Source organism: Labrus bergylta, chromosome 16, assembly GCF_963930695.1.
Source record: "Labrus bergylta chromosome 16, fLabBer1.1, whole genome shotgun sequence".
NCBI lineage: Eukaryota > Metazoa > Chordata > Actinopteri > Labriformes > Labridae > Labrus > Labrus bergylta.
The window spans coordinates 9,158,619-9,224,606 of NC_089210.1; the positions used below are offsets into that span (position 1 = coordinate 9,158,619).

A 65,988-nucleotide genomic window follows, 5' to 3' on the forward strand; every position below is an offset into this window, starting at 1 on the left:
AATCAGCGCTCTGCGTTATATGGTGAAACAAAGTACCATGAACTATTTATCTCCCATTGTTTTTAGTGTAGTCTGTATACAGCAGTGTTTTTATCTCCAAGGAGTGAAAACGATGTTCACGCACCAATTTGTTCATTTAAATTGATTTTAAAATGCTTGTAATTCATTATTTGTATATTTTTCTTTTAAGTTAAATTTGGTTAAGTTGGCAGTTATTCTTCTACTAAAGAAAATACTAAAACTATTGGCATACATTATATATTTCAACAGCTATGAGCCCATATGCAGTAGAGGTCCCCAACTTCAAGTATTTGTTGCAAGTGCTGGAGCCGTTGTATAATTTGCCCCTTCCTTGCACACATAAACCAGTCCGTGGTCCCTTCCACTTTGCATTTGAGACTTTTTGTTGCTTTATTCCTGTTGCACCAAACTCGAATTGAACTGTGAACCCAAAACAGAGGTACGTACCAAACCATGATTTCTGTGTACCGTGCCTACTGAAAGTCTACTGTTTAAGCTACTTATAGTAAACAGCTCAGACTCTCTGCTTAAAAGACAATTGCCTTCATTCGATCTGTTAACATGCTAGTCTATAATTGTGCAGAACTGATTTTTTTTGTTAATTCTGGTTTTCTCTCCGGATTTAGCGGTACTTCTTATCCCCTTTAGGATCCGGTTTAAATGTGTGTATATTAATCTTTGCTTTTTTTGTCTGCTTGCGGTTTAATCCCTTTTTCTGAATCCAACCATGATGGCAGTCAACAGACGAGCTCATGGTCTGGTTTACTTTTGTCAAACAAAGGTATCAATATTAAGTTTAGTCGTTTTATATCTTTATATCTTCTTTAAAATTACTTGAGCTTTCTACATCTTTCTCGGTATCTCCTGGCAACTGAGCATGATGGAGAGTCACTTGCTTGAAACATCTATCTTACACGTCTTGCTCTAAACTTATACAAACTGCGGTTCAATCATCAAAGATACAGCTACAGTAAGATAAGTGATTGGGTCACAGATTATTAACAAAGTCTCACCATGTGCTTGCCTTGTTGAGCTGTGTGTTTGGATGCAGTTGTGTCTAATGGATTGTTTCGACATCGCGAGTGAGCAGTGTTTGCACCTGAGGCTTCATCTGCAAATTGAAATGACCTCATAGTCCTTGTATGTTACATGACCATGCAGATCAATCATCAGACATCATGCCAGAGCATCCCTGACTGTAGATACTGAACACTTACAGATCCACCATCATGGTATACTGATACTGGGCTGAACACATTCTTTAGCTGTATTGCAATTTAAAATAAAAAGTAATAAAAACCACCAAATTCTCTTCTCTATACTTGACATCACCTAAACCATTCTTATTTTACATTCTAAAGATTACAGCTCAATATGTTGTGTTACTGAGTTTTTAAATCTGTCATAAAGGGGTAGATTATGTGGTGATTATTTTGTTAAATGTGTAGGTTTGTATGAAACAGCCAACCTGCAAACGTCTGTCTTGACCGTACTTTGTCTTTATTATCAGCGTTTGTCACATTTTCCATATGTTTCCTTGAATTTCCTCTCACACTATGCAGATGGACCTACATACACAATATGTAGCTCATTTGTGTGTGCCAACACGTTAAACACCTACACACATTTTGTATGTGTGTTTGCACCCACACATGGCACAAACAGGAACCTTCTGTTTGCTGTTTATTCCCTAAACCCTTATTCTTAGCATCGCACCCTAAAAAGGGTTAAACCTACACTGAATCCTAAATCCAGTTATAACGATAACAGCCCACTTCGCATATTTCTAGGATATTAATACATTCTGTAGAATTATCTTATTCAGTACATGTTCATTACAGTGAGATAAATCAATACAGTGGTTAAGACAAGGCTTAGCAGGCCATTAAAGCTGTGCAATTAAGAAGCTCGCTTTCAAATAAACAGGAGTGAGTAGACACTTAAGTTACCATTATGTGTTATATTTTGCCTCAATCTCTCCCACAGTTCATGCAATCACCAGATTGGTCCCCTCAGGATTGCACCTCTCCCTTTTTGCTGATGATGTTGTGCTGTTCATTGTAGGATGACCCGCAACATATGAGTTCTTGCTCTGAATAAAAATGTTTTCTATACTATAACTAAAGAGAAAATATACAACTACAGCAGTCTGATTGAGACAAAAAAAATTGGGAATCTTCCAAACTTAATGTCTTTTTAGTATAAAATTCCTTATTTATGTTGCTATGGCTACTGTTTTCCCGTTATAGAGGGGTTTGACACAAAGGCAGAATTCGTACCAAAGGATTAACATTTTGACAAATCCCAATGTGATGTCACTTACTCTGACTCCTAAGGCTGCACAGTATCTTTGACCCAACTGAGAAAACAGAGAAAACAAATATTGTACACACACACACACACACACACACACACACACACACACACACACACATATATATATATGTGTGTGTGTGTGTGTGTGTGTGTGTGTGTGTGTGTGTGTACAATATTTGTTTTCTGTAATGTATGTATGTATGTATGTATTTGCCCTTCATTTAGGCTTCTGCAGAATAACCTTTTCTACTGAACATGTGCATGAGATGTTATCTGACTATTGCATGGCGTATCATCAGTTGTTAACTTCTAATGAACTTAAAATGCTTCAGATGGAGCCAAATACAAGTCTAGAAGGTGCGTACTGTATGGATCTATTGTTGATGAGCAACAGGCATATACTTTCCAACCTTTCTGCATAATAGCAATAATTAACATGTGTTAAATGCTATGGAGTGGTCACAGTTTTGTGAGGTGTAGGCACAGACTATGTGTTCCTTTACCTCGTCAAAAAAAAATAAAAATAAGGCTCTTATAATACAGGAGGAGAGGTCAAATGATGTATGTGAAGTAATGTAAGATGGTTAAAACAATTCAAGTTTGACCTTTGTGTTTTCTCTCTGGTCATCTGGTGATATTTCTGTATTTTTCTATCAATCATCCATCCACCTCACCCTTGCTGAAAAACAGATCTTTTTGCTTTTTATATAGTGTCACCAACACCTGCCATATTCTTTGCTTACACTGTAATTTATAAAGCCAACAAGCCTCACCTCCTTTTTTTTTTAAGGAAGGGACTTTCTATCTCAACTTTAATTGACATATTGTCATGTGATTCATTTGGATCACTAAATGACAGACATCATGTGATGACCGACATCTTAAGAACATGGTGTTTTTTGAGTCTGCAGAAAGAACTGGGCAGCTTCATTCTGGCTGTTGGAAGCATCTTTCTGGAAGTGACCGTGTTCTAGTTTTTCTCAGATTTTTTTTGTGAGAGAGGGTTTGAAGATAGCAAATTAGAACGTGGGATCATTAGCGATGTCGTTGCACTGGACTGTCATAATGAAGAAACCGAAACTGATACCAAGGGGGTGGGGGGTTGGGGGCTGTGGATTTGCACGTCGATCTGTGTTTTAACTCTAATTCTGAGCTCTCAGCAGTGATGAAAAGTCAAAGATGAACCTCCGTTGCTTTAAAGGACCCATACTCATTCTGGGTGCCTTACTTTGAAGGTTTTCTGTACATGTCCAAAGTTGTGTTGCTCAAGAGAACACACAGGACACTCAAAAGGGATTATGTCTCATCGAGCCAACGCCTCGGGATACTCTGGAAACACCAGGAGTTGGAGGACATAGTTGGGAGAGGGGCATAATTAGTCAGCCTGTTTCCCCTGTGACCTGGACCATGTTAATGAGCAGAAAATGGATGATATACTAAACGTGTAATGGATAAGTGTCCAAGTTTGAAAAGGCTAGAATTATCACACTAACATTTGAAGTTGCAAAACATAGATTTTTCTTCTCTTTAAACATTTTTTCAGCTACATCTTGTTTTTTTGTTAAACAAAAGTCCACATCAAGAAATGCACAAAAAACTCACTCATTTGATCCCTGAATTAATAATGATGGAAATTACACAGAATTGGAAAGGAAGTTAGAAACATTCACTTATCTGTAAACCCCATTTCTTATAACACTAACAGCTATTGGGAAAACAAGTAATACAAAGTGAAAAGGTGAGGATATTTAGGGGAATTTCTCTTCGTATAGAAAGAAACTCAAATACAGCCACCTCTTCCACCTCCTCGTCTGTTTCTGTCAGCCACATGCAGTCATGAAGTTGTCATTATTGTGAAATGTGAGGCAGCTCTCTTTTTTTAACGCCTCCAAACCTCCCACCCCCCTCAGATACATTGTGCTCATTATATGGGTCGAGAGCTCGGGGAGGGTTTGGGCTCTTTAATCAATGAAAACGATGACACGGGGTATAAGTCACACAGGGTATTCAATAGAGCATACCATGGTAACGGGGGGAAAAAAACAACAACAACAAAAAAAAAACAAGATGAAGACAGAAAAGTGTGAAAGTTACAGTTGGGTGGTCAAAATGTGACCTAAAAGTAGGTGGATGTTTCTGTATGAAGTGTGAGCGTTCTCCATCTCTTTCATTTAAATCCTATCCTGTAATTACATGGATGAGACTCACTGCAAGACTCTTTCCCTCCAGTGCTCTTTCTCTCTCCCTCCAAGTCTGTGATTTCATGTATAATTACTCGCATAATTATACTTCCCTCCATCCTACTGTTTCAGGAGGTCTGTTTCTGTCTCTCTTGTCTTTCTCTTTCGCGCACACACACACACACACACACACACACAGACATATCAGAGTGAGTGCCCAACTGATTCTGCCTCCCTTTCGCCTGGTGCTGCGCCTCGTCCTGTCACTCTCTTTTGTCTCGTCTTCGTCTGAGGCAGGCCTGTTCTAATATTGGAAAGACAGCAGAGAAGATACAGTGTGCAGGGAGAAGTAGAAGAAGAAGAAGAAGAGGAAGAGGAAGCTGGTGGTTTACTCCTGCTCCGCCATGCGCCCTCATTAATTATTCATTTAAGCATCACAAACTTAAAGAGCCTTAAGGTGTGTCACATGGAATGAGGGAGACAAACGCTGTGCTTGCTTCTGCCTTACTACTTAGGGCTTTCTGAAACAGTGTGAGCATAGGAGAGGCACACAAACCATGACAGCGGCATTGTACACTTTCTCATGTTTTGAAAGTTTCATGAGGCTCGTGGATGATGCCAGTAGATACAATTAGTTTGATTGCTTAGCAACTGAACATCAGTGACAGTGGGGAAACGGAGGGTAAAGCTCAGGTGCAGCATAGAGGTGACACGCTGTATTTTCTGACAGATCTGTTCCCTCCACACACACACGTGCTCACACACACACACACACACACACACACACACACACACACACACAAACACACACGCCAACTTCCAGGCAAAGGAACATGCAGTGTAGCGTTAGCGCTGCTTTCATGTGTCATTCAGCAGATAAAAACAGCACGCTGTGTCTCAGGTTAGCTGACAATAAGATTATATCAACACCCTGCATAATCCACACACGCACACACTTGCAGTGTAATTTAGAGCTTGACAGGGTTCAAAAATCTAAGCTTCGCACTGCACTGCAGGTCTACCGTGCAGCCGATTGTGGCCTACTTTCAGGTATCTGGAGGATTTTCCCTGCTTTATCTTGGCTTTTATGCCCTCACCCTATTTCAGCTCATCTTCAGCAACATGCGGCAATGTAAAGGAGGAAATGCAATCTTTTGTGCTCAGAAGTGCTGGATGTTTCAATGGGAGCGCAATAAGTCAGGATTATCCTGGCATGTTTTGGAGAGATGCACTGGAAATGTAATGAGCTGCCACTCACGATTACACCACAGGTCCTCATGATGGTCATCCCCTGGTCCCTGTGCTCTAACCCCCTCTGCTGGACAGTCAAGAGACCAGGACCTAACATGGTCACCTGTGGGACCAGCCCGTTGATTGTTACTAACCCTCACGTCTCCAGAGGACAGGGGTGTTTTCACTCTGCAGCAGCAGACACACTAACTGATGCGTTCAGAGTGATCTCCTCTTAGTGTCTTTAAGTTTATCTTCTCTCAAATCTTCCACAAGTCACATGGTCGAGTTAAGTTAGGGCTGTGTGTTTGTGTGTGTGTGTGTGTGTGTGTGTGTGTGTGTGTGTATGTTGGGGGGGGTCACAAGGGATTCCGGTCTGGGTTTGCAGCACATCGGTGAGGCTTTAATTTGGTGTGCGAGGCGAGCGGCGGCGGACTCTCCCTGCAGAGACGGTGCTGTGTTTGTTTTGCGGGTGTGTAAATTAGCGGTAATTCGTTTGCTCAGTAATGACGTGGGAGAGCTAATTAGGGCAGTGTTGATGGGTGCATTAATTAGTCTCTAGTGTGTGATGCTAATGAGACCCTGATTCGAAGTGTGTTTGTGTTTGCATGTGCATGAGTGTAAGCCATGTATCTGTAAAGGCCTACCACTACAGGTCACGGCATTGGGAATGTAGTGTTAGGACATGTGGGGATGGGTAAAGACAGGGAGTAAGGGGTGGGGGAAACACTGATACTGTATGGTATTGCGATAAGTAATATAGTATTGCTACACAAATGCATTATGGATCTTTAATAACAGAAACAATGACAGTTATATTGAAAGTACAAAGAAAGCTTCTTTTTTTTTTTTTTTAAAAACCCTAATTGCTGAAGAGGCTGCATTACTTTGTGTGTACTTTTAAGTTTCATTGTTCTTCCTACTTGTCTTTAACTTGTGCCAGTTCAAATCTGGGCACACCTTTACCTGTAACATTAACATTACATGTGCAACAGGTTCAGTGTGGGTACAATGCAATATAACTTATTCAGCTCAAACATGACATTTTTCTTCCTCGCTAATTGGAACCCCAATCATGCAATATTAAAGCATATATTCTGTAAAACCTCAAACTTTTTTTGATATCTTCTTAAGCATCATCTCACTATGGCAGTGAGCAACAATTACGATTAAATTTCCCCTAGGATCAGTTTTTCTCTCCGACAGTATGATAAGTTGATTTGGACTCTGTTGACTTTTAAAGAAGTTCAGTTTGTAAGATGATGTTATTCTAGTGAGGAAAACAGAAGGAAAACTTTACTTGCATTTTTAAGATTATCTAGATAAAATTGATTCAATCATTTTCAAAAAACTATGGGTAAGAAATCGCACTTTATACATCTTTTAAATCACATATCATATCTGAGCTGAGACAATAAAATTATATAGTGACAAAAGTATTGTGATTATGTGTTACTGTGACATAGATATCATGATAATATTGTTCTGTGGAAAATATATTGTAATCACATCACACTGGGACAAAGTTGTAACAATAATATTGTACTGGTACAAAGGTATTGCAGAAATGTCATTTTGTTGAAAAGGTGTTGGGATAATATTTCACTCAGTCTAAAGTCTCACAGTATTATAGTGACAATAGTATTGCCATAATAATGTATCATTGAGTCTCAGGTGAGTCCCACCTCAGCACAACACATATTGCGACAGAGAGATACGTGGCGGCTGTGGCTCAGTGGTAGAGTCGGTCGTCTCTCAAATGGAAGGTTGGGGGTTCCATTCCACACACATAACAAGACACTTAACTTAAAGTTGCTCCCGCTGCTTCGTCAGAGGTGATAAAGGTTTATGAACGGATTAGTTAATAACTGATGGACACTTTACAGCAGCCTCTACCATCAGTGTGTGAATGTGGTGTTACATGTACACAACCTCTAGCCCATTTACCATTCACCATATTACAATTATATGATATAGTTCAAAGGTAAAACTATGATATTTAATTGTGACATTATTGTATAGTGACAAATAAAACAGTATCATGATTATATTTTATTTTTACAAATGTATTGGGATACATATTGTATTTGGAAAATGGTATGATAAAATCATATTGTTCAGACATTGACTGCGTGTGTGGAGATGTGTGTATAAGAACCCCTTAAATCCTGGGGACTCGTGATGTCAGCCATGCCTGGCTGAGTAGTGATCTCACGCCATTGAGCCAGCGGGGGTCCCCGCTCAAACATCACAAGAAGCAGAGGTGTGCAGCCGCTCGGTCACACTGCGGAGGTTTCACTGCCTCTAGCTGCATCACAATCATAAATTCATCCCAACCTATAAAAACGTCCCGGACACAAAACAGACAACACAGGGAGCCGTAATGGATGAAAGGCTGTTTTATAAGTGTGTTCAGTGACAGGTCCACTTCACAGATAAGAGGGATCCATCTGTATGTGGTCACAGCAGGGCAGTGCTACTACACTACTCTACAGCTTCTCTCACTCAGGATGTGACAAGGTGGCAGCTTGCTGGAAGAATTTATGGCATATTACTGATGTGGCATTTGTCATAGCAGCGCTGAAAGGCAAAGCATGTAGAAGGGAAAGGGGGTTGAGCAGGGGGATTGGCTTTAGAGCTTCACCAGTGATCTATTCTAATCATATTTATTCATGACTATCCCGTTATACATAATCCATTACTATTCCTGTTCAACTGTATCCTCTGCTGTTTCGTGCTGTCGCTCATTTCTTCACCCCCTCTCCTTTCTCTTGAACAACTAGGGAGAGAAAGAGAAATGTAAATCAGCATGTGAGGCCAGTGGACCATCCTGTTGGAAGAAAGAGACTCAGAGACATCTTTAACTGACAATTGCAATAAGGTGATTTATTTTTAGCCAAAGCAGGCTGATTTGAATTTCAAGAGATCAGTCAAAGGGTTGAGAAGAAAGATGGAGATTTGTCATGCTGAGCTTTATTAAAGACTGTCATGGGCCAGGTTCTCACTTCCTACTCTTTAATTTTGTGTATAAATGGTAGTGAATGAAGCAGCCTACCTCGAACCTCCAGCTTGCACTCCACCTCGTCTTGCCCGAGGTCGTTGATGGCCCTGCAGGAGTATTTACCCCCGTCGAACAGGCTCGGCTTGCGGATATTCAGAGTCAGCACGCCCTGTTTGTTCTGCATCAAATACTTTGGGTCTTCACCGAGGATCATGTTGTTCTTCATCCAAACGATCTTTGGCTGTGTTTGGAGGGGAAGGCAAATTTGGAAGGAGAAAAGAAAGCGGGGGGGGGATATAAACACAGCATGGTGTATTGGGAGGAGAGGGGAGTGGAGGGAAGAGGTGAAATTAGGTCAACATTTCGGCTTGACAAATCTTTGCCAATTCGGTGGGATAAAAAAAATATGTGTGCGTTCAAAGATCTTTCTGCTCCACCTCTTGTTCTAGCCTCAGACATAAAAATACACTCCTGCTGCAAAGGCATCAAAATCCTCTCTGACTGCTCTACACTCTCTGTTTGACTCTCCAAACTTGTACGCTCGCTCTGAAACACAAAGCGTGAAATCTGCTCAGCATACCCCTCGCAGCAATGCTAACAGGGGCCAATGCAGGTAAAGTGGATGCTGGATGGGTGCTGCTACAGTTTTGTAGTGCATTGTCTGCTCTTTACAAGATAAAGTAGGGACACTTTCCCAAGGCTAAAATATCAGGAATTTGCAGAAGAAAATTGTTATGATGTTTGAACATAAATACACTTTTCTTCCTATTTTATGCAATGGTTACGCTGTAACATTATGAAGACAAAACTAAAACATTCATGTCATAACGTTTCACATTAGTTTATTTAATACAATACATTTTTCATCATATTTTTTGTTATCCTGTTCTGCATCTAAATCAGCATTTTTTTCATTCAAAGGACTGTGTATAAAATCTTATCCTGCCTTCTTTTAACAGCCAACCAGATCACACACTGTTTATCTGTGCTGTGAAATAATGGAAAGAAAGATGTTTCTGCAGTTCAGAGTTAATTGGTCTGACACCTACCCAATGGCAGCAGTTTCCAACAAAAAATATTAGAATTAAATTATCAAGCTTGTCATTTATTGCCTAGTTTGTTATTTTTGGTGAACTAACTGGCCATTTTTCTGGACTAAAAACATCTCCAATAAATGATTTTTTTGTAAATTAGACAGTGTGCAGGAGTTTGCTTACTTTAAATTGTGAATTTGAAACTACATCTTTTTTTGTGTCATAAATGTTTCCATTATCTTGTGTTATAAAGTAGATATGATTGGTGCAGTTAGAAAGGGTAAATCATTAATATTAATCTATGTGGGTGTTTGAGCGCACATCACACTTTAGGCCACCCCTGCATAAGTAAGTGCTCCAGTTTGACCACCCCAGTCAAAAAGTCTGGACACGCCCCTGCAGAGAGGGAATTCATTTGTAGAAGATTGACACAAACAGAAGTGTTATCCTGACCTCAAAACTAAAAGTATCTCCAATCAATCAAATAAACAAGAAAGATAAAAAAAAAAAACTACTTCACTTAAAGATGAAATACCTTGGGGAAGCCGCGAACAGCACAGCTGATAGCAGCTGCGTAACCAGCAACCACACTTCTGTCCACCAGGGGCGCTGTGAACTTCGGGGAACTCTTAATGTCCTTCTCTTTGAATGCTGGAGCTTTTAAATCCAGACCTGAAATTGTGGAAAAGTAAAGTGCAAACAGCAAAGTTTGGCCCAGTGTGAGCTTCAGATTTATAAACAGTTGCACACCAATATTGTTTTGAACACTCTGATGTATGAAGCATCTGTTAAAAAATTCTGGGTTACCCTAACCCAATTTTTGGGATTAAGAAAATAAATGTTTTTCTTGTGAATATTCTGAAAACAAGGTTACGATGTTGTAGGTGTTCGAATGCAGAGGAAGAAGACTCAGTATCTTCCTCTGCATTATCCAGTATCCAAATTGTTAAACCCAGTTTACCTTTAGATTAGCCTACTTGTGGGTATGGCTCCTGTATCTAGGTGTGATAATCATAATACGCTAATAATACATCCAGTAAGAGAGAACCGTTTTTTTATGTGGATACAATTTGAAAGTTATATCTGTCAAAAGATCTTGTTAAGCATTGACTGAAATAATTGTAATGTAATCCACATTTATCTCTTTAAGCTGGCCGCATCCTGTTCAACTAACAAACAGTTTCAAGATGCAGATTACTATTACAAGACAGAAAACCGACTTTCTCGTCACTATGACATGCGGTGGGACCTACTGACAACAATCCCCAAATTTTAATGGGCCAGACGGCTGCTTGGAACACAGAAGAGATTGGTTGGCAGCCAATTCCTCTGGTAGAGTAAGCAAATACAAGAACACAACAACAACAGTAGCAGCATTTGGCTGGTGGCAGGTGTTCATTTCCCAGCCTGGTTGTTGTCATAATCCAGGGCCGTCATTAAATATCATTTTACACTCTGTAAGATATTATTTCTGCATAACCAGCATAATCAGTGGAATTCATTTTCCTGTAAATTATGTTTGTTGTGATTAGTCCCATGTAGGTATTATCTAATTAATGTGTTACAGTTTGTATTTTTGGTGTTATTGATATGTGGTGTCTTAATCAAAATACAAAATACCTTCCTTTCTTCTGTTTTGTACCCATTACATACCATTTTGATTTCTTTACATTTGAACTGAACGGTCCTTAGTGGGCTTTGGCATCAAAAGAAATAAGATCATACTATTATTGCTCTGCCAGGATTTTTTCTTTAACCTGTTTTAGAAATGATGGCGGTGTTCTTGCTGACGCCAGGCTCTTCGCTGAGGCCACAGATGTTTTCGCTGTACACTCGAAAGGAAAACTCGTTCCCCATGACCAGGTCAGACACAGTACAGCTGGGCCTGCGATTGTGCTCATAGACTGTGAACCATTCCTGACATGAGAGAGACGGATAGGGAGAGAGAGAGCAAGAGAGAGAGAGAGAGAGAGAGGCGATAGAGGAGAGAGAGGGGGGTTCAAAGAGGCTTACAGTTGAGATCTATATAAGCTGACGAATCTTATATCCACAGGATCCATGTCCTTCTACTCCACCTTTCTGTCGATTCATACGGCATAATAACTGTGACGGTACAGTGAGGCTTTACAGTCCTGTGACAAATTCCCCAGCAGCCTTTGCTTATAACCATCATGAAGGTCGACTTTCAGGTTGTGGATGTTTGAAACTAGAAATGATGTCAACAGTATCTTAAACAGCTGTGGTTATGTCACAGTAACATAGTAAGATTCACATGTAAAACTGAACTTTCTCAACGTTAACTTGTATGTAACAATGCTAATTCAGACAGCTATTAAATCAAGCTACATGGCTAATGTTATCATCTTCTGGATGGGCCTAAAGCAAAGGCAGTTTTGTTGGGATAAGAGTTTAGTCCAACATTTCTATTTTATACACTTAACTTGAGCTTAACTGATCATTTGACACAATTGACTTTTCACAGTCGTTGTCATTCCAACATGGCTGCCTGTAACTTCTGTAGCATAGGTACCTTTGTCTTCATGTCAGCCTTCTGGATGGTGTAGCCGATAATCTCACAGTTGCCGTCGTCTTTCGGCTGCTTCCACTCCAGCGCAGCGTTGAAACCCCAGACGTCCGTGACGTGTACAGCGATGGGAGGACCGGGTTTTTCTGATTGGGTTTGTGAGAGGAGACGGAGTTAAGCAAGAAAATGCTTCCAAAGACGCAAAGCTCAAGCAAATACGCAGAGGTGGGCACATTAAATCAAAAATGGAACTCTGTTAACCGTCAATCAGTTAATTCTATATATCAGAAGTAAAAATTAAATTGCACCAATCTTATCAGTAAACAGCAAAAACATCAGCTTTTTACATCCATAAAGATCCAAGGATGGATTCAAACTTTCCCTCCGCTGTTCAACAGTTTATCCTGCACATGTTCATGACCTCTCGACTGACACCTCATTTGACCAATCAGGACCTTACATTCAATGTTTCTCGGCTACTGTAGCCAATGAAAGCCTGAGTAGAAACTGGACTTTCTTTCTCTCAAGGGGGTCGGCAGTCTCTTCTCTTCAAAGAGTCAGGAGCAAATTAGTTGGCAAAAGTGAAAGTAACAATCTTAATGTTAAAGGAAACCACATTTAACGGTTAAATGTTCATTTAACCATTTCTTAAATTAAAGTCCAGGTTAAAAATGTATTAAAAAATCATTGTTGATAATAAACGGCTCACGGATTAATGGACGTGTGTCCAGCTCTGCAAATACGCAATACGGTAACTGACTCTTCTCTCTTGCTGGGTAGACATTTTGGCAAGCTTTTAGTCAAAGAGAGAGAGAGTAAGAGAAAGGTGGATTGATAAACAGATCTGGAGCAGGAAAGTCAAACCAAGAGAATGGAATCAACGCTTACAGCGGTTGAGATTTGGCAAAGATTGATGGATTAGCAGAGTCAAAGACAAAGGTTCAAGGGAAGGCGGTAATGGCTGAATGCATTTCTTAGAAAAACTGTGTTGGCATACAACTGACTCACGAAGAAATAGTATTCTTTGTGTGCCTGGATTAGCGAGCAGAAGAATGCAGCGTGTTTATCATCTGTCTTTCTGTGTGGCCTGCACTATACAAAGCACAGGAGAGAAATACTGTAAACATGGTAATGCATTTGTCATTAATCTTCCCCTCTCCTCTATGGAGTGCAGTACAAACTGTGAGCAGCACTGCTTTTTTCTCTCCCGTTAATCCTTCCTGTACTGTCTCCTGCTCAAACGTAGCAGTGACACATCCGCCTCTCATTAGCTCAACCTTCTCAGCAGAGCAAAGTGACAGAGTAGCCCTAAAAATCCCAAACTAATCCCAGGCTACACACAAATAATCCCAGCAGAGCCCCGCTAAATAATCCACCAAGCACCCTGACCCCAGGAGAGGAGCTGTTAGCAGGGGAATGAGCTGGCGGCCACAGTGGCAGTGCAGGATCAAGGATTATTTATAAGAGAGAGAGAGAGAGGAATCAGTGCTTTGATGATTTGCTACTTTGAGTCACAGATCAGGAGGAGTTTGAAATTAGGATTCATCATCACATTGAAAAAACCCTTGACATGTCACCAATTTAGGCTGAGGTTATTACGCCATTCCCTGACTTCTAATCCTAAATGAGAGAACATGCAACAGGAGCAAAGAGGTGGTGCACTAAGATGATACTGACCTACAACCTGGATGTGTATGTCAGCACTGTCAGACATGTTTTCAATCTGAACGGAGAGTGTGTATTTCCCCGAATGGGTTCTCTCTGCAGAGCGGATGAAAAGGATGGTGTCCACCTCACTGGTGCGAGTTCCCACTGATTTGTCCTCCAGGAGAGCGCCGTCTTTGAACCAGTTCACAACAGGGCGAGGCTTACCCTGAAATGGAATCAAAATAAAGAAACTTAAAGAGCGGATGTTTTTCTTAATACTTGCTGCGAAAGGTTTTGGTGCAAGCTATTCCAGTATCAGCTTTAATAACACCTGGGGCTGGGCCACCAAAACTCTAGAGAGGAATGCAATCAAATTGGGACGTTCAACTATGACTTTTTCCTTCCCAATGCTGATTCCGATTGTTAGACTTTGAGTATTTGTCAATATTGAGTAACCTCCCAATACAAGGGTTATATACATGGTACCATTGATGACACGTTGCTGCATTTGACTAACATAACACTCTATCCTAGCACCGCACTGTCTTTGTTTTTTGTTGTCTCCCATTATTTATTTATTTATTATTTAAAAGTGCGAAAGTGGATATCTCCTGTAAAAACAGCAGAAAAATCTGGGGCTAAATAAACTACAGTGAGAGAAAAATCTATTTATCCTCTAAGGATGCTGCATTTTTAAAAAGAAATATAAATTTAACATTACATGGACCTCTAGTGAAGTTTTGCTGGAAGCCTACAGTCTTGAAACCCTTTGGCCGCTGAAGAATTTTGTACGGACGCAAATTGTTTTCGTGTTAAAACTGCTTTATATGTTGAAAGTGGAGAAGACTTCTGCTGATATTTAGGCTCCACTTTTAAACATTTTTAATGATGCCCAATGGAAGAAAAAAAAACATAGCCTAAAAAACTGAGCTAATTCCTCTTGATTCATTCCTAGCGGCACCACATATTCTGTCAGTGTGATAACAGCAGATGGAGCAGACTCTGTCCAGCTCTTGGATAAGATGACAGAGATGTGGGTGCTCTGTTCTCACAGGAGAACATCATGTAGCCGCGTCCTCTCTCTCAGAACAGGCTTTTCATCTGCTTCTTCAAAAGCAAGCAGAGCCACGGCTCACTTTCCCTTGTCTATTTTTATTCATAACAGTTGCTTCCCCTTTGTTACTTATGGTTAGCTTCTTTTTTACTTTTGCCATATTTTGAAAGTTGCTGTCAAATGCTGTAATGCTCCCTGTGCCCTTTCAGATCTTGCCCTCTCTGTAACCAGCAAAGTATCCAGATCTGATTAGCATTTCAGAAGATAAAAGGCCCTTTAAGAGAGCAGCTTAAAAAATCGGTGGCATTTATCGGGTTGCTTACTCTAACCAAAGAACCCAAGAGAAGTGTTTTTGGATACAATATACTGACATTAGGAACCATAACAATATAGAGGCTATCTGATGTTTTGATACTGGAACCACTTCACTTCTCTTTTTCATCCATTTTGGTCTCTACTTCAATTTAACTACTCCAGGGATCCCTACCCCTCCTCCACTGCAATTACCCAGGATATAAATGTTTACTGGATTAAAAAAAAAAAGCCAAATTCAAGCGTTCTTCTAGTATAAGTTCAATGTGGAGTAAGTCATCTCTTAGCATCGTGTGGCTACAGGTGGTGGAACTGTGTGAACTGTTAATTGGATTGAGTTTAATACTTTAATACAGTAGAAGGTAAAATGGCAAGTTGGTTGGACTTGGACTAACCTGGAAGGGGATGACCAAGTTCACCTTATCGCCCACACGTGCGATGAGTTTGGACCTAAGGTTACGAGGAACGCGGATCTTTGGGTTCTCTGTGGGGAGAAAATACAAAACACAAAGAAAGATAAATCAGTAAAATCAAAGTGGGTAGATATAAAATATTTGACTTTGAACAGAATTAAATTATTTTTTAGAAGATGGTGTAGATGGTGGTTTGAGTTTTGACCTTAGTGATTTTTCCAAAAGCTCTCTCTAACAGTTCAGACACACTGATAAGTTTAACGATTAGATCAAAGTAAATGTATGATATATTTAAATATGAGGCACAATTGGATTTCCTTTAAGAAAATAACAGTTGACAAACATGCCCCTGACCCATGATCTCCCTGATAGTGACAGCCTGGGAGAGAACGGCGGGGGGGCTGCGTCCAGCCTTGTTGACAGCCACCACTCTGAACAGCATCTTCTCTCCCACTGGGAGACCTTTCACCCTGTACTGGCTCATCCCCACTAGCCCCTCATTTGCTTGAACCCAGTCATTACCTAAGGAATGAGTCAAAACAGAAGAGGAGAAAAAGCAACAAGAGAACAAGAAAAAGAGAAATGATCAGATGTGACAATAAATGACCGTTCAGTAATTCTTTGAACTCACACTTTGTACTTTTCCCTTGCCTAAAAACCTTTCCATTCTTTCATAATGCTGTTTAAAGTCATAATGGCTGGTTTGAAATAACTTTTGGCAACAGTAGACTAATTTTTAACAAGCATCTGTCAGGTTTTCTATCTTAAATAATGGCTAGCTAGCTGACTTATAGGATAGTTGAGGCTTAAAAGGGCTGAGCAGTTTTGGTTCAACGTAATTTTTAAGAATGACTTTTTGGTTTAAAAGTGAATATTTATGTATTTTGCTGGTTAGTTCTCCTTACACATATTAATAGCATTGTTAGCTAGTTGAAAAAGTAGACTTTTAGCTAAACAGACAGAGAAAGTGATGCTAAAAGAGAAACACCCAACTGGAAACAAAAAGTTACAATACTATTATACATAACGATCCATATTCAATGTATTTACCTTTGGTAAATGCATTAATTTAACATACAAACTCTCTGCAATTCACTTTACATACACACAAATGTGCTATAACAACAAATATGACAACCGGTTAGTTGCTAGACAATAGCTAACGTTTCTTGTGACCAGTACTATTCAATAGTTCTACATGATAACATTCTACTATGATGCTAGCTAGCTAAGGGAAAGATAGCTGGCAATTGGTTAAATGTTGATGCTAACTATCATGATTTTGTTCTATATAGTTAATGGGAAATCACACATGATTTTACTTGAAATACGGTCTATTTTACCTGTCTTTTACAGTGGCTGTTGAATAAGGTAGTGTTAAAATGATTACATTGGTCAGGTTTCCTCCCTTTAAAGTTTGAAAACCTGGACGCAGCGATACCAAGTCATGAAAGCATTAGAGCTTACTACCCTGAAGGTCATTTTAGTAGAAAATGGCTGCTGTGTGAATATGGTGAATAGTGTTCGTATAAAGTTTATAATATTTATCATGTATTTACTTCCTTCTTTGCAGTATTCAATGATGTAGCCATCGATGCCGCCTGCTCCGATTTTCTCTGGAGGACGCCACTTGAGTGCACAGGTAGAGTCTGTCACATCTTCCACGGTGAGACGACAGGGCTCACTGGTGGGGGCTGAGAGAGACAGGAGCTAATTAATACGTTAATACCCAGTGTAAATGGGATGGGAGGTAGGTTAAGCTCCCTCAAAATGAGCACTGTGTGAAAAGCCTCTGTTAATTAAGCATTCTGCTAATGATAAATGGCAACGCACCAATGGGCATGAAGGGCTTGGAGTTTTCACTGGGCTGAGAGATGCCAATGCCGTTGACTGCAAACACTCTCATCTCGTAAAGTACACCTTCAATCATCCTCTTTGCGTCATACGTGTTGGATTCATAAACATCGAAGTTGAGCTTGGTCCATCTGGAGGAGCCAACCTTTTTCCTCTCCATCAGGTACCCTTTAGGAAGCAATACCATCATAGTCATCATCAGTGGAGTCATTAAACATGTTATTCAGACCAAAGGTTCCCATTGCAATTTTATACACAGAGGGGATTGGAAACGGCTGTTTTCTCTGGAGACTGAGACATCAGATGTGAACATGAGATCCATGGGTACCTTTAACAGGAACTCCGCCGTCAAATGAGGGAGGGTCCCATGTGATTATGGCAGAGTCCTCACCAACTGATGTGCATTTGACATTCTCAGGAGGGTTGGGCACATCTGGAGAGGCCGGTTAGAGTCGGAAATGGAAAGAGAGAAGAGATTAAAAAAAGATGAGAGAAGGCACGAGTGCCAGGAATTCAGTTAATACTAAATTCAGACTATTCCACCTTTTATTTGGTTTTAACTTAATAAACTATTTATATTCTTTCATTTACACTTTACTGCAAAGAATCTTTTAGAGGAGGTCTTTTCCACGAAATATGACATAATAAAAACATTTTCACAGTATCGTTTTTCAAAGCAAAGTCTCATAATACATAGAAAAACACTGTTCAACAACATTGCTGCCACTGGTTAATATTAATTTCTAGATCATCTGATCTTGGCTCATATCTATAGGAGTGACTGAGTGAGGTAAATCTTAGTTAGCCTACTTTTATTCTACTGCTGACAGTATCTTTTGAATTATTTTTTCTAATGATTAGCCTTTAGGTGTCTTAACAGATGCTAAAAAAGGATTTTGAGAAAGGTGAAGTAAAAAAACAAAGGAAAAATATCAAGGTTAATGAGTACTATTTGGGTGCCTGAGTAGTTGTTTGATCTTGCATGGAACCTACCATGAGTTTTGGTACAAGGTTCTTTTTTCTGCATGAACACTTTCAGTGGTGAAAACAAGGAAGACAAAGTTGTGCTGAGACACTAGCATGGACCTACAACTCAGTTTTCTTTAAATATACTGTAAACAAGCAGTCACTATTTGGGAAAATGTTCTCTATTTATCTTTAATTATTTTCCCTCCATTATGCCTCAGAAACCCACTCCTGATCTCATCCTGCATTCTTCTATCACCACCATTATCCTGCTGTCGGCCATGCTACCCTTCTGAGGGCACAAAGTCAACATGACGGAGTCTAATCGCCAAAGATATTGCATATTTATCTTTCCTAAACTGTCAAATGAACAATTTTAAACTCTTAACTTGAGTCTGTCCTGATTTAAATAGAATGGGACTTATAGAAGAAATTAAATTAAAAGCTGAAAAAGTGAAATAAAGAACTTACCCACGATCTTGACAAAGAGTTGAGCCTTGTCTTCACCAGCAGGGTTAGTCACAGTGATGGAGTAGTGGCCTTCATCCTCCTTCTCCGCTCCTTCAATTACAAAGCTGCACAGGGTCTTCCTGGTCTCCACACGGACCCTCCCCTCAGCCTCAGACACCACCTACAGTACAACACAGGGCAGGATGGAGACAAACAGAACAAAGCGATTGTTTGAAGTGGTGTCGCATTGTGATGGCACAGCTGTCACAATGACATGATTCAACCTTCCCACTCAAGTCTATGTTTCACTCCTTTTTTTGTGCCTGAATGACTAACGGTTTGATACCCTGATTGACGCACAAAGGTATAGAGAATGTGACGTTATATTTGACTGTGTCAACGTGAAAATTGTCTCTATTCCTCCTCACTTGGTCTCCTTTCATCCAGCACACAGTGGGGGCTGGCTCTCCTGTGATCTCAACGTCAAGGCGAAGTTTGTTTCCAGCCACCACGATAATGGTGTTCTTGTTGCCGCTGCCGCCGGCGTCAAGGTGTATTTTGGGAGGGTCTATTATGGAGTAGAGGACAGGAGTCAAGAGGTCATTCAGGTTAGAAGCAAAGCAGGACATCAATGTAGTTATTTTCTCATTGAAGGCATCAGTCAGTATTTTTCATTTAATCATTTTTATGATGGAAGTTGTATTCAGAATTGAATTCTAGATGGAAAACTGAATTTGCATAGACCTATTATCATTTTACATTGGCTGTCAATTCAACATTATTTCTTTATCTCTTTTTTTTTTAAAGAGGAGCAGCTTTGGTCAGAATAAAATGTAATACTTTGAAGCACAACGCCTAATATTGAGAGACTCTAAAGAGCAACTTATACACTGGGTACAATGTTGAGTTTGTCTTTTAAGCATATGATGTTAACAGTGGGTCTGTGAGTCTGAGGAAACTGCTGATATTTTCCCTCATCAGCAAAACAAATACAACCCTTCGGCTAAGTGCATCTTAAGGGAAATGACTCTAAGGGTGCACTCACACTAGGCAAAGTTGTCCGTGCCGTGCTTAAACATGATTACCCCCCCTCCCCTTTCCCCCGCTGGCCTGCACTCACACTTCTCCAGGACTAACCGGGCCTGAGCAGAGTTACCTCTTGTACATAATGTCGTAATACAACACATGCGGGCTTAGTTTACGGGACAGACGAGAATACGAAACAAATAAAAGGGACGCGTGGGGAAGTCTGCATCTGCACATCGGAGAACAAGACATCTACTTTACTGACTTGGAAAAAATAGAAGAACACATTTAATTTATAAAAAAAAAAAACGGACTTACCTTGTCTTGGAACATAGTCAATCTTGATTTCTAAGGGGGAAAACATATGAAATTTTGAGAACAAATTGAAAATTAAAAATCAAATCTTTTTCGTATTTTGGCTTTCTCACCGAGGAAGTTGAGTTTTGCTGAGAGAGAAAATGCGTAGCCATCAGGGACAAAGCTATAATCCCCAGCATCCGAAGACTTCACGTCATCAATCGTCAGCTTGTGGGTCCTGGGGACATGTTTCCAGATGTTACCAAGGAGACAACACTTTTTGTGACCCGTAATTATGCAAAAGACAGTTGCCCTGGCAACACACTCTGTGAGGCAATATTGCAGAGTGAGAAACATACTAAATGGCTTTCACCTTGTGTGACCGCTGTTGCCTTGGCATATCTCCTGCCATGGGCGGCTCTGATGGAGGGATTACTGAGAGAAACCCCGGACCCTAGGGGTGTGTGTGTGATGTGTCTGTGTGTGTTTGTCTGTGTGTGTTTAGAGGTTAGAGCTTTACAGATTGCAGCATTTCCAAAAAATTGGGTCACACAACTAAGAAAACCCTTTGGTAATAGTTTGGCAAGCCATGTGTCAAACAGTGCCTATTGTTATAGCTATATGGTTTTGTTGTGTGTTTGTGTGAAACATAGACACACAAACCTACAGCTGTCTAATACAATACCTTCCAATGTGTGTCATTTTGATGCGATCACTGGCCTGGACCTCCACTCCGTCCTTGAACCATTTCCCTGTCACTTTTTCATCAGACACTTCACACTTGAATACAGCCTGATCAGTAGCCTTCACTGTCAGGTCAGCTATGCTCTGCAGGACCTCAAGCTCCTTATCTGAAGCAAAGACACCACTCACATCAATCAATACATATTTTTTCACATGTCTATTTATGAACACAGATCACTCCTGCCAATGACAGGAAGCGATGTATAACTGTAGGTCTGAAATTATCTGCAGTGAGCTTGAGGAACTAGTAGTCTGAGAATGCTAAGAACTGAAAGACATTCAAATCAATATTCTTATGTTTCTCTTTTTTATTTTACAAAAAGGGATTTGCTTGACCATTTGATAATGACCTTTGCTGTTTTTATGATGAGACAAAGATAAAATAATATACAATTCCTCATATGTAGCTGGAGCCAGCAAAGAGCTAAATTAGCTTTGCTAAAATCAGTGCAAAGATTGGAAATGGCTAGCCAGGCTTTTAGATTTGCCTGTTCGCTTTCTTGCAGAGACTTGCATAACATAATCATCCTCTTTTAATGTGTAGCCGGCAACCGATTAACTTAAATTATATAAGTTTAGCTGAGCTTGGCGTAAAAATGGGAAACAGCTAGCTTAGCTCTGTCAAAACATAATATTGTTAAATCAATTTAATCCAAACAAACACTGGAGTGAAAATTCTACAATGGCTTAATGTTGAATCCTTGAATTCCAAATTATTCCGTTAACACTTAACATTAGTATTTTATTTGTATGTACAAAATGAAAGGAGCTAGCCGTAACCCTGCGACAAGCTAGGAGCTGTATAGCAGGTTGCTTTTACAGTATATATTTTGGAAACTTATCTTCAGTGATATTTGCCACTGTAATGTGATTTTGTGACACTTAAGGATGTAAGAAATAAAATCACACAACAATAGAGTTGTCCTCCATTATTTTGGGGTGCAGACAGTCTGGATTCATGGTAGCAACATCACATATCTTTATCACCTGCTGCACCATAACTATGATTGGTCACACAGCAAGCTCACAAAATCTCTCACTCTAATTGATTTTGGGCCCCATCTGTCTTGGAGGCATGTAGACTGATTTTTGCAGCGTAGAATGACCCAACCGTCAATTTTTGGGAGGTGTAAATTAAAATAAGCATGACCAACAGTGAGATGAACCACTGATACAAGGGATTAGCTGAGTAATATTAATTAAGACATGAGTAATGACTAATTTATGGCTTTTCATGCTTGTCAGAATGGAAAACATCATCATGTGGTGGTGTGTAATTTTTCTTTAAGTTCCTAATTGAGCAGCCATGTCTGAAATGCTTGTTAGCAAACTTTGGGCACAATCTCGTCATCCATAAATTGCTACTTCTGATGTTTTAATATTTAACCAGACTTTTGAAAGTGTGTAGCTTATGAAATACATTTTCATGTTCTGCTGATGTTCAAAAGAAGTCACACAGGATTTTCAGTTTGAGCAACATTTGGTAGTTCCATTTTACATGTTGGATTTTATGTTTTCAGCTTGTTGGATACACACCAGTTACGATTGTATAACTTTGAAAAAGCAATTTAGGCAAAAAATCTTGAAGAAAATAACCCTTAAACACTAAGATTGAAACAGAGGAAATCAGACCTTCAACTTCCAGTTCTGCCTGTGACTCTCCACCGTTAGTCAGGGCGTGATACATTCCAATATCCTCCAAAGTCGCTTCATTTATGATCAAAATGTGCCTCTTCCCATCCTTTTTGAACCTGTACTTTGAACCTGCTGAGTCTTTGGTCAGCTCAACTCCATCTTTCATCCTGAGGAGAGACACACACACACACACACGCACGCACAAACACACAAGCTCCAGTGACATTTCGACACACAGAGAGGAAAGGAAGAGCTGATTGACATGTCTGCAATGTTCTACATGACTGGGGCCTTCAGGGATTTCAAGGCGTTGCCACACTTCAGATGGAGTGGAAGGAGAACATTTTCTCAGATACATCCAGTGGTTAAAAGGCCTGCATTAAGCAATTAGAGAACTAGAATAGAATCATTACATGGTTGTTCATGGAAATGATTTTTCATTAAACTATCTCAGTCAGAGCTTACGTCCATCTAACAAGGAAGTTGTAAAATCCAACGACAAGGAACATTGCATTATAATCTTTTGGTATTTGTCAAAAAGAAGTGCTAAATAATGACAATTGGCTGGAAATAGAAACGTTTAAAACTTGCAAACGATTGCAGGCGATTTTTTTTAAAGGACAATGTTTAATATCTTCTATGGATATACAGTAGTATGGATAATTGGATTGATGCACTACGAAAAATGTGACCTCATAGATTTTTAAATTGCTAATGGCATTTACGAACTAATTTACATCATATGACCCAAAGGCATGTTGGCTCACCATTTGACGTTGGCTCCCTCCTCAGACACCTCCACCTCAAACTCCACCTTCTCGCCCACCACGGTGTGAACGTCATCCAGCAGCTTGGTGATGGTGATTGGAGGCTCTAAACACAAAGATAAAGCTTCAAGTCAAACTTAAAAAACAACAGATTTGTTACTGAATCACCGAAAAACTGTACTGTTGTGTTGTATGAATCATGTATCTAAACCACTAGAGTAATTCTGACCAGGAACATGAGTGGAGGATGAAAGAAGCATGGTGAGCAAACAGCTGTAGGCTACTTGAGTGGAGTGAGTAAGTTTTTTTTTTACAAGGCATATCACATAAACATACATGGTCTTTGTCAAAGACAAATTTTGGCACGTGCAAAGTCTTGATTTGAACTGAAATGCAGGTTGCCTGTACAGTCCAAATCAAGCAACATTTAGTTTAAAGTGTCTTTTTAAAAATCAGCAGCAAAGTTGGGCTGGATTTAATTCAGATTAATTTTTTACATTAAAATATCTTAAACAATAAAAAATGGACTAAACCTATTTAATATTTGTTTGTTTGTTGAGTACTTACCTTTCCTCAAATATTTCCAACAGTTAGGAAATAGTTAAATGAATAAAATATTTCCAACAGTTAAGAAATCCTTAATTTTAAAGTTGTAATGGGACATGTCTTCTCGTGGCGACCACCTTGACACAGCCGCCATGACAGACACGACATGTTAATTGTTGCCGAGGCAACACCGCATCTGCGAATATCTCCTTACTTGGCCATTCTCTAAAAAAAAAGCAGGCTAATGGAGCAACCCAGCTAATGTAAGTTAAAATACTTGCTGTGTTGTTGTCTGCTCTTGAGTTGTATTACGAGTGTTTGTATGTTCATGGAGGTGTTTAAAACCACAATCTTGCAAACCATATTAACAGTAGCTACAGAGCTAGGAGCTGCAGCTTCAGTTTTACAGGACATTATTTTTCTAGATCACACTTCACTGGTTATTAAATGTATTTCAGGTGCTTTTGTACTCCCTTCCTCCACAGATGGGTGGTGGGTGGCATTTTAAAGTGTTCTAAGGAAGAAGAAAAGACTTACACACCAAAATCCTTTTTTTTTTTAGATTTGGATTAACGGGACAATATGATTTTAGTGTCCTTATCAACGCCACAAAACACAACCGTCATGTAGAGGCGGAAGGTACTGCACGTCTCCTGAGGTGGTGGGAGTCCCATTGTGTAACCACATGGTGTGATGTTTTGATGCTCTGCTAGACTCAGCTATTTGTCATCGTCAGCATCCAGTCCCCCTCTGGACATCTCCATTTTTTTTTTTAAACCTCCGCTGGAAAGCCCAGAAACTCTCTAAACCACTGTCACAGCACCATCAAAACAAGCACAATATGACTGCGAGCCCTTACAAAAGTTAGGTGAAATACGCTTAATGTCTTCGGTGTACTGTGTTATTTTTTCTGAAGAATGACTTTTCCCTCGGGAGACCAAGGAGACAGCGAGCACAAAGCAGCAGTTTGACTCTGAAAATGTACACAGCACAGTGTGTGGTCAACACAGTCGGCTTACATAAACGTGGAGGCTATGTTTACCTGCGTCCCCGAAGTGAGCCGCATGCCTAAACTTGAAAAGTGAAAACACCCTTTACAGATGTGTGGTACTTTCAGCAGTTTATCTCCCACAGTGAAGTCTGGTTTGCAATAATTGATTAATTAGTTTTGAGAGGCGCGTATCGGTCTGTATCTGTTGAGGGTTTTTTTTTTTATGCTGCTAGCTAGCAAGTGCATACAAGCGCAGTTGCTAGCTAGCTTACAGGGCATACAGCACAGCTTTGTAGATTTGTTCAACACATTGTGAATCATGATGTACCATCACTTACAGCTGTCTTTATGTTAGCTCTAAATTACCCCACATAACCCCTGTATAATAAGCCGTAGCGTAATGCCAAATTCTAAAACATGCAGATCTTTTACTTTTGTAACACTTCAGGTGTCACATTCAGTAAAGACTAATATGGTAATTTATTCTCAGGAGAACGCAAAGAAAAGTAATTACTACTTCTAATACTACAGGACTACTACTACTACGTTATAAAGTAAATAGTTAGTATAAGCACATCGTTTTACATGAATATAAATCATCTTGATCATCATTTCACCGAGCTTTGTGAGTGTGAGTGAATTTGATTTTGTTGTGGGAAAATCCTTTCCCATAGTAATCACTTCAAAACATGAACACAGCAAAAGCCCGAGCTTTAGCCTAAGTACTTTATGTCTTATTTAAAGTACTGGGACTGCTAGTTTTGACTAGCTGTCATCTGGTGAACTCCCTCACTGATGTCGAGATGAATCAACAACAAAAGGCTCTGATGAAGATGTTTACAAAGAGCGATGTGGATGATGTTTCTATGGACACAAATACACACACGCACAGACACACAGGTTCGCTGCATGGGCGCTGTGTCTGTGGTGAAGAGCTTACCCTCTTGTACGGCCTCTGAAATTGTAAAAGCAGTGTTGAGCAGCAGTGAGCACACAGAGCAAAGCACTGGATTATTATAGAAGCCATAGAGCTAAAAATTCATCAAAATCCTCTCATACAAACAAAGAAAAAAAAATGCCACAGAGATAAAAGCACCAGAGTAAGACTGATAATGCCATATAGACCGTATAATATGATATAATCTTTTGAAATACAATTTAAAAAATTGATGTACGAGAAAAGAAAAAGTACATATTTGTAATTTTTTGGGAAGTTCAGTGATTTCATATTGTTTGTATTCATACTGAATATTGACCAAAAGTATAACATTTCATCTGAACAGGAATCAAAGCGGCCTTAAGAACACACTTATCAGTCAAACTCTAACAAATGTGACAGCACATTAATGCATACATCACAACAACTGTGATACATGACATTAAACAAAACATTGAAATTTCACTTGCCACAAGGCCATTAAAAATAAGTGAGCTGACAACAGAGAGCAGCGTGCTACCGTGCAACGTAACAGCATTGAAATAAACAGATGACAAACACAGACACAGGATGGTAACAGAGCTGTCAGCCCTCTCTGCGCTCCAATGACAGAATCTGCTAAACTGAGCAGAAAAAAAGCCTCTCCCTGCTGAAAGAAGGATCCCTCAAAGACAGTGACTCATCTACCTTTGACAAAAACCTCCGTGAAGCACTTCTCTTCCCCGACCACGCACTCGTATGCTGCGTCATCAGACAGGTTGCACTTGTTGATAGTGAGTGTCCGCTTGTTGCCCACGCTCTCGAACACATACCTGGACACATGGGGATGATGGGGGGGGGATTATACGGGTATAAGGAACGATGGTGGGGAGAGAGACACAGAATCAAAGGAGAGAGACAATAATGAAAAATTGCTTTCAGCCAATCCAGCCACAAACAGACGCTGATCGCCTGAAAACAACGGAGTGACTCACAGTTACGGATAAAAAACACACATTCTCGTAGAGACCTTCAGACCTGTTCCTGCACAATCACAAGGTTTTGCTCCCACACATAAACATTTCAGTTGTTGTGCAAACGTAATGATAAAAATCAAAGGACTTCGGTGACACATATTTATCACATGCGATAGCAGGAAGGGATGAGAAACTCTCATTTGAATTCTGAAATAAAAATGACCTGCTGCAGCGCTAAGCTACAGGTGAGGCAGATTTGATCATGGGGAGTAAAACATAGAGCCCTATTAAAAGAATCACCAACGTATGATCTGAAGTTCAAGCTGCAAGTGTTAAAAGACTGTCAACTACAATGCGTGCTAGTTGAAAGGTGCAAGGTGCAGCACAATCACAAAAAGGTTGTTTTTCTTCTCTTAGTTGATCAAAGGTTTATTTAGAAGGTAATTAATCCGGTTGCAGCGTCATTTCCCATGTCCTTTAAAGTCCTGGTGCATTGCTGTTTTAATGGCGAAGGCGATCAAATGATTTTGGAGAGAGGCCTTTCTCTCTCACAAAGTTTTAGCAGGATGTGACCAGCCTATGTTGGCTCATCACAATACTGCAACTTAAAAAAGGAAGAAAATACTGCATTACTAATTGTCTTCAGATCAAGATTTTGTTGGTCAATGGCCGAATTACTTTCTGCTGCTACAACACACGATTTCCAACAATTCCCCTGACCACACCTCATATGAAACCAACACACCCAGGTGCACTGACGGGTGCAAAATTTGCTAACTGAACCTTTGTAATGGGTTGTGCCAGTATTATCTTATCTTATGACATTTGGAAATAAAAATAAAAAGTAAGTTAAAGGTAATGCTACCTGTCTTAGTTTTTTTTGTTCTTTGTTTTTTTTAGTAATTGTTTTACTTTTTTTATTTGTAATAAAAAAAATAGATTTAGTTTCTTTACCAATGAGTAGGGCTATTCAATAAAACATTCTTCTTCTGGACAGATATATGCATTTTCATAATTGACTGTAAATACAAAAGCTCAACTTGATACAAAGATACATAAAAAAAAACACAATTCTTGTTATTGTTTTCATATTTCATCATCCTGAATGTAAGAAGTTCCTGTTATGTGGTGTTTTATTTCCTAATCGCCAAACTCGGTACCCTCTTAAACATTTGATTCGTTAGATCTAGCCGGTCGCAGTGCACACTCTGGGTGAACCTCCTGGGAGCTGCTGTTCTGGGCGAATAAATGTCCCCTCTCCATTAGTTACTGTCTAATCAAACAGGAAGAGGACTGCCTTAATCTCAATGAACAGCATGGAGCTACTCAAAATGGCAGATGGTGAAACCATTGAAAAAATACCACTTGCAACAGCTGTAGCCTCTTCAATAAAACACCAAAAGAAGTCTTTGAAGGAGGAGGGAAAAGAGCAAAGAGGAGAGCGACACAGACGCTGAAGAGAGCTCAGCAGGCTGAAAACTCTCTAAATTTAGAGTAAGTCATTTATCCCTCTGGGATAAATAAAGTTTTCTAAGTCTAAGTCTCTAGCTCCTAAACATATTTAATTAACTCCATACTGAATATTTTTCGGCTTATCTCAGTAGGTTTCTAGTCTATTTGCAATGTTAGTTTATTTTAATATGTTCCCTGAAAAGCCACCAACCTCTAGAATCAAGTAGGGCTCAAAGTTACAGTATTTTAGTTAGTCCAACTAATTTCCAAAGCTAGCCAAAACTGAAGCGCAACAGGCTGTAATTAAAGTTTCTTGAGTAGAAATGGCGATTCTAGAGTCTGTTGGGGCCCTAGGCAAAAATTAATTGGGGGCTCCTCCAACCAGCATTTATCGTGTGCTAGGTTCCCGAAAAAAAAATCAGTTTTCAGAGCAAAAATGCAAGCCACACTAAGCAGGGCAATGAGCAGGAATGTTGTCATATGGGGCCACTTTAGGGAGGTTTCCTACTGTCATTGCAAAATTTGTACATTTCTAGCTACTGCTGTGGTTTAAAGTTTGGCATTCCTTGGGCGCCACCCTACTTACCTGGGGCCCAAAGTGGTTGCCTGCCTTGCCTATTGATAAACAGAATATCTGTTAATGGCCACTAGAGGGAATTCAAGAAATGAATGGCATTGAGTTTTAAAAAAGAAATGCCAACCCTCATGTACCCCAATATTAAAATGCAGAGCTGGGCACACTCAAGACACATTCACTTGAATAATTGAAATGTGCTTACTTGGCTGATGGTTTGATCTCCTGTCCATTCTTGAGCCACTTGACAGGAACATCAGGGTCGGCCACCTCCACGGTGAGCTGGATCCTCTTGCCCTTGTCCACTGAGTAGGCTGCATCCAACTTCCTCAGGAAAGCTGTCACAAAAGTATCTGTTAGTATACTTCTGCTTTTACTGCCAAATAATCCACAAGTGCCAACCAGCGGCCATCATATGCTAAAACACATTCCACCTGTTGTCCCTGCAATATAACTCCTCCCCAGAGGCCTTTAAACGCTGCTGGTATTTACAGCCCGTCGCATTACAGAGCTCTGGTTTCCCCGCCTGTAACCTCACTGTGCTAAGTGTGTCCTCTTTTTTTTCCCCTCCTGTCTCTTCCCTCTCTCCTCACCATCACTCTTTTTGGGCTCCACCTTCTTCATCTTCTTCAGCCTCGACAGCATGCCCCTCAGGTCCGTGATTCCGTACTCAAAGGCGATCTTCTCATAGTCACAGGGCTTTGCCGCCTTTAAGATTTCCCAAACATCCACTTCCTCTTTGACTTCCTGATGTTTCTTCTGCCTGAATATGGTCGGGAATTAGATAAAAGCAGAGAGAAAACAGATTTGAGATGTGTTGAAGGTCATTTTGTGTGTCTGTATAGCTGATGAAGATCGTCTTACCTTTTCTTCAGCAGGGCACTGAAGTCTAGATCCCCCGCATCCTCACCTGCATCTCCACTGGAATTAAAAGATTTAGGAAATGATCTTGGTAGGATTATAAACCCATGCTATTTACAACACAAAAGATCATTAGGACATAGAAATTCTAAAATTAATCTCCTTTCTCTCCCATTAACTAACACTATAAATACATAAACATAAACGACAAGACGCAATTATGAATCCAACAAAGGCAACATGAGAAAATCCACCAGCACACAGCAGATCTAATGAACGAGAGCCTGTGATTTAAGCTTACCCTTTTTTCATCCTGTGTTCAGATAGATGCAAAAATAGCATGAGTGAGAACATAGAGCAGAGCGATTGATGAGGGCAAAAAGCTAGCATCATGCCCTAAATACAAGTGACAAACAGAAATAACAGTAGACAAGCAGATGAAAGCAACATACAGGTCAAAAATAAGCAAAAGCAAAAAAAGCATCGAATATTGAAAATATCACAGTAAGTAAAAGTGGCTGAATGCAATCTGATTGAAGGATGGCTAAACTGTCATAAGCATGGAAGCAATGATGATGTCAGTCTGAGATGCACAAAACAGAAGAAAAATTGCGTTGAGAAATGAGCTGTGTTTGGCTACGCAGACCTTCTATTTCCCCTCACACGACAGCTGACTCACATGGTTTCGAGTCATCAGTCACCCTCTTGTGCTCAACAAGGTGACAAGTGCTGTGTGTGGCACACGCCAATAACAGTGCGTGTTGTTCCCCCGCTGTGAGCAGTTTTGTCAGCTCCTTTACAGCGTGGAGCGTTTCTCCGGCGTGGTCGAGGCTCATTGAACCCCTCACAGACCAACGTAAATGCCAATAAAATTCAAAGCAGTTCTGTTTGATCGTACATGTCCTATGGATGAGCAGTTCATGCGAGGATAACACCCATCCATGTTGTCCTTGCCGTCCTGATGGGAGGTATTTCTCCCGGGGTGATAACGCTGTCCTACATGTGATCACTCCATAGGTGGGCTGGAAAATGATGTAACTACATACACCACAGCCATGACAATAGCTAGATCTCAACCAATTTGCACCCTTTTGAGGGATTGTTTAATACTGCATCCGACGTCCAACAAATAAAGGAAGAAAGCAAAGGTGCAGTTTGTGTTGGTTCGTGGGTCACTCATGTATCTTCATATGCTCGCACCATGACGAGCAAAGAAGGAGAGGTAAGGGGCGTATTAAGTTCACCAACACTAACCCGAACCCTAACCCTAGCACAACTTGACAATCATGTCCAACCCTGAAAAATGAATGTTTTAAGTTAAGAGGCCTTTGAATTTTAATGATTTAAAATTTGCGGTGTGTTTTGCATGTGTGTAGCATTGTCATGACAAACACAGAGAGAATCATGTGTGCATCCCGACAATAAAGAAAATGCTGTTCACCATAAAGTGTGGGATTAAAATGCAAGCATGCTGTATGTTTTCCTCAGACTAACTTTCTGTTTCCCTTTGGTGCCTTTTCAGCCGGCCAACAATTCGGCAAATCGACAACATGACGAAAGAAAAACTCGCCTGATAGCCCAGGGCACGTGATGGGGCGCCGTGGCTATTACAGAGTTGAAACACACAATGAAGTCTGGAACTTTAAAATCAAAAAGTCCAGAGGAATAATGAGTGAGTTTGTTGTGCTGCGGCCACAAATGTTAAAAGGAACACACGCGAGTATCCAATTGGATTCTCCACACTTACCTCCTGAATGTGTGACCTCCACATAACTAGGTGTTTGACACACTTATTCATTATCTCTCAAGGAACATATTTCAGTTTTAACCAACTTTTCACGTCTTTATCTCTGCCTCCCCTGTCTCTCCTTCTCTCTCATATCAGCATTCTGCAAATAAGCACCCTGACATCCTGTCTGAACCTCGATGTGATGCTGTCTTTTTGCCAGTTTTGTCTCTCAGTTTAACTTTGAGTTTCTGCTCACGCTCTGATGAAGGAGGGGAATTATATTTTTTTAAGCATAGATTACAAAAATGTGAGTCTCAAGGTGTCGGTGCTACTGATTTCACACACCTGAAATAACAAAGCTACACAGTCACATAGGTACATTTCACACAAGCAGACAGAAATAGACTGTTAGTTGGAAGTAAATCCGTATAAAATAAGAGAGAGATTGACCCTGAGACGGAATGAAAAAACTTAAGATGCTGAACCATGAGGGACTCCAGGTGAAGCAGAGAGCAAGGCATTGAGACGTGACAGAAAGAGAGGAAAATGGCAGACAGACTGACTCGCACAAAGTCGGCTACTGCTGAGGGACAGACAGACACACACGCAGAGACGCTGGTAGAGACTGACAGATACCCAAAGGCAGCAATCTACAGAGGAGCGTTTGTGAGACACTGTGATGGCTGACATGTTGAGTAGACCCCTCGCCGACACTGACACTCACGATCGCTTAAATGCCTCCAAGATGTTGTCCTGCTGCTCCTCTTGTACGGCTGAAACCAGACAGAAGGAGAAAGCCTGGTGAGCGCTCGGCGAGGTTAATTCATTACACAGCAGGCTTGAGCCGCAGAGGAATAATGGAGTGATGACCTCGCTAGGCCGCTAAATGATGGGACCTAATATGTAGCGCACTCGCTGAGTTATTGGCTGACAAAGCCAGTTACACAGTAACTCTGGAGACGCTGAATGGAAGATGACAATAATGAGATTGCGTGTCTCCAGACCTACCCTGCACAGAGACTTCGAATGTGCAGCTGTCGCACTTGTCTTTGGAGGTGACCTCGCAGCGGTAACCACCTGCGTCTCCATCCACTACTTTGATGATGCTCATCTCGTAAGTGTAGATCTGACAGAGAGAAAGGGGGGGTTATGTGCGAGGAACACACGCTAGTAAACGAAACTGAGTACCCACACACATACTCACACACAAACACACACTCTAGGAGTGAATAGAAAGCATAGTTTGACAGATATTGGCTTGCCGATAAAGGAATTGGCGGATAGTGGTTTCATACACATTAGTCTTTTAGCTTCATCACTGCAGTTTCTTGACTCCATATTCAGCATTTTCTGCAGGTTTTCAAACTTCATCAGAGATTTCAATGCAAAAACAAACAAGGGTTGCATTTTTAGCAATTCAAAAACTTTTAAAGTAAAGCTTACAACTTTCACTAAATCCTCCAATCAAGCTTAACCAGGCCTATGTTTTTTGTTTGTTACTTTTTGTCACTGCATACAGGGTTTATATTATACAGAAGAACATACATACATATATTTCCATGCATGTTCATGCCTGCATACTGTATATGAGCATGCATGTTACCCAGTGTACTTTACTACTGGAAATAAAGTTTACTATATATTTGCACTATATATGTACACTAATAAGGCTGATGTAAAATTTGAAATGATTTGTTTATGAGACAACAGTACTGTACTGTACTGTACTGTACTGTACTGTATAATGTCAGGGGATCATTAAAGTGATTGGGAGTTATCATTCTGGGACCTTGATTAAAAAAAATGTCATGGCATCCATGCTTCAATTGTTGTCAACAGTTCACTCTGACACACAAATGTTAACCTCAGGTTAGTAAGTCAAAGAAGGAGTTACTGTAGAGAAAGTCAATAGACATTATTCTTTTGGGACCATGAATTGAAATACATCTAATTATTGTTTGGTACAAATGGTAGCCAAACTGACTAACCAACATCTACTCCTTAGAACCACAGTGTTAGTACGTCTGATCATTCCTGTAGGCTTCATTACACAGTGAGAACATGTGAACCTTGGTGTTTCTGTCATAGGTCTCTTTGAACTGCAGGTGCTTCCCAGCTTTGCTTCCCAGGTCCAGCCACTTCCCTTTCAACCACTTCATGACGGGCTTCCTCAGCAGTTTTGAGGAGTCAACTTTAGCCATAAACGTGACGTCCTTGCCTGACAAAAACAAGAATAGACCACATTTGCTTTTAAATAGATTCATCTTCTGTACCTGAATACATCAGCCACTCCTTTTCATTTGGTTTAAAATTCTGGAGTTTTGTTCCTCTCTCTTATGTTTTACCAACCTTTTGTTGCTGTGACACTCTCTGGCTTCAACACGAATATGCCAGACAGCTCGGACATCTGAGGATCCTCGCCTGGCACATGTTCTGTAATGGGGGTTGAAAAGATGAATCACAGAAAACAAATTAAAGCTGGAAACCGTGGGTCTTGGCAGCACTCAAACAACACACAACAAACTGATTTTGGACGACAACAGGAGACAAGTCGACCAAGCAAACCACCGAATCAGCAATCCTCTTAATTGTGGAGCTTTAAACCTATTGATGATTTGTTGCCTTAAACCATTAAATACCACCCTCTGAGCACAGGGATCTACGGTATTTCTTTTGTGATTTTTAGCACTAAATCTGAGCTGCAGTCTTCCTAATAGGCAAAACCATTCAGTGAGTTTGTGTCATGCCTTTTTCTTTGCTTTTTACTCTTCACTAACCATTTGGGACCATCTGACAGGCGACCAAGGAGCCCCCTAGAACAGACTGGCCCCCAGGGAACAAAAAAAACTCCTCAGATCTCCTCTGAAGGCATCACATTAAGGTTGACTTTCAGCAATCTTCTACCTCCCTGACAGAACATACACTGAAGTTGTATGCTCTTATCTCGGCGATAAAAAACAAGTTTGTTCTTTTATCCGTTCCCTTGTTTCTCTTGCAGGTAAATTGATGTAACCTCTGTAAGGTGTTTGCTTGTCAGATGCTATGCTATACAGAGATGCTAATATATTCATTTGTCTTACCATCAGGAGGCAACTCTTCATCGGAGGGGGAAAGACAGAAAGAGAGAGCGGGGAACAAATCAGTCTGTACAGTATCTTTGCTTCGTGTTATACACACCCGTTAATTGGCCCAATGATAATCTTGACTGCAGATGAGGAACACTCACACATTAAATCACCGTGCTCTCACACTCCAGAAACACTTTTTTTTTTCTATCTCAGACTCAAATAAAATTTCATGTTTTTCCTTGCCAAAAAACACACAACCGTTAATGAGTTATGTCTTCAACAATCAACTTCAAAAATCGCTTTCATTAAGACATTTTGTAAGTGTTACAGGGGAAAAAAAAGGAAGGTTTATAGTCAAGCAGGTAAAGATAGAGGCACATTGGACCACCAATCAAGTAGAGTGAGTAGGCCCCTGGGTGGACATCCATTGGACAAGAGTAGCTGCTGAGAGAATGGATCCAGGGTCACGTGTCAAATAAGGTCATGCACCTCCATAAATTCAGAGAGCTACACCGGCGGCGCCTCTTTCTCCCTCTCTGTTTTTATGGGCTCAGTTAATTTGATCTTTTAATCAAAAGTGCCCCTAAGGACAGATCCAGGTTCAGATGTTCGGCATGATTTAAAGGGTTTCAGTTAAAATGCTAAGTGGGTGAAGCTGATCCCGGGATGGCACCCATGGGACACTTTGAATGTTTACTCTTGTTGTGTTTGGGAAATTAACTCCAGACACTGTCCTTGGCACTGGGATTAGAAGTTTTCAAATGTTGTGCAAGAACCCCGAGGGACTAATTGACTGAAACTCCCCTGAAGACGCTATTCATATTTTGGATAATGAAGACATTTTGCAGCAAGCCATACGTTATTTCAACCCAATACTAATACATATTTTATAGGACCTGTCCTATAAGGCCATTCCTTGGAAAGGCCTTTATAATTTGATTTAAATGTTAGGGAAATAACTGAAATTGATTATTTAGTTTGTTCATCAATTGGCCTTTTGTCTTTTTATTTAAATTAGATTTGTGCTAAATCCCAGGGTTCATTCTAGGAACCTTCCAGGGGAAGCACTGGGAAAGGATTATGAATTAATGAACCTGTATAAAAAGCAGCTATCAAATATTCCATCTCCTTTCCACAACTTTAAAATAGTAACATACATATTTATCCCTTTCCAGAAAATATACTGCTCTATGGAGAATGATGCTTCTGTAATCCCACAGCTTTTATTTATTCAACATATCATTAATTTATCATTAAGGGCAGCAAGAGAAAGAACACACAGCGTCTCCTTCAATCTTGGGACATACAGACAGTGAGAGAAATCAACTGTATTAGGGTGATATTATTCAGCAGTATTATAATGTAGTAATCTTCAACAATCACACTGACAAATGATATATATATGCAGCATAAGAACAGGCAGTATATATCACTGTTTATGAGCAGACGTCATCGGTTCACTTCAGAGTTCACTCTCACTTCTCGGATGCTTTGGTGGAAGCAATCAAAGCGGTATACTTTAACTGACTTTGAAAGTGTGTTTTTATTCATAGACATCTCTTTCGTCTATTTGTATTTTCCTTACTCATTTCATTTTCACCTTGTTTCATCTGACAGTCCATCTGATGAATTATCTGTGACTTGAGTTTCTTTTTAAGTCGTGTCTTTGGATCGTTTTCATCCTTTGCTGTTATGTCCCTTCATTATTCACTGAGATGTTCTTTGTCACTTTTGTCTCTCGTATAAATAAAGTTATTTCACAGTCATATTTCCACACCAATTATCATCTTCAAATGAGCCCATTGGCCGAGTGAAACGTTTGATACTAAGCGTAAATGATGGCCATCACCAGAGCAATCCCAGGCCTCTGGGAGGAACAGTTTCAGTCTGTCACATTCGGTAACAGATCCCCATGTCCACCAACACACAATGTGGTTGTAAAGAGAACAAGCATATAAAAGAAAAAAAAAAACACAAGCAGGCTGGGAAACAGCATGTTGCGACTGTTCCTTACCATCCCTAGGCTCATTGTTCGCTGAGTGAAAGGAAACAGTTGGTACATGGAAATTAGTTGTGTGGACAATGAAGACTTAAATCTGGTTTCCTCGGGCGCACTCAGACTGCAGAAATGTGTGCATGTGTGATTATGAATGAGGAAAAATGTTCATCAATAGCTGCAGACAGGCTGGAACTGACACACACACACACACACACAATTACACATACATACAAAGAAACAAATGAACAATCACTCTAACCGTAAAGCAAAGCGCTTACCTAGTGCAGGCTGGATATCTGTTAATGAAGAATGAGCTCAGGTTAAGCAGATGTTCTGCACCAAATGAGTGGAAGAGCTCACAATGGTATAATGTAATCTAAGCGTTGCAAATGTACGCATTTTGTTCCTAAACACACACAAGTTTGTCAGAATAACGAGCAGATCCTTATATTGTTAAATCAATGTGTTTCATTTAACAGACACATAAAGTCACTACGAGCCTACAAACACACAAGACTGCAGTCTGATAGTTTAGTAGTTGGCCAAGAAAAAGAAAATAAACCTGATATCATAAAGACATATTTTTCATGTGAGCGTGATGAAATGTCTTGACTAGTTTGAACTTTTACAAAATCTAATTTAAAAGAGGCTAGTAAACAAGCAGAGCCTCAACTCTGTCCGATTATGTTGAGTACAAAACCTAAATCATGCTGAGTTTATCTTTTGCCTCTTTTAGTGTCATCATTCGATCTGACTTCCTTCAACTTGACTTGTCTAATCTAACGTCTAGAAACAAGTTTGATGTTTTAACACGATCCGGTTCAAAGTTTTAGTAAAACTTTCTGCAGCTTACTTACATCTGAAAATTCAAAACCCGAATCAGCACAGCAGCTCTTGCTTTGTAGCTCATCGGCACTGATAACACGCTATCATGAACGTTGTCTCACAATGGTTTATATTTAGAAGGCTATCATGGTTGCGTTCATTCTAAATAGTGCTTCAATCTGAAGCACTTTAAAATGTTCCTCACATTCACACATTCACATATTCACACTCGCACACCTAGGGTCGGATCACGTTGGTTATTTTGGCGCGCATTACTTAATCCGCAAATGTCTTTCATCTATGATGTGTTGTCAGTGCTAACTGGCAGCGGGAAATACAGGGGAGAAAACAGGATGAGAAAATGGGGTTCGAAATTAGCAAAGCAGCGAATGTCATTTTTTGGTTGGTGTTCTGATTCAAACAAAGGAACCTGGCAAAAGTTTAGCTGCAGTGTGGTATAACTCCGGCCTGCACTGGTACCTGCAGACAAGCTAACGTTTAGCTTCTTTCAGCAAGGCGAGGACACTTAACGCAATAATTCAGCTGGAGTGATAGCAAATGCACATTCCCGCTGAAGTATTCACACACACACACACACACACACACACACACACACACACACACACACACACACACACACACAGAGAAACACAAGTAGGCCTACTTGCTTATGCACTCCTGAACAGTTGCTGCATAATGTGGGTTGTCATTTAAACCCTAAAGGTGAACTGAATATGTACACACACTCACATACAGACTCCATACATAAATGTACAACAACATGCTTTTTTTTTTACTCTTAGGGGACTCTTTACATATTACATATGCATGCTAGTGGCATAGAGGAAATCATCATCATCATACATATGCATCACTTTCGTCTGTTTGACTAATAAAACTGTGCAATGTTGCAGCGCAGAACACAATTCCACCTGATCTGTACATACATGGAGCACGTAAACCTCACATATCATGTAACCATTCAGCTGTAGGCAACTACACCCACACACAATTATTCCACACATTTAGATGAATTCATTACCCTCAGCTATAGATTTGTCTTGAAAGGTCAGGTTTTGAGGCACACGTAGAGCTGAGATGAGAGGCACAAACAGCCATTCTGCATCTATCTCAGGCTTCTTTCTCACACATAGAAAACACTATCATATTGTTACATGTAGGAGGTTGGAAGCACATTGACACTTGTTGAGTAGCGAATGAAGTGGCAAAGGAACCCAGAGTACAGCGAACGACGGCTAACTATCCAGTACATCTCCTTGTCAGTTCTGTTTGTGTCAGATCTGACTGCAGACTGCTGATTGTTGGGTAATTGGAGCTGCTATATTCTTTCACTTTTCACTGTGTATGAAAGCTTAAAATATTAGCCTATATTAAATTAATTGTTACACACTATGTGTCTCCAATTTAATCTGACACTTTAATGTTCCAGATAGTTTCCTAGACACAATATTTGGGAACTAATGGAAGGGAAAAGATGAAGGGAAATACCTTTTCATTTAAAGTTTTAGTTGTATTTGTTATTTTTTTTTAGAAAAATTACATCTAACATGATTCTTTTGGGGGCATTAGGTGAGAGCAGAAACAAGGCTTATACAGATTTTACACATCATGTCACTTTTTAAGTTGATCCGGCATTTTAACCATATGGTTGTAAATTGAAGCAGTTTAAGTTTCTATAACTGTAAGCTATGATACGTGTGTGTGTATATAATGCTGTTTTGCATTCCTTTTTTAAAGTTAAATTATGGCTTGATACCCCAGATGGTCTTTATTGCTTTGATACTAAGTCACTTCACCAATTTGTTTTAAAAATGCTTTTATTTATTAACTTGAACGGTTCAATCGTTCATTAATCATCAAAACCTTAGAATAAAGCTTCAAACAGCCTAAAAAAGACGGGTTACAAAATACACCATAATTAAATTTAATAGCCCCCCCCTCTAAATTGCATCCCATATTTTGTCAATCTGATGAGTAACTTTTTATATCATACTTTAATGTATTCCATCCGCCAAAGCTGTTAGCTATTAGCTCCTTATAAGGTTTAAAACAGGGATGCTAACCCTGCTAAGGTACATTTACAGTGTTTGCCAAAGGACAAATGTGAAAGTTAATTTGCATGTAGTGTTCATGTGGAGAAAGTTCACCCAAGCTAAAATAGAAGAGTCACAAACACAGATACACACCCTCATAGCATGTGATCCTTACCCATAAATTAAACACCTTCTATTTTGCTCCCGACACCTAATTTAATTAGCATCTCTGGCGCTTAAAAATAAACTTATAACGTGCCCTCAGTGCTATTAAAAGGATATTATGTATGTATCCTGTGTGTGCGTGTGTGTGTGCGTGCGTGTGTGTGTGTGTGTGTGGTTGTATCATGCATCTCCACTCTCAGTCCCATTACCACAGAAGATCACTGCTTCTGTGTTTGTTTCTTTGCAAGTCTTACCCTCCTCCTCTGTCTGCATCTCTGAACGAGTGGAAAGACACACATATTATGTTGAGGATGAGGATGATGAGGATAACATTATAAAGATGAGGAGGAGGATGATGAAGATGATGATGATGATAAATGGAAAGTTACATTTATGAAACACAAAGTGAATATAGTGTGTTTTTCTTACCCTTCTGGTCTGAAAAAGAGAGAAAGAACAAGCAATGATTGACAAATAAAAAAAAAAAACATTATGGGAAACTTTTATTAACATATTTTCTTTTCAGTTGTTATAATTTTTTAATTGTATGGAAAGCTGATCACTGAATCTGTATCTTATAAATAGATTGAATTTGTGGAGCACATAGTGTGGGGTTCACATACTGTAAGATGTCATGACGGCACTTACCAGCAGGAGGTGCTGCGGTCCCATCGCCCTCGGCTTCTGCAATTAATAACAATTATGTAAATTAATTTGTACATCCTCATTATTTCATATCACACAACACCAACAGAAGCAGCAGTTTGGATAGTCACGGCTTTCAGAGGTGAGGCACAGTAAACTGTTTGAAGAGCTGCATCTTTTGATCTCAATCCTCCGGAGACCAGAACTAATAATACTTTTTTTTTTCTATCACAGGGGGCACTTGTTCACTGCTTGTTTTATCTGAGACACAATGCATTGTGTATATAAAAAGGAAGGTATTCTTTTGGTTTCACAACGAGCACAAATGCTTTTAGTTATTTCTGACGGGGCATCCACACGATACACAGATAGGGACTCTACAAATAGCAAGGAGACACCTTCATGAATTCACAAAACTGCACAGAATATACACTTTTAAATAAACACTTTCCTTTTAATAACATAAACACCGATTCTCAAGCATCGGCAAAGGGAAACTACATGCGGGCAACCTCGCTTTATGCACCTCTTCAAGATTTCTGCAGGGTTTGCTCCTGGCGAGAGAGAGAGAGAGACTACTGGATTCCACCAGGGGAATAGTGTACGATTCAAATGAGGCATAGTTTACAGAAACAGTGCAGCTGAGATAAATATAAGTGCATTTTTCAGAGATCATGAAGAATAATTGGGCTTAAAAAAAATTCTGAGAGGGGCAGCCTCAAGACAAAAATGCTTTTGATAGGATAAGTACATCAAAGTTCCAGGATCCCAGATCTAGGTTACTGCAGAAGCTCAAGGGTGTCTAATGAGATGGCAGATTAGGCGTGAGGTTCTGTCTGCCAGACAAACTAAAGCACACAGCTGCACAGTAATAATTCAACTTTGGCAGCATTCACTTTTAACCACATGTAGTCAATAATTTCGCGAGTCTATGCCCTCATTATAGGCATACTGTTTAAATGTTAAAATAAGGTTTCTGTCAATGCAGCAAGGCGTATTAAAGGGGTGAGTCGAGGATGCGAATGAGGATATCGTCTTGACAGCTATCGTCTCTCGCAGACCTCCAACAACAAGCCACAACTGACTGAGGAGCTAAGTGTCCCATGAGTCTACTTAACAGTGGGTCTAAGATATCAAGGCCCGGCCTTGGCACTCTCGGCTGGCACACCATGTCTGGCATACTGGTGGGTGGAGGGGTTGGGGGAGGCAACACTTCTATTTTGGATATGGTTTGTTTTTCAGGCAGCGATCTGTAAATGCTTATCTCAGCACTTCAATCCGTGTGGGGATCCTCCATGAAGCAGACAGTAAAAACTTTATTCGGGTTTCATGCTGAAGCATCTTTCCTTGCCCCTCGTTTGTGAAATAGAGAGCAATCAGTTGTTACATTTCAGATTACAAAGATGTTCTTTCTGTTTTTATTGGCTTATTCAATTTTATGTCAAGTTTTCTTTCAGCAGGATTGATATCTGCAAAGATTTAGTTTAGAGAGACAACTGGGGGGGGGGGGTTACATCAATCAACTGATTTTATAATGCTATTTAGATGTTAAAGTCCCAATCATCACTGCATTAATCCCCAGTGAAAGCTTCATGTATTGTCAGTGGAGAGGCTGCACGTCAATATAAGATCATTTTGATTAACTGCATCGAGATTTTACACAAAGTTAAGGGCGTTGAGACGCTCTTGAGTCTTCAACGTTAAATGCAGAGAACCGTTTTAATCAATCTTTCACAGTGCTGATTGAAGCTTCATCTGTGGCTGATGCAAAATCCTGTAAAAAAAATCAGACTAAGTTCTTCTAAACAATGCATTCATTAGACAAATATTTCAGTCACAAGAACTGGAAAAGCACCTTGAGTAGCTGGGGGGGGATTAGACTTGCTAATTTCTCAGAGGCAGTAAAAAATAGCCTAATTCAAATTCAGACTGACAACCTTTGTCTTTACACCATAACTTAAAAAAATATGCAGACAAAACATCACAAGCTGGCTCTAACAAACATTAGATGTACTGTAAGATGTTTGTACCCTGCAGCAGGCTGCTGTCTCACTGCAAAGAGGAAAGATGTGAGATTCTCAGCAATCACTGTGGATTTTCTTCTTTTACTTCCAGCAATGTGAGTGCAAGAAATTCCGTTTCCACAAAAGAGTTTTTGATTACAAAGACTTTTTATTCATTATCGGGATTCTTCTTTCATATTAAATCAACTTTCCAGTGCTCGACATTGCATGTTTTTTTTTTTGTTTTTTTTTTACATGCAAACAATGTAAACAATGTGAGTTACTGAATCTGGTTAACATATTCATGCAGATGATCAGAGTGAAAAAAATGCTAATTTCCCCACAAGATCTAAAAACACCACACGTACATACGCGTTTATATATTCCTTTTTAAAGCTCCAGAAGTTTTCTTCACTGTTTATGAAAATTAGGAAATTGATACTGATGTTACTCAATGACCTACAAAAGCAAACAGACTATGATGGAAAAGAGTGACTTTTTCTATTTGGGTATTATTAATGCCTTAATGTTATGGGGTAGGTGCAATGATTTTTTTTACATGATACTTTTTACTGTTGAAAAAGGGCATGGTGATATTTTTTTGTTTAAAAACATTACTTATACATACTGTATTCAGGATAAGTTTGGCAAAAAGATAACAGTTCCCCCCCATACCACAGGGGGGGCGCCAAAAACAACACAGACTGAACATCCCTCACATGATCTTAATAGCTGTTAAGGGAAAATGTGATGTTGGCAGTTTCAAGTGGCAACAAAGCATTTTACAAAAACGAATTTGAATACCTAAAAAATAAAAAGAATGTGATTTGTTGTAACATACAAACAATGGTGACTCTGTCTTTCTTGATTGAAACAAAATGGGAATCTTAGATTTGTGACTTGTGTGTATGTTCTCTACTGTGAGAGTTCATGGTTATTATATATCATAGAGTCAAAAGTGAACGAGTTACATGTGAAACAAAGTTTCTGTCTTATTAATTTCGTTCAAACCATGATCTTTTCTTAACATTTACAATGATTCTCTTCTTTAAACCGAACCAAACTGCATAATGTAGTTAAATATTTGTTTATAAGTTTAAAGCAATTATACTTACCTAAAATTAAATAGCTCCACTTTGTGATTAGGGTGTTAAGTGTTCAATAAATATTTCTTAGTGCTGCTTTAAACAATATATTCTTTCATTTTAATTATCCATAGGTTATTATCTTTCCTTCAGAACACCGCAGGAGGTACTTTTTACAGCTCTTCTTCCCCCACTTGCTTGACTGTCTCGTTGTGTGGGAAAAGCTGTGAGAAACCCACAAAGTCCCAACCAGTACAACTGTGACGGTTGAACCTTCAGCTCTTTTACTGAAGGTAATGCACGGCTGATGAACACTCTGTCCGTGTGGATCCATCTCCGCTCTCATTACCGTCCACGCTTCATCGACGCTCCTCTCTCTGTCCTAGATAATTTCACTCTAAAGCCGTCTGCTTCTCTGTCTTCCAGGTATCTCTTAAATGGATAATGTCTCTGGCGGTCTCCATTCCTTCTTCCTTTTCACTTAATGCAAATCCCTTCTCTCAGCACTTTTTTGTCCCACCGTTTCTTTGTCCTACTTTAATCTAATTCCACTTTCTTCTGAAGGATAAAAAAAAAAAAAAGAGTTAAGCAAGATGGAGAGCCATGAGGTGGAAACTAAAAACGGGAAAGAGAGAAGAAGAATGATACAGGCCAGCAGGGGTCAAGGATGGCGTGAAGCTTTGCTTTAAGAGCCTGAGGATTGGGTTCTTCTGAGGTCGAGATGAGATATACACCGTTTATATTTAACAAATATCATTTGAGAAGCTTGTTGAAAGAATATTTTATTTACTCAGTTTTCGCTGACCTCGTCACTGTCAATACCGCCTTTAAATACACACATTACAAGATGCTCTGGGCCTCATAATTATAGACCGATTTTACTTCCAAAAGCTTATCACCGATATCATTTCAAACTTGAGAGCTTTAGTGCCTTACTATATGACTCGGGCTATAAACTGATTAAGAGTAAGCCATAATATGGAAGCTGGGACATGCATGGTTTTTGTGTGTGAAATAAGTACTTGTTGGTTTTTAAAAGCTCACTTGGTAGTGCAGAGCGCTTCCACTGTCTGGGTTGGGGATTTGTTGCTAACAGAGGATACTAAAAGATGTATGCATTCTTCAATCTTCAAGGTGCTTAGGATATAAGTATCCACTAAATGGCGTGGATGGCTCTATTTTTATTGCAATGGATTACAGGGTTATACATATTTTATGCACTGTTTTTATGCTTTGAAATGGGATGTTGCAGTTCAATTGATTTTGAACATGAGGAAACTTTTTTTTTAATCATAAAATAACAGCTTTAAAATAATTGTGATGGTACACTGACTTGTAATAGGGAGAACGGTGCCTCTTTTCTTTCACTCCCTGTGCACTGAATTCCCTGACAGAATGGGTTTGCGCTCCTGAGACGTATAGAAGAAGTACAGCACTACGTATTAGGAGAGCGGTCTGGCCATTCATTTTCTTCATTTGGTATTCTCAGAAAGGAAAACATGGCAAATAGACAAAGAGCCCTCAGAGGACATTGATGGAGAAGATTAAAGAAAGATTGACCAAGCAAGAGACCAGATAAGAATAAATCACAAATTGGCTTTTACTTGTACGCGAGAAAATGAATTGCACTCCCAAACTGGAAACTGAATTAAAAAAACTTGCTTTATATTGGCTGGAATTTCTAAAACATGTCGTCTGTAATCAATACGGCCTTATAGGGACAGCTTGAAACTGAAGTATGAACAATTCTCAAGGATAGCATGACCATAATTTCAAACCTTCAAATCGGGACATCATTTTACCACAAACCCAAATGCATCGTTCCACAGATCGGTGACCCGCACTGATCCTACAAGATGGTAGGTAAAGTTTCCCTCCTTAGCTGCTTGTTTAAGTTTGATGTCACTGTTGTATGCCTCACTCAAGTAAGTCGTAACGGTGCTCATTTCAGCCTGTGCCCACTGTTTGTGTTTGCTTGTTTTGAATGTGGCTTTGTATGTCTGTATTTCCACTGTGGGCGACTGGAAATGGACTCCTGCAGTGTGTGCAAAATGCAGCATATTCATTGCCTGGTACTTTTTGAAAGAAGCTGTAACTCTCCATGAGCTTTCTGGAAAACGTTGACTTTCTTTTCAGTCTGACAGCTAGCCTACCTGTTGTTACGCAGCAGGTCCCGGTAAAATGAGTAGCTGGGTTAGCTAAGCAACAGCCCATAACCCTGACATCGACTGATTCATGTACAGACAAATAAGTATTGAACTTTCACTCGTGAGATATTAGTGTTGTTTTCCTATTATTTAACATTGATTGACATATATACAGACAAGTGTTGCAAGCATGGTGTCTTGTTTTGGTCGGTTAAAACTGGGACAGGAACTGTTCAAAAGCGGGAAATGTTAGTAATGTACAGATATTTGTTGGGACTCTGGACAAAGAGCTTGAAAACAGAACAGTCCAGGTCAAATCGGGATGTATGGTCACCCTATCCAAGAAATGTTGGAGCATCAAAACTCTGATATTTTGACACCTTCTAAAGGTGAGGTGTGAAGGTGATCGCTAACATCACAACAACAGCATATTGTAAACTAGAAAGTAAGCAGAATATCCATGGCCAAGTGTTGCTAGCTCCAGGTTTCTTTTCTTTTCCCTGTTTTAGGGTGGGATTTGGAGGTCACGTTCATATTTACTATTTTGTAGCTTGGTTTTTGTCTCTTCTGACTACTAATGGAATTATCTAGCTCTGTAGCTGCTGAATGCTGCACATGTCTAACAGCTAGCTGCAAACTGTGTCTGCTGTTAAGTACTGGGCAGCTAACATATGGGCTTTTAAATGTTTTCCCTTCAAACAGCTCCCTGCTGCAGCTCAGAATACTGTAAATAAAACAAGAAGAGTGAACCAAAGCAATAAAGATCAGGGTGGGGAAACCAGGACAAAGAGCTGAAAGAACTTACAAAGTTTGTAAGGCTTTACAGGAACTGCAGATTTCATTTTATTTTTTTTGTGCTGTGGCAGTTGATTATTTGAGATTATTTATACATGCCAAAGATTATTACAATGCCAATCAAACACTTTCTTATACTGACAAACAATACAAATTTACATTTCTGTGATCATCCTCTGCACAATCCCCCGCCCTCCCTCTTTCTCTCTTTCGCTCTCTCTTCCCGTGTTGCTTTGAAGGCTAACCTCTGTGGAATGTGCTTCGTTAATCTCTCTTGACATTTCCCTGTCTTCCTTTGCTGCGTTCGTCTCCTGCTTTTTTAAAGTCGGTTAAGCCAAAGGAGTCCGGCCAAGCCAAATATTTGAATCTCAAAATCTATCTCTCTCTACGCTGAATGAAGCCAAAGAAGGCACAGACATTTCTCATATGCATTTCTTTGAGTGTTTTGATGGTAGATTCTGAGCAGCTGTCTCTTTGCAAGATGTCTAATGCTGCTGCCGAGAATCGCACCACTTAAGTGGTTTTGTTTCTGCCTGATCTTGATGTTGGAGGACTGCTGAATACATTAAGTCACTTAGGCACGTCTACAACCGTAAGCTATGGCAACAGCAGACGTGTTAACTAGAGACTGAGGCCCACGCAGTCTCCTCTCAGGCTGTGCACAACGCCAATTGGTGGTAACATATTTCCCTTGCTCATACTTTGTCACTGCATCTTGGTGCCCTTCACGCCCCCTACACTGGACGAGTGTGTTAGTCACAGGTGACACTATGAGCTCATGTTACTGTGTGTTTGCAAGAGAGTCGCTGAAGACAGCTACTGCAAGTAACTTCAAAAAGTCATACCAACTGGTAACATTTTTGAGTTAACCTCAAAGTCCACAAACCAGAACTACACGATATATTCTTTTAATACCTCAATGGATATTTCCCATTTGGCACGCTAACTTCAGACGTAATCGTTTATTTCTTGGCAGATGGTGACTGAGAAAATGCGAAGACAGAACAGCCCAGAGGTATATCTCTTAGATTTCAACGATCTGTTTCAAACACACTCGGAGAAACATCCCTGCCTTTTTTTTTCAAACAACATCGAGCAAAAGATTTCTCAAGTGCCCGTAACGGTCTGTGCTTAGAGTCTATAAGAGTCTTGTTTTGTCCAAGACAATTTGTTTTTCACAAAGACCAAGAAGCAACCTGGGAATCTTGGTATTGATATACAGTTTAGCTTTTTCTTTTTCAAATTTGAGTAAACTGAAGACAAACAACACATAAAAGAAAAGCAACTTTTTCAAAGGGTCCACCAATTATATACCTATATAGAAAAAAGCAGGAGGATGCAAGTTCACCCAGTAAAAAATGATGAGAAAATAAACGTAATTCCCCTATAGGCTTTTTGAACATTATGAAGAAAAAAAAACCTAGTGTCTCTGAGTTTGTTCTAAAAACAGAATATTTTACAGAATACCTGCATTACAATCTGGGGAGTTAGACATGGTTTCCTGAGGGTGTAATCAAAGAGGCCATGATGTTGCATTATGGGAAGTGTACCTTCCAGAATTTTTTGAGCTTAACCTTACACCAAAGACCCTGTAATCTTTTGAGAAAAGACCCTACTAAGCACTAGTTTTTTTTTTTAGTCTAAAGAGCAGCTTTGCTTCAGAGTGATGCTTTTAATAATTTGAACTCCAATCCCCTTCCATTTACACACATATTTGCCAGCATTATTCAACAAGGAATCTCTAAATGTTTTAAAAGCACCTTAATCCTTCTTTAAAAGCCACTCTTTTCCTTTATAGTGATCACACGTGACCAAGCTGCTGCTTCTGCTGCTATACTTAAACCACATGATGGTGTGTCTAAGATCTGCTTCTCTATTTGCATAATACTAAAATGTACATTAAAATGGGGGAATATTAGCAGTAGAGTATAAAGGGAAGAATAACATAAAAAAAAACTATTTATACCCCTGAATGTGTGGATTAGTATCAATGATATTATTGGCAGTTGGCTGGCATCCATGCTGGGGGCAGAGTGTGACTGATGGAGTTTCACCATTTTTACGATGAGGATGAAGAGCGACGCTGTCGGCAGAATCGGAGTACACTTAAGCCTCTGTCCTCACTTTGACTCCATCTTTTGCCAAGTTAATTTGTCTTGATGGTATGACACAGGACTGCAGCGGGTATTGAATAGTATGTCCTTACTTGCAGGATGAGAGGGTAAAAGGATATATTCAGAGTAACATTTTGACGGTAGGGACATGCAGATAAGGAAAAAAAAAATACTGCAGCTCATGGACTGACAGACAGAGCTGGGAGATGAGATCACATTTCCCCTTAACTGTCTCCTCCTGAATTTAAAAGCCTTTTTTTTCTCTCGAGTACATAGCTCTTAATGTTCAGGTAGCACATTATCTCACCCCCTCCAAAATATAACACCTTCAGAATGCAGTCTTGCTTACAGTACCAATCATTTTTAAAACTAGTATGGGAGGCAGAGTTGTAAATTATCCGGTCCCTCTCCTGTGGAATCATCTACCAGTCAGGGTCAAGGATGCAGAAACCCTCTCTACTTTAAAGAGCAGGCCTAAAACTTTCCTTTTTGATTAAGCTAATTGTTATAGCTGGCTCAGACTTGGACTGGTCCAAGTTATGCTGCTATAGGTTTAGCTGCTGGGGGACTTGGCACAATGGGCTCCTGTCTCCTCTTTCTCGTCATCTGTATGAGTTCATGTCGGACTAATGTGTGTCACTAACTTTTAATATGCCCTGGAGTTTTGATGCTTCCTTGTCTATACGGCAGCTTTACTACGATTGTTACGATTGTAAATGTCAGTCAAACTACTCATTTTATATTTCATATACTTGTTATTGCTAATATAGGCATACTTCCACAATAATAATTGGCATTGTTATTACAATTCTTTTTATCTTTTGTTATTTTAGTTTCTGAGTGTATATCTAAATGTAATTCTGTTTGTCTATCTCTTTCTGCATCTGGTCTGATTCGATTTCTTGGCAAGTCATGACAGATAGCCAACAACGAGCCGGGTTCTGCTTGAGGTTTCTGCCTTTTAAAAACAAGTTGTTCCTTGCAGTTACTGCCAAGTGCTTGATCATAGATTAATGTTGGATCTCTGTAAATTACATAACAGATTACAGTCTAAACCTACTCTTTATGTAAATTGTTATGACGTTACATTTATGGTAAAGAAACATTGTGGCCTCTCATGTTCAGCAGTTAATTATTACACACTAGTTTAAGAGCTGAGAGCTCCTAGTTCTAACTTTGCTGACCAAGAATGGAGCAGGAGAGAAGTTTGCATTTGCATGACCTACTTTTTTGGTTTTTGCCTGCTGAGCTGCAGCTTCTTTGTGGGGGAAAAGGGGGGAATATGTTTAATGTTTTAAATATTTTAAAGGCTTTCTTTTCTTTTGAAACTCTAAAAACAATGGTTAAACATTTCCAACCAACTTGTCTACTCTGTCTGGGGGGGGAGGGTTTTGTTGCAGAAAATGGATCTTGACAGAAATGTTTCTCAGTTTATAATTATTTAAAAAGTACAGAAAACAACTGGAAATTTAGTCAAAATATTTCACCCGCTATCATGTTTTAGAGGTTTTTATTGGATTGAAGAGAATAAATATATGTACAAGTGTCAGAATAACAAGCCCACAATATCTGAACTTAAACTGACATTTCTTCAGTCTGGGTTTGGAAGTAGAACAGTAAATAGATTAACAGAATGTTTATCTCCAACTATTTTGAGAATCGACAGACCATTAAAGGTCACACATCATGCAAAATACACTTACCATTATTTTTCTAACACTTATTTCTGTCTCTAGTCTGTCTATAAACCCCTTAATTATGAGAAAAGTCTATCCTCTCTGTCTTTTGCCTCCACTTTTCAGGAAATGTGTGCTTAAATAGGCCTTTTGGAGATTTTCCCTTCGTGACATCACAAAGGGCAGTAACCCCCTCCCTCAGGTGGGTGACACTCCTACAGCTAGCTGTTTGTTCGGCCCTCTGAGTCTGCCTTCTCACTGTAAACAATTGAGCATGGAGCAACAAAACCCAACCCAACCAAGCCCTTCCAGAGGGGCGTGGTCAGACACAGCTCACTTGTATTTAAAGCTATAGACACAGAAACAGCCTATTCCGAGCAGGGTTGACATAGAGGGCTTTATATGTTAATTTATTATGTTATCTTCTATACTTAAGTTTCCATTTGGTGTTTTTAATTAAATGGTAAATGGACTTGAGCTACTACTCAACTGTTTTTACATTGCAGGTCATAACTCCATTCACACACTGATGGCAGGGACTGCTATGTAAAGTAACCATCAGAAGTAACTCATCCCAGTCATACACATTCATACGCTGCCGCCAAAGCAGCAGGAGCAACTTGGGGTTAAGTTGCCGAAGGACACATCGGACATGAGGCTGGGGATCGAACCCCTTGACCTTCCTGTAAAGAGGTACGACCGACTCTACCACTGATCCACAGCCACAGCCTTAAGATGGGAAGTTTCAGTAATACATGCCGCGGATATTTTTAGCACATTTGAATACAATCCAAAATTCCTATGATACTATTCTGATCTGCATTCCCTTTCTGTTTGATCTTGATCTGAGGAGCCTGCGCTGAGCTCTGCCAAGACCTTTCTACAAAGAAAAAGGTCACTAATAATGTTTCTCCTGCTGGGACAAGTTGGTAAACCTTTAAAGGTGCTGACATTCCTGCGTTATTCGCTCCGTATGCACGCTGTCAGGGTCATGCATTAAGTGTGTTGTGACGGACGACTTAGGGAACAGACATGCAAGTCTGCGGAGGGAATGTGAAGGATGGAACTACTGTACTGTATATAACACCGGGCTGTAGAGATGATGAAAAGAATTATGGCTTGTTTGGATTCCACCGGTGATGTTTCCCTCCCCCCTCCTCCCCTCTCCTCTCCACCACACATGAGGAAGAGGATTTATGGATGAATAAGGGAGCAGAAAAGATTTGGTAATAGGGCTGGACGAGGAATAAAGGGGTGTTATATTTCATGGCATTGCTGTAAACTTTCCTAAAGGATTTGAATGAACTGTTATTATGTGAATAAGGAGTCTCAATGTAAGAAAACAATTGTTCAATGCAACTCTAATTTAGGGATGAGGAATCTGTGGTGTTCGTTAAACAAAGGCGGCTTTAAATACAGTATTAAGCTTGTCGTCAAACTCAGCTTTCCATTCATTTCCTTTTGTCTTCCCGTCACTAATCAAAATAGGCTGAGGCCTTCATCAAAGAGGAAGCTGTTAGCATATAGAGATGGATCCTGGGTGCAGTGTTTGGCCCGTGTTCAGAGAGTCTCTGTTTATGACACATCACGGATCAGTTCACTTTCACACTCTTTGTAGAACCTCATGGCGCAGTCGTTGACTCTACATCTGTTCGTAATCCATCAAGCAGCAAGCGCATACCTGTGGGAACTCGATGATAGCCTCGGTATGAGGTAATGCTACACGGGACCAGTTGCAAGACGTGCGGTTTGAAGGGTTGAGAAACGACGGGGGGGGGGGGGCAGGATGCTGTCCTCCTTCTAGCCTTTAGCTGACTGTGTGACAGCAGGTTTAATCTTCTGCTCAACAACTGCTGCTCCCGAAAAAAATAAAAAGATAGACTTGTTGTCTAGTGGGGACCAGTTTCCTGGACAGATGGATTCAAACTGCAGACTTGACATAATATCTAAATTCAACTGTACCACTAACTTGCCGTGTATTTTGTTGGTTATTAATAGTGCTGTGGTCAAGGCCACACTAACCGAGACTAAGACATACCCGAGACTGAGACAAGACCAAGACCATAAATATCACTGAACAATCTTCATCTTGTGTGGAGCGGGCCTGTCACTCACTTAAACCGTAACACCGGAAAGGTTGCTGCTGTGACCGGGGGGGGGGAAGAAAAATCAAACTACAAATTGAAATGAAGTTATTTGTTCTTTTAGAAAGGGGCATTTTCCTTCTTATCAAAGTAATGACGTGGAAAAAAAAAAAATCTGGACTCTGCCCAGTCCCAGAGACAAGATCGAGTAAAAATGCTTTCGATTCCGAGACCTTGAAAAAGTTATTTGGAGAAGACCGATTTCAAGTACTACAACACTAGCTATTAAGACTTTTTCCAAACTACAAAAAGGCCCGATGGAGCATCTCCTTCAGACTACTCAGCAGACTCCAGCAGAAAAATGTTTTCCTCCAAAAAAATCATGAAAATCATGAAAAGACATTTTTCTGTGAAAACGAATCAAATAGTGGAACAATTTACTACGCTCTTAAAACTCTTTCCCTCACCTCAAAACATTGTCATATAACAGCAAATGATGAGCCAAGTGGCGCTGCTGGTTGGCAGGTGCCGCTGATTTTTAAGACTAAAGTATGGCTCTTTGTTAGCTTGAGTAATATAGCGGTTAACTTGATCTGCCAGAAAGCAATCTGTTTCAAGCGGTGATTTTCAGCAGAACAAAGTTTAGTCTAACACAGACCACTGTGAAATTCGTTTTCTGAAATCAGCAAGAGTTTTCATTTAGTTCTTAGATTATAAGGAGAGTGAGACTACTACACCAAAACAGAGACCTATAGCTATTTTACACTACATAAAGTTAGCCCTGCTACAAGACACAAGGCGTCTTCAGAATGATCCCTGGTCCCACCACAGAGCAGCTTTTAGGCTATTTTCTATCGTTAGCTAAAGGGGCCTGCTGTGTCTCTTTCTTGCCATGCTATCTCAGAACTATTGGACAAGGTTTGAAGGTAACTGGCAGGGAAAATTTGGCATCATTTGACAAAACCTGTAGAAATAATGCCTCGTAATTTTTACAATTTACTCTTTTGAAAACTCAGACATGATTGCTTGTTTAGATTTGGTCTGGAAGTTAATTGTTCCAGTAAGTATTGAGGCATGTACTTTGAATGAAGGGGGGAAGTTTGAAAGCACATGCGAGTCTGACTACTACAAAAGTTCTGATTAACTTACTGATTGGAAAGAGCTCACTAGTGACAGACAAAACAATCTATAGCTGCAATGAGAAGCAATGATTGGCATTTTTTTTTTTCATGGGTCAAGTGGGAGCTAACAAAGCAGACACACCACTCCCTTCCTGGAGGCGTCTTTCCCTTCAAGGGTCCGCAAGGCAACAGCCGCTGTTTCATAACTATTCTCGTGGCTGTTTATTGGGATGCGTGCTTCCTCTAGATCCCTTCGGCTTCAGGAGTCCCAAGGCCAGAAAACGACGACACTGGGGGGGAGGTGTCACATGAGTGTTTGACCAGCTGATCGATGGGGCCAGAGGGCTTCCAAAGCTAAGAAAGTGTGAAGAAGTTCAAATGAGGGCCAACAATTCGGGATGGTTGGAAACACAAGAACAAGAGGAGCCAGTGAGAAGGTAGTAAAGTGCTGTCAGGAACCTGATATGTGTGATGTCAGGTCACTGGATTGGTGATACATTTGTAAGTTGTAATGAAATGTAGGGATGGAATTACTGAAGGGTATAAGTGCTCTGGAGGGGAATGAGCTTACTCAGAAAGACACCTTTTGTTTTTAGGAAGCCTTTTTTTTTTTTTTTTTATCCTTTGAAGAGAGAAAAAAGATCACTGACTTTTCATCAGCTCATGACAGTGAATGTGAAACCTTTTCCAAAATCCGCAAGAGAAAAAAGAAAAAGAAAAAGGGAGTTCTGACTTTCCACACAATAATAGCGATACAGTGAACTTCCAGCAGATTGGCACGAGGAGATGGATGCCAGCGGGGGAGACGGTGTAACAGATCGAGGGAGGCAATCAGGGTCAGATAGATAAGGTGTCTGAGGTGCAGAGATACGACGCAAGGTAGTTACACCTGACTTGGCAGAGGTTCCTCCGACAAATCATCCTGCTCATCTCTTTGCTTTTATCTGTTTCCTCCTCCTCCTCCTCCTCCTCCTCCTCTTCTTCTTCTTCTTCATCCTCCTGCTTGCTTTGCCTCCTTCCCCTCATGCATGCATTCATTTCGCGGGTTTGGAGCGAGCAGCTGATTTACAGCACTTTGAGGTCATTGTTGACAGAGGCAGCGGAGCGTATTTCAGGCTGACACAAACATTACGACATATGCATCAGCCTGTACGGTTTAATGGCACATATTACAGCATCTATCAACGTTCGCGTAAAGCTTTAGTGCAGAGGTTGTTAACTGTTATTTTGCATATGTTGAATCTCAGGGAAGAAGAGGAAGGCGCCAATTAGAACTCAAAATTTGATGCAATCTGTACTTAAAGAAGCAGCAATACGGTTTCATAACGCAAAAAACATGGAGTACCACAACGGTCGGGTTTACTTTGCAGCATTGAGTTTGCACCTTTTCAGCATTAGCACAATTATTAAAAAAGAATAGGAACATGGACTTTAAATGAAGACAAATGTCAATTAATTTAAAGGTGCACTATGTAGATTTGGTAGTGAAATTTGAAAGTTGGAGAGATTAAACAATTCTATGCTATATTTTCTGAACTAAATACACAAAATGCATTCAAAGGAAAACATGGGTCCCTGGAACACTGTTTGGAGCTAAAAAAGCGACCAGGAGAGTTACAGTTTCACTGTTGAGGCCACCCACCATTACTTCTCCCATAGAATTTTATCCTCAAACAGTGTTCCAGGGTCCACACTTTCCTCCGAGGACAGTTTGTGTTTAGAGTTATGACCATATACCACAGACTCTGCACATTTATCCAACTTTCACATTTCTCTACCAAAACTATAGTGCACCTTAAAGTTTAAAAAAAAATGGAAACTATGTTGAGATTTTCTCCTTTCACAGTTTTCCCTGTGAGAAAACAAAATATGTAATTTTCTTAATGAATGGCTTTCTTTTTCTCCCTTTTTTTCTATCTCTTTCGCTTTACCACATGCTGACAAAATGCAATTAAAAATGTAGGTCAAATTTTGGTTTTAATGAACATCAGCATTTTGGAATCTTCTTTTATCCCATGGATTTCTATGCTTTTAGAGAGAGAAACAAGAGTCATTTTGTCTTCTGAAATAGAGCGACATAATCCTCATGTAGCTTGTTGTCAGTAGAAGAGAAATCAACGTAGGCAATGAAAGTGTGCTGACAAAGACATCAGCTTTAAATGACTAATGAAAGCTAAATACACATCACTCATTATGTTTAACAGCTTTGACTCTCATGCCAAATAATGAATTGCATATCAAGAATTTGTTTTACTATCGAGATGTGACACTCTGTAATTTGTTAGTGTTGATTTATTACCAAAAGACAAGCAATAAACTATGAATGATCTTGTAACATTTACTCTTAATGTTTCTTGTTGCATAGATTTAGTTTCACAGTTTTTTTTTTATATCAAGAATAGTTTCAAATTCTAGGTTAGAATATCTTTTGTTATTTTCCTTCTCACTCATCTGAACATCTCGCTGCACTGTCAGCTGCAACTTTTAGTTTTTGATCAGAGAGTTTTTTCGAGTGTGATCCTCCCGGTCGGACCAGCTTACCTGGCTTCTGGGGCTCAGGCATGTCTGTGTCTGTTTATAGTGATTCCTCTGAACGCGTCTTCCTCCCTCCTTGTCTGTGGATCTGCCTGCTCTTTCCTCCTTCATCCCTTTTTATCACCTCATCACCCCCCCCCCCCCCCCCCCCCCCCAAACACACACACATTCACACACACACACACGCACACACACACACACAAACCAACACTGCCAGTCACTTCATCCTCCCCCCATCAAGCGGAACAAGGAAGGAGGAGAGCAACAGAATAGCTGTCACTTGAAACCTTGGCAGGAGCTGCAGAGCTTTGAGGAGGAGAAGGAAGACTCCATGAGGGGTAAAACGATTCAGAGCCATAAAGAAAAGTCCAACCCTAGGGGGAAAAAAAATCCTGCCAGCTTATTAACTCATTAGGCCCTGCAGAGTTCACATTAACAATCTGACTGATACTGATCGGTTTGGCAGTTTGATTGAAGGGTGGGACAGCAGCTGAAAAACAGTTTGGATATGTTACTCAATTAGCAGGGGGATAACCTAGAGAACGCTCAGACATTATTAGGGGGTGTTGCAATTGGAAAAGGACAAGGTCAGACATTCTTTGTCCATGCTGAAAAATTATACTCTTTTTTTGTTTTTGTTTTTACATTTCTTACGGTTATAAAGGCAAATTTAACAGATGCATCAAAATATTGATTATTTATTTCAACTGTCTTTTATTGATTTTTGCATTAATTGTAGACATCTCACATTACACACGTTCATGTAGCACACAAGCATCCAGCATAAGGTGTAAAAGAAAGTAATGCAATGTGCATGAAGGGGAACATATCGCCCTTGACAACAACAGTACAAACATCCCTTGTACAAAATAAATAAATGTATAAATAAATAAAAGTTCTGATAATAATAATAATAAAACCAATATATATATATATATATATATATATATATATATATATATATGTACATACACCTATATACACATACATACACATAATTCAAGAAACCAATGAGCAAAAATTATGATAATAAGGAAGAAATTAATAAATGTAAAAATATATAAAAACAAAACCTACAATATAAATAATAAGAAAAGAAAAGGGACAAATCAATATTAAGATTGGTCAAAGTTATAAGAAACCCAAAGTAAAATTGAAATAACAACTAAAAGGAGGAGGGGGGGTGGCCTACATGAGGGACTCAGTCAGTCACATTTGCGCTCGGCAGATTGTTAAAGTAATCGAGGAAGGGCTGCCATGTGTCATAGTACTTTTTTGCAGAGCCCTGGCTGCGGTATCTTAACTCCTCTAGTTTTAAATGTGCTGTTACATCTCTGACCCACCGAGCGTGTGAGGGCGGAGCTCGGTCCTTCCACTTAAGAAGAATAAGTCTGCGAGCCAGAAGAAAAAAATATTGATTATTTAAACCATGGATCAGATGCAGTGGACAACAATCGGGTATCTAACAGGGCTTCGTTTTCGGGTTACTTACTGGGCTAACATGTCTGTTTGGGATGTAGATGTACAGATTTAACATAGTCCTGTAGAAGAGTGCACGCTTTGTTCACTAGCTAACAGCTACCTTGAACACTTTTATAACATTAACTGAGCTACAGATGTAAGTTATGCATATTCTCTTTGGCCTCTCTTTTTAGTCTCCTTATTCAGCCTTGGGGTAAAACGAGTTACTATAACCAATAAACAAGAAATGAATAACAATGTGTCTGTGACAGGCAACTTTGCTGGGATCTGTTGAAATTAAGGTCAAGTAAGCTCTTAGAACACTCCTGCAATTTCAGACTTTACCATATTATGCTTGAAACAATTTGGACTCACAAAAACAAACAAAACTTTACCAAGAAATTAGAAGTTCCATATGTGCGTAAAAGTTCCCTGATCTAAATAAAATAATAATAACTGTTTTTTTTAATCCAATCCATGATGTATATCTTAAACTTAATAAGAACTTACTCCTTGTCATGAGGTTATTCTCCCTAAACATAACCATGCCTTTCCTCTCTCTGAAGATAACCACACATTTTCTCTCTCTGTAAGCACCTCCTCCACACTGCAGAAACTTTAGTTCAGTCCTCACCTGAAGAGGACAGGAGAGGAACAACTTGAGAAATGAAAATGAGAGCAAAGCAGCGGCAGCCTTGCATTCCTGCAGGCTCTGACAATCCCATTTGTTCTCCAGCAGCCATAGCTGTCATCAGGGTGTATTTTATGGGGATGGAAGCCCTCGGCAGGGATGTGAGGGGACAAGGTCAATGACAGCAGGAGCAGGTCGCTGACCTCGGGAGCTCCTAGATCGGTTTCCCAACCCAATGTATAGATGACTAAGAACGCACACCTGCTTGCTCATGCTGAGAACGTCTATTTCACATGTTGGTATTTTCATTACACAGAAAAAAATAAAATATACTCATCTTCATCCTCCTCTGATTCTAAATGAACATCATTGATTAACCATTTATTTAAATCACGCAGTCATCTGTATTCAGTTGTTACAGTTTGTTTTTTTTATATTTCCACAATGCCCTAACCTTGGCATTAATAATAAGCTGTTTAATTTTGGGAAAGAACTTAAGTCAGAGAAAGAGCCAGAGATTGAAGAACAGCTATTTCAGGCAAGTGCAACTTGAGATTCAGATGTTGAAGGAGAGCAAAATCCCCTCGGGTGAAGATTATAGAGGGCTGTTTGACATAAAAGGTCCTTGAGTCTATTGCACCTAATGTATAGTCTAACTTTACATTATTGGATATTTAAGCTGAATTATCTCAAATACATCTTTTTGATGCCCTCGCGGTTCATCCCCGGTGATTTATACTGCGATTAAACTCCCTGCAAAGGTTGAAATGAGTCTTATATTGTGGATATAAAGTGGATATAGGAGACTAACTATAGGTGTCCTACATGATCCAGTGATCCTGTGTATAGAGGATGACAGCGGAGTTATTTAACGCCTGCATTAGCTAAGCCTCACTGAAGTACAGATTAAGTCAACAGAAGCAAGTCACCTCCAGTTCCTTTCCCACGACTGATACACACAGGCTTACATACTAAAGCTGTCACTGGGTGGCTTGTGGAGTTGAAACTCAATATTTTAAAATGTTGTTTCATTAAGATTTTATAGTATATAGAAGACATGGAAGAAACAAAGAAGTGCAAAAAGGTCTTTATGACAGCACTCTCTATCATAAAGATGTTCCAGTAAAAGACAAAAGTAATACATCATATTTAGACAGGAGAAACAAGTAATAAATATTTTGATGGTTTTTAAAGGTTTGAGTGCTTAAGATTTAAGTCTAGGGCAACTGATACACTGATTATACGACCTTGTACCTGGATGTGTAAGGAGGATGCTGGCGTATTATTTATGCTCAGCTATACAGCGATCACAAGCTTTTGCATTTGTGCAGCAGCATTCAAAGAGATCAAGTTCACAAGCATTTTACAACTTGTGACAATCCTGGGATGTCTTGAGAAGGGAGTGACAAAACTCTAGGTGGGATGAAAATGAAAGGTCATATGCGAAATGCACTTTACCACATCTTTTGCCCACTTCACTTTTCAGAATATGTGCGCTTAAAAAGGCCGTTTGGAGATTTTCCCTTTGTGACATCACATTCAGGCCTATATGTGTGTGAAAAGCATGTCTCGCAATAACAGAGTGTCAACCAGATTTTCCCTCAGGCATTAATAAAGTACTGCATGTAAAAATTACAAACTGGTGACAAAATGCTTTTCAACTTTTCAACAAGTCAGAGGGATGAGTGTCGATGTGTTTAGGTTATCTTTCATGTAATAATTGAAGTGGTGTCATTACTGTCAAAAGAAGCACCGTTTTATTCAAACCTTCAGATATATTTTTAAACATTTTATTGACTCTTATTTTTCCACACTGTTCCATTTTTAATACAGCGTTTGGGTTAGGGGCAACATCTTCCCTCCAAGTGAAAGTGTTGCTGTTTGACATCAAAAACACTGACGCTTTCATTTTTGACTAAGAATAGTAAGGTGACACTGTTGTTTGGGGCGATGACAGAGAGTAATGGGCCGTCCCAGTAAGGGGGGAACACATACTGAACTGGCCTGCATAGTTTCAAAGGCAGAACCCCGGGGAATCGCATGCTTCAGTCGCCATATGCTCCATGCAGACTGAACAACAGGAGCCAGACAGAGACAAACTGTAATATGAGCCCATCAAAAACAATTTGAATTTCAAAAACACATTATGTAACTTTGATTTATGGTGCCAAATCAGAGGGAAACGGGGGCTTCCCTGAAATCATCAGCTGTCTCTTTTAGCCTTTATTTCTGTAGACAGATTTTCAAGAGGCGATGAGATTTTATTGATGTTATGTGACCTTTAAGACTTGTTGAAAGACATTTTTTGAATCAGGTTTGCCAAACTGGGGCACTGGCCTCTGACTTCTTTCTAATGTGGTCTAAATAGTCATGAGGAAGCCACAGAAACAGAAATTACATTGTGTGTGTGTGTGTGTGTGTGTGTGTGTGTGTGTGTGTGTGTGTGTGTGTGTGTGTGTGTGTGTGTGTGTGTGTGTGTGTGTGTGTGTGTGTGTGTGTGTGTGTACCAGGTTGACAGTCGGCAACACTTTTGAGGGATAGTTGGATGTACAAAATTACAGTAATTCATGACTGCTTGATATTTCTAAACTTTAAAGGATTACACCTTGGATCCAAACCTACTTTTCAGCAATTGGATGCACAAATGTTGAAGTTGAAAATGATGGATGCCTCTCTCTTGTATCCACAGAGGTTTTTTCTTGCGTGTCAGCAGAACTCCTCAGCCAGAAATAAGCATCTAGAAACAGATCACATCAATCAAACTCAGCAGAAACCTGCTTCTTCTTCTGCTTCTTCTACTTTATTCTCCTTTTGCTCTACTTTGATACTTTTGGGCTCTTTGCCATCAAGGTCAAAGACGTTCTGCCCAGAGGTTGACTTTTGGATTGTTAAGCAGGGTTTAGGCAACTGCAAAAAAAAAAAAAAACTGCAGAAACTCTAGCCAGAATTCAGTGTGTGCATGCCCAGAGAAGTGGAGCAACAGTCGTAAATTCATAAATTGTGGTTTGGAGGTTCCACACATTGGTTTCAGTGATCACTGATCCTGTTGAGCTGAAGGAACGCTGCGAACAAATTGAGCTTGGAGTCGCTGTCATAAAACAAGACACGACTGGAGAACTTGTCTGTGACACTTAGAGTTGTGTTTGCTTTGCATGTCTTTCAACTTTTAGGTGTTTTAGTACATTCCTGAGGACGCAACAGTTAGTTGACTAATCAAGTGTTACTTAAATAGAATGACCAAACCCCATGAGGATTATGTTTGAGAATTGCATAGGAGATGTGGGTTATTTTATGATAACTGGAAAAAATATCAGTCACGAGTACTTCCCTTAAAGCTCATCTTATAATTATTGATCCTATTTTTTTTTTTTTTTTTTTGTGTTTTTATTTAAGTTTTTACATGCTTACAACTGTTACAGATGACGGATTTTCTTCATTCCTTTTTCAGAGCACACTAATTATTTATTTCTGTCAAGAACTAGACAATTCAAGACAAGACAATTTCAACCAAAACCTTAAAAAGTGTATATGGAGGTAATTACCAACCCTGCCTTTAAGTCGGGGCATCTCTTACATGATCAATGGTCCTATATATCCTCGTAATTGGTCACGGAGCAGACCTAGTTTGTCATGATAAAACGTAGCCAAGAATTGAAAGTTTTTGTTCGTCATAGATTGAGGGAGACTGCTGACTGGACGTGAGCACTCTGACAATTTGATCAGTGTGGGTCCTGTAAAAATAGAAATATTGCAGGTATACTCGTGCATAATTTATGAACTGTGGACTGTAGGAGCAGCCGCAGACTATGCCGCATATGAGTGGCACATGTCGCGGCATATGCCGGTCCGGTCTACTCATGTGCCACAGCATATGCCGCACCAGAGCTGTTAAGGGTTTGGTGCCTTGTTCAAGGGTAGTCGGCAGTACTCAGGAACTGACCTGGTGCGTCTTCAGCCACCAGACCATCATCAATCCTTTGGTCCACACAGAGATTTAAACTGGAGTCCAACCTAAATCCCTACAGAGTCAATAAACCTTCAAGCAGGAACATATTTGACATACTTAAATGTTATTAAAGTAGATATGATTAGCAGAGATAAAAAGGGTAATTCATGCCTTTCATCTGTGTGTGACAACATTCAGCTTCATGCCACTCCTGCAGTAGTCCCCAGTATGGCCACGCCAGACAAGAAAGTCTAGCTCTGCCACTGCTGCAGTTGTGAATGGCAGCGCATCCCAGGGGAATGATAAAGACACATTATAAATACAAGATAGTGTTCCAGGTCCACAAATTAAAAGTGCAAACACAGTTTTCTCCTCGGTGTGATTCAGTGCAGATTTACTCCTTAAAAAGACATTAAGGTAAAAGAAAAATCCCTGCTAAGGTAGAAAGTAGAATGCTGACTAAAGAGTTCAAAAACATGGCAACCCTCTTCATCACTGGACATAAATATTTATTATCCAGCTGATAACATGGCACTTAGAAAAGATTGGAGAGAGAGAGGAAGGTTAAAGACCTTTTCTGGTGTGTTAGCGCCCTCTGCTGGTCCATGATGTGTCGTTACACATAAAGCAACAACGTTACTAAGTTTAAGATGGAGTTAATGTTGTTTTATATATATATATAGAGAGAGAGAGAGAGAGAGAGAGAGAGACTATAAAAATGGGAATGGAGTGATGTCACATATTTAGGGAACTCATATTAAACCACTGATATTAAATGATTGAACATTAACATAAAGTAAATTTAGTTAATGCTCTGAATTAAAAGGTTACTTTGCTGTCTAAAACTCAAATATCACACAGGGCCAAATAGATAAGGGCACATTACATTTCAGGCACATTGACAACTCTACTTGTCTTGAAGGTAAATTATTCATCTTGTACTGCCTTCTTTGCTACAGGCGGAATATAGAGCACCACTAAGCTGAAATTTAGCAGACTCAAAATAGAAATCAACCTCTTTATTCTGCAAAGAAGAGGGAAATGAAATTGTACCAGAAATGTCTTCTGACAGGTTACAAGACAGCAGCCTAAATCCAGTCGTGGTTCATTAGTGGCATTCTGTCAACAGACATGAACCTACTCTGTGAGCAAAATGCTAAAAATACTAATTCAAAGACGGCAGCAGTGACAACACTGTAACATTAAGAAGCAGACAATAAAATCAAGATGATAAATATTATATTATTTGTAAACATGATGCATGCAAGTAGGTCATCACATATCTGAAAAAGCTCAGCTTGCACAAATTTACTCTGCATGTGTGTGTGTGTGTGTGTGTGTGTGTGTGTGTGTGTGTGTGTGTGTGTGGGCCATTGTTACTCCGTCCACATACAGTAGATGATCTTTTAAAGATCCTGTGTGAAGTTCTACGCTGGTAATGAAACTGACTGAAATTAAGACTGATGACACTTTATGAGCTACAACAGCAAACAAGCGATCAGCAACAAGATCGTTATCTTCTACATAGTTATTTTTAATTCTTTTAACGACTGTCGGCGGGTATAGGTGTCAGATGAATTGAGTTAGGGCGCGGTCACACTGGCCAAATGAACTGGACTTTAGGGTTGAACTGGCTTGGGCACGGTACGGATGGCCAGTGTGACCTGCACACTGCTGAAACAGACTTTGTTGTTATTTTCCTCTGCACAGTTTCACAGTGAGTGACTTTAATAACCGTCAAAAGACAGCATGAGGAGATTTAACGGTCAGAACACTTATTACAAATATACAGGATGAGCCAAGAGCTGAGACTTTATCCACATGGTGTGCCAACATCAATGCAAACCAAAAGTGCATCACAGGAGCAGCTTTAGATGCAAAAATACAATGTCTTAAAAAAAGGGCTGTCAGCATCAACTAGTTAATCACTGAATTAACTTAGTTTTTGATCCTAACAAGTTCTTTTTTCTGAGGTTAAGTAAATTTCCTTTAATCCCTTGATCTACCAGAAGGTCCTTATTATTTCTAAAATAAAAGCAGGGTTGAATTCAAACAGCAAGTTAAGTACTAGCAGTACAAAAATTCAAAATAAAAGCCTAACAATTTTGAAATTTCAAACGTGATTTAAAATGCAATTATCGGGATTAACTATTGAACTTTTGTGATTGATCATTTGAATCGTTTGATTGCATGACAACCATGGGTACATTTGAAAGTAAAGGTAAGATAAGGTAAGATCTGCCCTATGAGCTAGAGTCTAGACTAACCCTACAAAAACCTCCCAAATGAGCTTTTCAAGAAAAAAATACCCAATAAAAAAACACTCTCATGCTGTTATAGTTGAGTCTTGACAGTGAATGATATAAATATTCCAGTGAGATCACTCTTTGCAGATCATGGAAGACTTTGGAAATGAGGGAGAAATATTAAGGACATAGTGAGGAGAATGGTAGATTTAATTAATAATGTTAAAAAAAAAAAAGTGGGGCGCACAGCAGGGATTTGAAAACTCAGAGGAAAAGACAAAAGTTTAATTTGACTTGAAAGAAACTAAGGTAAAGTTTAAATGTGTGTTGAAATAGCATCGAGAAAGAGGAGAGTTTTCCTTTTTTTTTCAGGGATGTACTTTGATACAAGATTGAATTGGAGAGAACAAGTAGGCTACATGCAGCCACAATATAGAAATATAATTAATGCCATGAGGTGTATGTCAGAATTAACCTGGGGAGCTAATTCTATATCTTTTATTATGTAGTTGTTTATGGATACTGAACCAGGGACGGCTTTATTAAAAATGGGACACAAGCTCAATAATACAAACATTTCTATTTTTCCAAGCACATAAGAAAGTGTATAAGCAGACCCAATCGCAAAAGGAAGACCTCATGCCCAAATGAGACTGGACAGTTTACTCGACTGTAGGTAGGCTGCAAAATAGGGGGAACCAGAGGGTGGCAGTAATGCGAACAAAACGGATATCGACTACCGTTTAACTCCAGCGAAGAAGAAGAAGAAGAAGCCTCCGCTGTGCAGAGCATCTGAAATGGCTCGTCTATTACACTCAGAAATCGTTATTTTCACTGTTTTGTTTGCCTTAAACACGGATTTTGTTTGTTGTAATACCGGTCGAAGAGTAAGTATTTACCTGTATCCATATAACCCAACGACTGAGTACGGTTAAAGCGGAAGCTGCTCCTGTCAGCTCTGTCATTAGCATTAGCTTCGTCCGTCAGAAGGCTAACTGTGGCGTTCACATTTATTTATTTTTTGAACAGGTTGGCGATGTTATGGACACTGAATTAAGTGGTTTCTCCGTGCCCCTTGAGCACTCATTTGAAGTCGGTGAGAAAGCCTTCTTTTAACTTGTTTTTATTTATCAGATGTGGTATGATATTATTAATGCTGGTTAGCTAGATACCCCGGATGACAGCGTTTGATTGAAGAAGCCGACTCACATCTCATCCACTAAATTGTCTATTTAACTAAAGTTTTTTTTTTGATGTATTAAAACATTATTTATGATGTTCAGCAGGCGTGAACATCCTCTAAACTGTCAATGAGTTACTTCCTGAGATTCCTGTGTGAAATATAAAACAGATGTGACAGGTGCTTGTCATCCAGTTGTTTATTTACCCTACCTGTTTATCTTTATATACCCTACCTGTTTACCTTTATATACCCTACCTGTTTACCTTTATATACCCTACCTGTTTATCTTAATATACCCTACCTGTTTACCTTTATTTACCCTACCTGTTTATCTTAATATACCCTACCTGTTTACCTTTATTTACCCTACCTGTTTATCTTTATATACCCTACCTGTTTACCTTTATATACCCTACCTGTTTATCTTAATATACCCTACCTGTTTACCTTTATTTACCCTACCTGTTTATCTTTATATACCCTACCTGTTTACCTTTATATACCCTACCTGTTTATCTTAATATACCCTACCTGTTTACCTTTATTTACCCTACCTGTTTATCTTTATATACCCTACCTGTTTACCTTTATTTACCCTACCTGTTTATCTTTATATACCCTACCTGTTTACCTTTATATACCCTACCTGTTTACCTTTATTTACCCTACCTGTTTACCTTTATATACC

General features: G+C 39.7%; 2 protein-coding genes across 5 annotated transcripts in view; one reads left to right on the forward strand and one right to left on the reverse strand.

The window, feature by feature from the left end:
• Window positions 1-8,130: 8,130 nt before the first annotated feature.
• mybpc2a (myosin binding protein Ca) lies at window positions 8,131-39,916 on the reverse strand. 4 transcript variants are annotated; one of them, XM_065964795.1, is made up of 30 exons: window positions 39,883-39,916; window positions 36,863-36,880; window positions 36,600-36,620; window positions 34,598-34,612; window positions 33,867-33,950; window positions 33,587-33,735; window positions 32,526-32,643; window positions 32,242-32,290; window positions 29,792-29,848; window positions 29,521-29,690; window positions 29,133-29,265; window positions 26,633-26,757; window positions 23,472-23,577; window positions 22,702-22,871; window positions 21,011-21,176; window positions 20,457-20,563; window positions 20,347-20,376; window positions 19,431-19,570; window positions 19,024-19,183; window positions 17,915-18,019; window positions 17,566-17,754; window positions 17,292-17,426; window positions 16,087-16,254; window positions 15,715-15,803; window positions 13,984-14,179; window positions 12,313-12,452; window positions 11,540-11,699; window positions 10,318-10,454; window positions 8,803-8,989; window positions 8,131-8,526 (listed from the first exon to the last, which is right to left on the reverse strand). In XM_065964795.1, the coding sequence occupies exons 1-30, from the start codon at window positions 39,899-39,901 to the stop codon at window positions 8,492-8,494; spliced, it is 3,378 nt and encodes a 1,125-aa protein (XP_065820867.1). In that variant the 5' UTR covers window positions 39,902-39,916; the 3' UTR covers window positions 8,131-8,491. The 4 variants fall into 4 exon arrangements, with proteins under 4 accessions (XP_065820867.1, XP_065820868.1, XP_065820869.1 ...); XM_065964796.1 differs by lacking the exon at window positions 36,863-36,880; XM_065964797.1 differs by lacking the exons at window positions 36,600-36,620; window positions 36,863-36,880.
• A 24,920-nt stretch (window positions 39,917-64,836) lies between these two features.
• Window positions 64,837-65,988, forward strand: part of emc10 (ER membrane protein complex subunit 10) — a 5,931-nt gene continuing 4,779 nt past the window's right edge. Inside the window, exons 1-2 of the mRNA XM_020655600.3 lie at window positions 64,837-65,004; window positions 65,147-65,213. Coding sequence (XP_020511256.1) covers window positions 64,915-65,004; window positions 65,147-65,213 — 157 coding nt within the window. The 5' untranslated portion in view covers window positions 64,837-64,914. The remainder of the gene's footprint in view (window positions 65,005-65,146; window positions 65,214-65,988) is intronic.

What these genes read in the sequence shown, in the direction of transcription:
- mybpc2a (XM_065964795.1), bottom strand. An exon ending in TTGGAGGCATTTAAGCGATC is followed by an intron (nt 29,849 to 32,241) that starts GTGAGTGTCAGT and finishes TTTTAATTCCAG; the next exon opens with TGGAGATGCAGGTGAGGATG. An exon ending in GTGCAAGCTGGAGGTTCGAG is followed by an intron (nt 8,527 to 8,802) that starts GTAGGCTGCTTC and finishes TTCTCTCCCTAG; the next exon opens with TTGTTCAAGAGAAAGGAGAG.